This window comes from Salvia splendens, chromosome 18 (assembly GCF_004379255.2).
Source record: "Salvia splendens isolate huo1 chromosome 18, SspV2, whole genome shotgun sequence".
Taxonomy (NCBI): domain Eukaryota; kingdom Viridiplantae; phylum Streptophyta; class Magnoliopsida; order Lamiales; family Lamiaceae; genus Salvia; species Salvia splendens.
This window is the reverse complement of record NC_056049.1, coordinates 277,405-332,948: the sequence shown is the minus strand read 5'-3', so window position 1 is coordinate 332,948 and position 55,544 is coordinate 277,405. Positions and strand designations below refer to the sequence as shown.

Genomic DNA, 55,544 nt, shown 5'->3' with positions numbered 1-55,544 from the left:
GCATTTAATGCCGCATTTAATGCAGTCACGCGCAGGGCACGTCCCCTGACTTCAGCCTCCCCCGTACCCTTTTCCAGAATGCCGAAGTGACTCGCTTCGCCGAAATGAATCACTTCGCTTTTCGGGGGGGGGTAGTGATGGGGTACGTACTAAACAAGCCCAATAGCAGTGACAGCTCGGCCAGCCCAAAGCCCAAGAGTTCAGTTCGGCATTACCAAAGAGTTCGGCCTCAGCCTACAGCTCGGTAAAAGCCAACCAATCAAGCTCTGCTCTCAGGTCGGCATCAAGCTCTACTCTCAGATCGGCAACCAAAGCAGTTCGGTCTCGGTATTCGACCGAACAAGGAGTTAGTGGACCCATACCGGATGTCCAACACACCCACTACCACGTGATGTCAGTTCAGGCCACGATCGTAGGCCATGACCTACGCTTCACCCACGATCTTAGGCCATAACCTACACGACATCCACGACTTAGGGTGGTGACGCAAGCCATGATCTGAGTTCATTATATAAATAGAACTTAGATCTGATAGAAGAGGTTAGAATCTCTCTAGAGAAACAATCATATAGCAAGTCTGTGTTGTAAGCTGTATTTGGCAGATCAAGCAATACAAACCTGCCCCCATTTCTCCCCGTGGACGTAGATTTACCTCAGTAAATCGAACCACGTTAAATTCTCTGTGTCGTGATTTATTTTTACGAGCATTTATCATCATCAATAATTCGCGGAATCATCATTTAGTTTGCTATGGGGGCACGGTTAAAATTTATTATGTGCTGTGAGATTAATATTTCAACGCGTTTGATGTTGTTGTGTGAAATTGTTGTTTGTTTTTGTTAAAGATTTAGCATACTTTTGCTAGTGTAATGGAGTAGTTTTCTACTATATGTAGAAACATCGTTCTTGATGTACTATGTCCTGCTTGCCAAATTTTAGATTAAATATTTTTCAATTGTTAAAAGAAATTAATATATAATCCCAAATAGGGACTTAATGACAGATCGAGGAAGTAGTTCCTGGACTATTAAAATGTATAGTCAAGTACAAAAATTAAAATAAAACTAGAAATATTGAAATGCAACGATATAGTAAGCCCAGTAGATTGTCATCGTATTTACATCTCATTTAATACTTGTTAAACTCAAGATACTTTAATACAATGAATACTACTGGACCTCATGGTAGTACAATGTGTCACTTTCTTGTAATTAATTAACAGTAATTAATAGTTTGAAGAGCCACTTCAAAAGAGATTGATTATTAAGAGAACGGGTAGTGTATATTTATAGCACAGCTCCAACTCTTTGTTTTTAATGCCTCTGTTGACCGATTAATTTCCCATTTAATTAATTAAATATATGATAGTAGTATTTTTCATCAAACCTAAATTTGACTCTCAAGTAGTATACACTGCACAACATTTAATTGTCTTTATCACATCCTATTTTTTGTTAAATATTGGTGCTTCTTATATTCTGATACGGTCAATAGCCAGCTATGTATTAATTCTTAATTGGTGTTATACAAACAAATAATCAAGAAACTATATTATTAGGCCTGTCAAAGACATATCAAGGGGAGAAAAGATTGCAGATTGATTGTGAAGAATAATTGATTGATACAATTACATATCTTCCTAGAATAGATTGATTGTATTTTCCATAGATAGGAAATACTCACTAAATTAAGAGAAATTTCAGAAAAAGGGGTTAAATTCGCTGACCTTTCGAAATTTGACATTCAATTCGCTGCCTTTTCAGAATATGGGATCGGGGCATGCGAATTTTTTAGAATAAGGGATTTTTGTATTTTTATCTTTTTTCTATGCTTTTATCTTATTATATCTCTTATAACATTTATGAATTTGCCAAATTATCCACGTAAAATTTAAATTCCAAATTCTAAATGCCAGATCATAGTAATTCCAAATTTCGGAAAATAATTCATCTCTTTCCACCCTCTCTCTTATAGCAGACACGCAGGCCACCACCAAACTCAACAGAAACTACACCAGCAGAAGGCCAGATTCTCCAGTTAAAGAGATAAATCTAAAGGAATATACTTATACAGAATTAGAGCACTCAGTTACTCACATAGTTTTCGATATACTACATATATATAGAGAGTGGGAGGGTGACCTTAGTGCGATTATATCTGAAGGCCTGAAGAAGCTGATACAATCACGAGAATATCAACATTCCTCATAATATGTAATATTCAGGCGCATAATGCCAATTAACAGCAGAGGTTTTTTTAATTCATTTTTATCCTTCGATTGGTGTATTGTAGATCTTGATCCTAACGAAGCCATCTCCATTTTTCTTGATAGCTAACTGCTCAAGAATCGGGATCGGTTAATCCAGCTAGCTCCGCATTGAGTGTCACTGTATCGTGATTCGAATATTTGAAGTCTAATTGGAATAAGTTGAAGCTGGTTTCAAGTTCGGATTGGAGGATATTTTATAGAGGATTTGATAATCGAGTGAAGATGGAGGAGCGGCGGAGCAATGGATGAAAGAGGAGAAGAAGGGGGATCGTTTGTGGCGGCGCGGCAAATTTCCAAGGAGTTTCCCAATGAGATTCAATTTTCATATGGGTAATTTGGCCAATTCATAAATGTTATAAGAGATATAATAAGATAAAAGCATAGAAAAAAGAGAAAAATACAAAAATCCCTTATTCTAAAAAAATCGCATGCCCGATCCCATATTCTGAAAGGGCAGCGAATTGAATGTCAAATTTCGAAAGATCAGCGAATTTAACCCCTTTTTCCGAAATCTCTCATAAATTATGGTGCTGAATTCTATTGTAAGCATATCAAAGAAATACAAATCCTCTTCTACTCCTAAAACCCGTTCTATCACTATGCACAGCCCAATGAATCTCGCCTCTCTCGATTACCATCTTTAAGATGGTATCAGAGCAGGTTGAACTGGGCTTGATACTCAGAAAATTTTCATCACTGTCTCGAATACCTTCCCCAGCCATTTGAAACCTGCAGAACAAAACCAGCAAAAATGTCAGATTCAGAATCTGATACCCCCACAAAAAAACCAACCTATAACACTTTCAGCCGAACAATTCACTGAATTCATGAGAATGAGTATGTCTCAGAAAACCTCAAACCCTCAGCCTTCATCTATGGAATCACTAGGCGAAGTGCGCCTGACCGAAAAACTCAATGGGGATAATTATCCCATATGGGCTAAACTGATGAGAAGGGGCATCCAGGGGAAAGGTCTGGCATCTCACATAACTGGAGTTACAGACCCTCCCCCGCCGACTGACCCAAACTACAATCGATAGCAGCAGCGGGATGATTGCTGCTTCAACTGGATCATAAACAACATCGACACCAGCCTCGTCAATGAGGTCTCCCAATACGAAACGGCCTACGGCTTATGGGACAGTCTAGCCACGACGTATGGAAGATGCGTCGATCAATTCCAGATCTTTGACCTGCACAGACAAGCTTACAGTTTAAGGCAGGGGAATATATCATTGGAGAGTTTATGGCAAAAGCTTCAAGATTTGTGGATCTCAATTGACACCAGAGATCCAAACCCGATGGATATTCACCATAAAGAGAAGAACAGATGGTTCAATCGAGAGATACAAGGCGAGACTTGTGGCGAAAGGGTACACACAGGTGTATGGAGTGGATTATGAAGAAACCTTTTCCCCAGTTGCTAAGTTGGACACGGTGCGAGACTTATTGTCTATAGCAGTGTGCAAGGAGTGACCCCTACACCAGTTTGATGTCACTAATGCCTTTCTCCATGGGGAGTTAGAAAAGAATAAAGAGGTGTACATGGAAGTTCCCCATGATTCTCTGAAGAGTTTGGAGGAGGAGAAGTCTGTCTACTGCGGAAAACATTATATGGATTAAAACAGTCTCCGCGAATTTGGTTCGGAAGGTTCTGTCAAGCAATGTTCAAACATGGCTTCAAGCAAAGCCACTCTGACCACGCACTCTTCACAAAAATGAGAGACGACAAGGTAACATGTCTGATTATTTATGTTGATGACATGATCATTACTGGCGATGATGTGGAAGAAATCCAGAGGTTGAAGGAAAACTTGTCTAAAGAATTCGAGATGAAAGATCTAGGAGCACTGAAATACTTTTTGGGAATAGAGGTGTTGAGGTCGAGGCACGGAATATTCCTAAGGCAAAAGAAGTATGTACTAGACTTGTTGGCAGAAACTGGTCTCCTCGAATGCAAGCCTGCAGACACCCCGATGGTTCCCAACCATGGCTTGAAATTAGAGGAAGGAATCGAGCTCGCTGATAGGGAAAGGTATCAAAGACTTGTCGGAAAACTCATCTATCTCTCACATACCCGGCCCGACATCACATATGCAGTTGGCATAGTGAGTCAGTTCATGCACCGACCTCAGGAAAATCATATGGAAGCAGCGTTGAGGATTGTGCGATATCTTAAGGTTACTGTAGGATATGGAGTATTTCTAGCCAAGAGGGAAGACTTGGAGATCGATGGGTACACCGATGCTGACTGGGCAAACAATCCCATAGATAAAAAACAAAAAGTTGTAGCCTTGTCAAGCGCTGAGGCTGGACTTATGGAGATCCTATGGTTGAGGAGATTGTTGACAGAAATTGGTTTTCCACCTTCATCAGGGGGAACCTAGTTACTTGGAGAAGTAAAAAACAAAAAGTTGTAGCCTTGTCAAGCGCTGAGGCTGGACTTATGGAGATCCTATGGTTGAGGAGATTGTTGACAGAAATTGGTTTTCCACCTACACGGAAAAGTCAATTGTTCTGCTACAACAAGGCGGCTATTAGTATCTCAGAAAATCCAGTGCAACACGACAGGACGAAGCATGTGGAAGTTGGTTGCCACTTCATCAAAGAAAAATTGGAAGGAGGCATCGTTGAATTCCCTTTTGTCCGCTCAGAGGAGCAACTTGCAGATATATTCACCAAAGCTGTTCATCCAAAGGTCTTCAAAGAAATATTGGGCAAGTTAAGCATAAGAGATACTATTGCTCAACTTGAGGAGGAGTGTCAAGACATATCAAGAAGAGAGAAGATTGCAGATTGATTGTGAAGAATAATTGATTGATACAATTACATATCTTCATAAAATAGATTGATTTTATGTTTCTTGGATAGGAAATACTCACGCCTATATATTTAGGTGCTGAATTCTATTGTAAACATATCAAAGAAATACAAATCATCTTCTACTCCTAAAATTCGTTCTATCACTATGCACAGCCCCATGAATCTCGCCTCTCTCGATTACCATTTTTAAGAAGGAAATATGTAGTTTTTCTTATGGTGCACGGAAATAAAGTCAAGATAAACAATGTGAGGAAAATGCTACTATTGTTAACCTTCAAACTAATTCCGTAATATTCAAATCATTTTTTCTACTGACTACACTAGTTTTACATAAATTATACTATGCAATATCTACCATCAAAACTATAATTAGTAATAATTTAATAGCGAAGAGATAATATATTTATATATAAACCAAATGAAAAAATGACTATTAGTTATAGATAAAATGATTATTGTTAGTGAGTGCGTGCATCAATTTATAAGTAGTAATGAAATTCGACTGCCAAGGACACTTGGAGAGTATTATATATGGGTATTTGTATATAAATTCTTAAACTTATCCAAAATTTTAATTTGTATTCATATTTGAAGATCTACGACTTACACATATTGAACTACCGATATATTTTATACGTATCTATAATCAATTAAGATTTTGACTTGACGTCAACTAAAACATCGTTATATACAGATAACAAAACGACATCGCATTATAGTAAACTAAAGAATATCATTTGTTGTACTAGTACTTCATTTTATCTCGTTTCTCAGTTTCTCTCTTCTATCTCGTTCTTTTTATTTATTTATTTTGTATAAGCCCTAATTAAACAAATGAGATTATTTAATTTACTAATATAAAAGTTTAAATATAACATTGTTTTAGTTGACATCTAATTGTGTCAAATATGTAAATCATCAAGCTGATTCAATATCAAAATCTGAATTAGTTGCAAAATCTAAACAAATTAATAATTTAATGCACTAAGATATTAAACCTACAAAAATTGATATTCTAAATAAAAATATTGGTGAGCGTGGGAATCGGAGAAGAGAGTGAGAGAGTGGGCGAGATAGAGAGAGGCCCACCGGCGGCAGAGATGGCAGAAATAGGTTTCGGGAAAGCCGGCGAAAAAGTCGAGGGGCTCTGAGCTCTCTGCAAAAAGATTAAAAAGCCAAACCATTTCTCACCCATCTTTGTCTATATGCAATTCTTTTCCTACTTTCCCTTCTCACCATTTATATATTCCCCCATTAGTATTTTTTTAAGCAAAAATATGCATTTTTTATTATTTTAGTTTATTGTTTTTCAAAGTTACCACGTACTACTGCTAATCACGATCATTTTAAATTTATTTAAGTCACGAAAATTATATTATTAACTTTTTACTGTAATGACATATATATGTACCCTTATGGAAATGTCTTGCTTGGGTATATAAATATTCTCTTTGAAAGTAAAGAATATTCTTCCGTTAATTTACCACTAACATATACTCCATTACTTACTTAATATTGGTGCAGATATAAACATGCTAAATTTTGTCACTAGAATTAGTGAAGATTCAGATATCTGACTCAGGAAAATCTTAAAGAAAAGGGTATGTATGTATGTATTACTTGTATACTGAATTTATTATGTTGGGTTACAAACCCATCCCTCATCTGTGAGGGAAATTGGAAGGTGTATATAATTCATGTCCAACCCCAATTAGTATGAGGCCTTTTGAGAGTGACCCAAAAACAAATTCGTGCAGGCTTGACCCAAAGCGGACAATATCAAACTAATATTGCAGTCGACGATCCTAAAAAGTGGTATCAGAGCCCAGGTGGCTATGGGTTGTGCCTGGATGAGCCCCGGTTAGGGTCGGGCTCAGGATGACCCAGGGGCCAGGGCTGGAACGACCCATGTTCGTGTCAACTGCGTTCCCGATGTGGTCTCGGTTTGAGGGGAGGTTTGTTGGGTTACAAACCCATCCCACATCGGATGAGTGAGGGAAGTTGGAAGGTGTATATAATTCATGTCCAATCCAATTAGTATGAAGCCTTTTGGGAGTGACCCAAAAACAAATCCGTGCGGACTTGACCCAAAGCGGACAATATCAAACTAATGTTGCAGTCGGCGATCCTAAAATATTATACGCTTTAATATTGCTAAGTAAAAAAGCACTTTTCGGCAATGTTTGCTTTTATGTGATTGTTTTTGCGATTTTCTTTTTCTCAAACACAACCTTTTTGACTACGTATTTATAAATTTAAAAAACAAATAAATGCACATAAAAAAAAGGATAAAAGAAGTATGTGTAGTCGAGATCAGTTGGACCTTATGTAGTAACCCGTTTTGTCCGGGTTGCTTATCCTAGGCTGTACCCAACCTCATCTAGGTGCCATGTAATTGAATGCCTGACATTTGGTTTCCTCTTCTCACCTACCATTTCCCCCAAATTACAACCCTATCTATTTTTCTTCTATACTCACTAATTAAGGGATTGTGTTGCGGCCTACGGGCGCATATCGAGCCTCATACAGGCTATAGTGGCATTGACCGCAGCCCCGATCGAAAGTTTAGTCCAAGTTATATGCATGCATGTTGTTAGGAATTCATGTCGTCATCTAATGTTATGCAACAAAAATTACGAACAGGAAACAAATCTTGATTCATAGTTAAGATTGCACGTTGAACAGTCAAACACAACATATATGTAACTTATTTGTTGTGTTGTATGATTTCAGCGCTTGATCAGATTATGAAGTTGAATTTATCGCTATTCGTATCCACGTGTATTATAATATGGTGTTTGTAACTGTAGATGTTTGTAGTAAATTTTGAAAAGGCTTGTCGCACGTAAATAATATAGATCCGATGTGATTTTATGGCATGACTTGTGATTAATGAAGTAGGGGGACCATTTGTCGCCTCTTTTATTCACTACCAACTTAATACTGCATCTAGGGGTGTTTCTGTCATTTAAGAAACTTGTATATTTTTGCCTTATTAATTATTTAATCCAAGATATTAAATATAGTGATTAATGAAGTAGGGGGACCATTTTTCACTACTTTAAAAAATTCCCTTGCCTCGCTCCTTTTGCAAGGCTTTGTCTGCATCACTTTTTCTTTTCTGGTAACGTTTATTTAACTATTTTATTTTATCATCCGTGCCTCTAAATTCAATCAAGTACATTGATATTTATGATGATTGTGAAATTTGATGATATGCTATTTAGCTTCAATAATATAGTAGCTACTTTGTTAGAAAAAACACGTTATATTAGAGGATGGATCACTATTTGTAATAGAGGATCGTGCTTTTATTAGGGCGTCGACATTTTTGTTGCATTAATTAAACTCTTCCAACAAATATACTACAGTACCATTTTTTAACAAAAAAAAAAGAAGAAAAAGCTCTGAATGATTCTGTTTATAATAATAATAATAATGTATCTATTTTTGTGGAGTTGATTAATCATTAGTTAAAATGAAATAATTTATATATTCCATTATTTATCAAGCATTATATATTCCATTATTTATCAAGCATATTGCTTAATGTAATTTTAGAAGTTTTACGCTTTCGTAATAAAAAATAATTATGAGACCCAAACCCTCTATTTATAGTCTATACTCTTTTTTTTCGACTCTATGATATTTTCCGGTTATAATTCTCTATAGGGTCTTGAATATTATTCATGAGTTGTTGAAAATTTTCCACAATAGTTTTGTTTTGTTCTTATTTTTTTTCACATTAAATTACAGCCTAGATATTATACTACTCAACATCTCACGTGCACAATTTGATTGCAAAACAGAATGCAAGGCGATAAAGAAAGAAATCAACAAAAAATGGGACCATCTTTTCGTCTACTCAAAATAGAATCCAATTGCTCTCTTTATTGAGCCTTAACCATTGCAATTGCAACTGGGGTTGGCTATGCATTACCAAACTTATTAGCCCCTAAGAATGAATTAGAGAGCCATTTGAAAAACCCAAAACCGTTATTATTTGTGAGGCCAAAATAAGATTTGTGGAGACAAATTAGTTAGCAAGTAGTAGAAGAAAATGGAATGAGCAATTATACATTTTGATAACGTGACTTGCATACTGATGAATCGGCGAATTTTTGATGTTTGTAAATGCAGGAAATAAATGAAGATCAACACAGAGATTTTACGTGGTTCGATTTACTGAGGTAAATCTACGTCCACGGGGAGAAATGGGGGCAGGTTTGTATTGCTTGATCTGCGAATTACAGCTTACAACACTGGCCTGCTTTATGATATTCTCTCTAGAGAGCTTTTTTAGAATTTAACAGAAGAGATTATCTATCTGACCTAGGTTCTATTTATACCGTGAACCAAGATCGTGGCATGCAGCATTTATTAGGTAGTGGATGTCGTGGAGATCGTGGCGACCTTGCATGGGTCCACTATCCTGCATGAGTTAATGACTGCTTGACACCACTAAATAGATCGTCGGTGTAGTGGAGGTGGAAATCTTGCATGAGTCCACTATCTCCTAGTTCGGTCGAATACTGAGACCGAACTGCTGAATTATTGCCGAGCAGCTTTTGCCGATCTGAGAGTAGAGCTTGATGCCGACCTGAGAGCAGAGCTTGATGAGTTGGCTTTCACAGAGCTGTAGGCTGGGGCCGAACTCTTTGGTTGTGCCGAACTGAACTCTTTAGTCACGCCGGACTGATACTCTTTAGTCATGCCGAACTGATACTCTGTCTTGGGCTTTACTGCTGTTGGGCTTGTTTAGTACGTACTCCATCACTACCCCCCCCGAAAAGAGAAGTGAATCACTTCGGCATTTTGGATAAAAGTATGGGGTAAGTTGATGTTTGTCCACGGTCTCATGAAGTGAACTCTTCTTTGACCGGACTTGGTTTGTGTCCTAATTTGGCGAGTTTTATCGCTCGGATCGAACTTTCCGTTGTCCTAATTTGGGGATCGGACTTTCCCTTGTCCTAATTTGGGGATCGGACTTTCCCTTGTCCTAATTCGGCGAGTTTTATCGCGTGGATCGGACTTTCCCTAGTCGTAATTCAGGCAAGTTTTATCGCGAGAATCAGACTTTTGTTGCAGTTCGTTTCAGACGAAGTGCTTAATTCTTAAGCCGAATTGTGGTCTTGTATCTTCTGTAGAAGCTTTGACTCACAATTGTTGGCTTGTTGCAGCTCGTTTCAGACGAACTGCTTGTTTAAGCTGAATTGTGGTCTTGTATCTTCTGTAGAAGCTTTGACTCACAATCGTGTGCTTGTATATGTTCTAAGAAGGGGATCAGCCTTCGAAGAACAAGATACCTCAGTAACATTTGTAAGAGACGACACGCACAGAGACAGACAAAACATACAGACAAAACGCACAGAGACGAATAAAGACTAAGCAAACCAAATAAAGCACATTGAGCAAACAGGACTCAAGACTGACTGACCGGACTGTCTCTTACAAATGGAACTTTTTGAGGTTGGAAATGTGCCATGTTCGGGGTACCTGTTCTCCTGACATGTGAGCCAATTTGTAAGACCCTTTGCCGAGGACTTCTGATACCCGATACGGACCTTCCCATGTGGGTTCGAGCTTGCCCAGCTTTTCTGCTCGGCTTACTTCGTTGTTCCTCAGGACGAGATCTCCCACTTGAAATTGCAGCTTCTTCACCCTTTGGTTGTAATACCGGGCTACTTGCTCCTTGTACTTGGCTGCTTTTATGCATGCCAATTCTCTTCTTTCTTCGGCAAGATCTAGCTCGGCTCTCAGTCCATCGTCATTCATTTCTGAGGAGAAATTTAGAGTTCGGGGACTGGGTACGCCGATCTCCACCGGAATCACAGCTTCAGTGCCGTATACCAGACTGTACGGAGTTTCACCGTTGGAGGTTGTGGGTGTAGTTCGGTAGGACCATAGGACTTGAGGGAGATTTTCTACCCATTGTCCTTTGGCTTGTTCTAACCGAGCTTTTAACCCTTTCACCAGGATACGATTTGTTACCTCCGTTTGTCCGTTTGCTTGTGGATGAGAGACCGAAGTGAACCGCTGTTGAATATTCAGCTCTTGGCACCAATTCTTGAACGTCTTGTCGGTGAACTGAGTCCCGTTATCCGAGATGAGGATGTGGGGTATGCCAAATCGGCACACTATGTTCTTCCAGACGAAATCCAATGCCTTCGAACTCGTTATCGTAGCTAATGGTTCAGCTTCCACCCACTTCGTAAAGTAGTCCACGGCAACGATTAGGAATTTCATTTGCCGAGGAGCTTGAGGAAGTGGTCCCACTATGTCTATGCCCCATTGCATGAAAGGCCAAGGGCTCTGCATAGTGGATAGATCGGTTTGCGGCATCCTTGGGATATTTGCATGGATTTGGCACTTCGGGCAGGTCTTGACGAGCTGCACTGCTTCTTGTATCAAGGTTGGCCAATAATATCCCCATCTTAGAACTTTTTTAGCTAAAGCTCTAGCTCCGATGTGGCTGCCGCACGATCCTTCATGAACTTCTCTGAGGATGTAGTCCGTCTCTTCTGGTCCTACGCACCGCAATAACGGCTGGAGGTAAGACTTTCTAAAGAGGACTCCTTCATGAAGTTCGTACCGAAGTGCTCGGCACGTGATCTTCCGAGCTTCTCTCTTATCCTCGGGCAATTGTCCTTGATCCAGATACTGCAAGATCGGCGTCATCCAGTTCGGCGAGCTGGATACTGAATGCACCTCGGCTTCATCAATGCTTCGATGCATTAATTCTTCCGCCTTTGAGCTCGGATCTGAGGCCAACTTACTTAAGGTATCTGCTCGGCTATTTTCCGCTCTGGGAATGCGGATTATCCGAAAATAGGAGAAACTTCGGCTGATGCTTTGCGCTTTGTCCAAATACTCCTTCATTCTCTCGTCACGAGCTTCACTTGTACCCAACATGTGATTTACTATGACTTGTGAATCACAATGGACTTTGAGAGATTTGACGAGCAGACTTTGCGCTAACTGGAGTCCGGCCAGGAGGGCTTCGTACTCGGCTTCATTATTAGTAGTGGGGAATAGGAACCGAAGTGAGTAGGTTACCTCGTGTCCGTCGGGAGAGACAAGTAAAATACCAGCTCCACTTCCCATCTTGTTTGAAGCTCCATCTACGAATCCGCTCCAGCAGTCTGGCGGCTCTACTTCGGATTCCAAGGGCTGTGCAAGTTCGGTATTGGCAGACTTTTTCTGTTCGGCAATGACAGGGATTGCTTGATCGAACTTGGCCTCTGTAAGAAAATCTGCCAAGGCTTGTCCCTTGATGGCTTTCCGAGGTAGGTACTCGATCGAGTGTTCTCCCAGCTCTATGGCCCATTTGGCGATTCTGCCTGATGCTTCTGGCTTGGTCAAAACTTGCCGAAGAGGCAGATCGGTTAAGACACATACCTTGTGAGCATAGAAGTATGGCCGCAGTCTCCTTGCTGCATTTACTAACGCCAGAGCAATTTTTTCCAGAGGTTGATACCTTGTTTCTGGACCTCTTAATGCTCGGCTTGTAAAGTAGATGGGAAACTGCTTTAGGCCTTCTTCTCGTACAAGCACCGCGCTGATGGTTTGATCTGATGCCGCTAAGTATAAGAATATTACTTCGGCTTCGGTTGGAGCAGAGAGAATAGGAAGCTCGGCTAGATAACTTTTGAGCTCGTCAAAGGCCTTTTTCTGCTCGGCTCCCCACTCGAACTTTGGTGCTTTTTTCAACACCTTGAAGAACGGCAGTTGCTTTTCGGCTGCTTGAGAAAGGAATCGATTCAGTGCGGCTAGACATCCGGTTAGCCTTTGCACGTCATGTATGGACTTCGGCATTGCCATGTTCTGAACGACTTGAACTTTTGAGGGGTTTGCCTTGAGTCCGTCCTTTGAAACCAAACAACCCAGAAACTTTCCCGAATCTACCAAAAAGGTACATTTTTGGGGGTTGAGTTTGAGGTTGGCTTTTCGGAGCACGTTGAGAGTGGATTTGAGGTTGTCTTCGTACTCCGAAGTGCTTTTGCTTTTGACAACTATGTCGTCGACATACACTTCAACCTGTTTCCCGATTAGGTGCCGAAAAAGCTTGTCTACCATCCTTTGATAAGTGGCTCCGGCATTCTTTAAACCGAATGGCATCTTTTTATAAGCGAAAATGCCGAAATCGGTAATGAAAGCTGTTTTCGGAGCGTCACTCTCATCCATCAACACTTGGTGATATCCTTTGTATAAATCAAGAAAACAGAAAATTTCGAAGCCGATCAAAGCTTCTACTTTTTTATCTATATTCGGAAGGGGATAGCAATCTTTTGGACAGTGCTTGTTTAGATCGGTAAAATCTATGCACATCCGCCATCCTCCTCCTTTTTTCTTGATCATCACAGGATTGGCCACCCAAGAAGGATATTTCACCTCGAATAGTACATCCGCTTTTAGTAATTGGCGGACTTCGTCATGGATGACTTGGCTTCTTTCTGCCGCAAAGAGTCTTTGCTTCTGTTTTACTGGCCGGATTGAAGGATCAATATTTAACCGATGAGTGATTACCTCGGGGGGCACTCCGGTCATGTCCAACGGAGACCATGCAAAGACATCTTTGTACTCCTTGAGGAGCTGAATGGTCTTTTCCCGGAGTAGAGGCGTTCCTGTGAAGCCGACGTTGACCGTTCTGGATGGATCATCTTCGTATAACTGAACGGTCATTGAGTTCGGCTCTGAAGTGACTTCGGTCATCTCGCTTGCCTCCGACTCCGGTTGCTGTGATTGCTATGCTTGATGGTGCCGAACTGATTGCTCGGCACTTTTAAGCGCAATCTGCAGACATTCTTTTGCTCTCTTTTGATCACCTCGGATGACCGCTATCCCACCTTTAGTGGGGATCTTGATGGTGAGGTGATAAGTAGAGCAAACGGCCCGAACTGTGTTGAGCCAGTCTCTCCCCAGGATGATGTTGTACGGAGACCGAGCTTTTACCACAAAGAACTCGATCATCGTATTGGAGCTTGTAGGCGCTTTTCCCACCGTGATCGGAAGGCTGATAATACCTTCAGGGCGGGTGTCCTCCTGGGCGAAACTTTTCAGAGGAAGTGGAGCCGGACTGAGCCGAGCTGGATCCACTTCCATTTTATCGAAACATTCTTTAAAAAGAATGCTGACTGACGCTCCTGTATCCACAAATACTCTGTGGACCAGTTTGTTTGCCACCCCGGCTTGAATGACAATAGCGTCTTGGTGAGGAGAGATGGCTGGGACAGGATCGGCATCTGAAAATGTAATCACTTCGTCTTTCTTCAGCCTTTTATGTGTTGGTTCCTCTTGATTGGAACCTCTGCGTTCTGCTTTTAGGGACGACTTAGTCTTCCCGGCTGGGAGAGCATCAATAGTCAGGATTACTCCATCGTATTGCGGCTCGTCGTCGTCTTCGGGATCCTCATGCCTTTTCGGATCCTGAGGATTGCAGTTCGCACTTCTCTGCCTTTTGTTCTTTTTCGGCTGCTTGCTTTGGTATTTTTTTAACGTTCCTGTTTTCACAAGAACATCAATACCTGCAGCCAAATCTCGGCACTCCTCGGTATCGTGACCGTGGGTTTGATGGAAGGAGCAATATTGATCCTGAAGTCGCCGTGCGGCTGATTTCGTCATCCGCTTTGGTTTTTCGAACATATCGGAATGTAGTTCGAAAATTTCCGCTCTCGACTTGTTTAATGGTACGAACTGAGCGGGCGGCTTCTCAGGATTGAGACGTGGCCCCAATCTGCCTTGTACCGGTGCCCTTTGAATTCTTTCAAAAGGAGTTCGGCGAGGAAGCACCTGGTCGCTTTGATCGGGCTTCCTTTTGTCTCCTTGGGATGAGCTGTCTAACGACCGTTTTCGACGGTCTGCCTCATCCGCACGAGAAAACTGGTCCGCAATGTCCCACATTTCTTGAGCTGTTTGCGGACCGCACTCCACGAGCTTTCTGTAGAGAGCTCCGGGCAGGATTCCATTTTGGAATGCCGAGATGACAAGTAGATCATTGAGATTATCTACTTGTAGGCATTCCTTATGGAATCTCGTCAGGAAGTCGCTGATCTTTTCGTCGCGACCTTGACGTATAGAAAGCAGCTGAGCCGAAGTGATTCGGGCTTCCGCTTTCTGAAAGAACCTCCTGTGGAAAGCATCCATGAGATCTCGGTAGGATCTGATGCTGCCTTGAGGAAGGCTGTCGAACCACCTTCTGGCGTTCCCGATGAGTAGCTCGGGGAACAGCTTGCACATGTGGACTTCATTGAGACCCTGGTTCGCCATATTATATTGATAGCGTCCCAGGAAGTCATGAGGATCCTCCAGCCCGTCATAAGTCATTGTCGGTGTCCGGTAGTTCCGCGGCAAAGGAGTTCGGGTGATATCGTCCGAGAACGGAGTCTTTAATGCTCCGTACATGGCGAACCCGACATCTCTTCGGTACGGAGGAGATGGAGTTCTCCTGTGGTTCCGGTACCGAGGAGGAGCAGGAGCATGTTGAGGTTGAGGATTCTTTCTCCTGGAAGACACGTCACTACTGCGGTAGTGACTTTCATGTCTGGATGAGGAGGGTGAATCCGCCGTTGTCTTCTCCGGCTGTTGGCTCTTCTGCAGGAAGGTTAAGAACTCCTCCTGCTTCTCGGCCAAAAACAGCTTGACAGCTTCATTTAAATTGGGCTGCTGGGAAGACTCGGTGCGATGACTCCTGGAGTGGCTTGCTCCTTCTTCGTGAGAACCGGAGGTAGAAGTCTCCCGAGGCCGTTTTTCAGACCTGCGAGCTGGACTAGCTTCCTCACGGTTATCACGAACGGTATTATGAGTGTTATGTGATCTGGTATGCATTTTTTGGGGTGGAAAAGGGTCAAAAATTCGCTTTATCACAAATTTTGTTCTCTGTTTCCCACAGACGGCGCCAGTGATGAATCGGCGAATTTTTGATGTTTGTAAATGCAGGAAATAAATGAAGATCAACACAGAGATTTTACGTGGTTCGATTTACTGAGGTAAATCTACGTCCACGGGGAGAAATGGGGGCAGGTTTGTATTGCTTGATCTGCGAATTACAGCTTACAACACTGGCCTGCTTTATGATATTCTCTCTAGAGAGCTTTTTTAGAATTTAACAGAAGAGATTATCTATCTGACCTAGGTTCTATTTATACCGTGAACCAAGATCGTGGCATGCAGCATTTATTAGGTAGTGGATGTCGTGGAGATCGTGGCGACCTTGCATGGGTCCACTATCCTGCATGAGTTAATGACTGCTTGACACCACTAAATAGATCGTCGGTGTAGTGGAGGTGGAAATCTTGCATGAGTCCACTATCTCCTAGTTCGGTCGAATACTGAGACCGAACTGCTGAATTATTGCCGAGCAGCTTTTGCCGATCTGAGAGTAGAGCTTGATGCCGACCTGAGAGCAGAGCTTGATGAGTTGGCTTTCACAGAGCTGTAGGCTGGGGCCGAACTCTTTGGTTGTGCCGAACTGAACTCTTTAGTCACGCCGGACTGATACTCTTTAGTCATGCCGAACTGATACTCTGTCTTGGGCTTTACTGCTGTTGGGCTTGTTTAGTACGTACTCCATCACATACCTAGACAAAATTTGACAGCTAATTAAAACAACTTCACCAAACATTCATTTCAAAGATCATACTCACCACGCCCCCCATTAAATTACTTTCACAGCCTGAGTTTTATTGAATTTGTTGACTACGTTTGTGTAGAACAAGCGAGAATAATGTGAGTCTAATTTTGTAGTAGCAATTTTATATTGGAATGAGAATGAATGTGATATGTAATTTCATTTATTAGAAATGGAATGAAGTATCTAATGTGTAACACCCAAAATAATATGATTGAGATTTTAATAGGAGACCAAGGAAATATTAAATTGGTGAACCTGTATCCCGTTGCGTTATTAATAATGTGAAAACCGTAATACTTATGTGTTAATTTTTTTTTGTTCGATAAATATAAAAGTGCTTAAAGTCATGAACTTGCATTGCCCACCAAGAATAATGATAATCCAAACTAAATATAAAGACGAGTTATCAAAAACGCAACACAAAATACTAACAAAAAATAGAAAAACAGCTATCAATGGACAAAAACACAAACAATATCAAACTCATTTATCTTCCATATGTTCTATTATTGTAAGTAATCTCAATATTTATTTACTCTTATGTTTGTTGCATTTTTCTAGATTTGTGAGCGATTATTTTATTAATATTATTATTATTCTCCCAAAGGATTCTCATAAAATAAAATGAACATATGAATTAAATCTCGAAGTAATACTTTATTGCTGTATTCTGGTCTGGTCCATCATTGGCCCCTTTATATATTTCTTCACCAAATAAATTAATATAGCAAGCAAAATGTCGTGTCCAAACTATGAATAAAGATGTTACAAGGTGTTGTAGCCATCTAGCATAGGAGCAACAATCAAACATCTGACTTTAGACATAAATATAAATTTATTTAATTTTTTGATTTGGCCAACTATTATACTCCTACTACTCCTATTAAGTACGCTTAAAATAACAAAATACTCCTACTAATTATCATCCATAAATTGGAAAGTCAATTAAATAAGTGTAAGGAACACGAGGGAGATTTGTTGAACTGCAAAGACATCCGCATCTCTGTCTCTTAACTGTCTCACCTCGTCACTATTTATGGGTCACATTATACTTTTCACTTCATCTCTTAACTAAGAGACAACACCTGCATACCTCTATCTCTTAATCATCTCATCCCTTAACTATTCATTCAATTTCATTTTTTATTTTTATTTCCAACAAATTCAATTAATAAAAACACACTTTATTAAATAAAATAAAATTACAACTTAAAATTCTAAAAAAATAAAAAAATACAAAATTAAAATCCTAAAAAAAATTTCCGCTCACTCTCTCTAAATTCAAAATCTCAAAGCTCAAAGAAGCAGAAGAAAGAGTTGTCTAATGACGATCATGTGCGTCTACCGGTTGCCAAAATTAGCCCAAATGTGCTCCATTAGATATTTATAGAAGTGATTGGGGTTTAAAAAAATATTTAAAAAAATTAAAAACTTGAAAAAAACGGCTATAAAGGACTTGTATAGTTTTTGGGATTTTTTTTTAATTTTTGAATTTTTCCTGAATTTTTTTAAAAAAAACAAACAAAAAAACATTTAAAACGGATATAAACGACGCCCACTCGCGGGCCCACGAGTGGACGTAACAGACGAACCAGAGCTCGCCACGTGGCCAACGCGCGTGGCGAGCTAGCGCAAGATTCCTCTCCGAGGCGAGACAAGGGACGGGCTGGGGACGAGACGGGAGCCCCATCGCTGTCTCGATGGGGTCTCGTCTCTATGAGACGAGATAGAGCCCGTATCGAGACGTGATGCTGGTGCTATAAGGGGACATAATAGACATCACCCGAAAATAAAGGGGGCTTTTTTTTACACATTTCTCTCTCTTTTTCTCTCTCTAATAGTCGTCGTCGTCGTCTTCATACAACCCCCATACGGCCATACCCCCAACCCAACTAACTCCCAAAACACACACAGTTGCTACACTCCAATCAATACATACAGCTGGGTGTGTATCTACGTCCCACGTAGGCTAAGCCTACAGCCCAATAAAATCTTGCATTTTTCATTATATTTTATTACACATTCACTCTCTGCCACACACATACATCATCGGTTTTCCATAGCCCAGTTGCTGCAGCGCTGCTCTTTTGCAGCTGCTGCAGCTGCCATTTGCGGGTCCCACTCATATTTATATACTCAAACATCAAACCTTTTTCATTTTTACTAGTATTATCCAATTATTATCTCATTTTAGCGTCCTTTAAAATATTTCTAGTTTTGTATTAATACAACTTTAAACGGGAGTTAATAAAGGCCGATTTTGATGCACAGTGAAGAAAGGCAGCCCCATTTTGGTGAGAGAAAGCTAATGCGGAGCTGCTAAAGTTACATAACATAAAGGTACCTCTCTCTCCATCTCTCTCTATCTCCGATTTTGTTGGTGGTGTATGTATGGAAAGTAGAAGAAGCAGCAGCTGATAATTCCCTATTAATCCTCGATTTGGGGTGGTTAGGGCTTGAATATGGTGATGTGCGGTATGATCGATTTGAACACTGTGGACAATGAGGATGAAATTGCGTCGCCCTGTGGCTCGCCTTCGTCGTCGGCGGCATCGGGGAATTTGGAATTGGCTACGCCGCCGCCGTCGGTGTCTATGGAGCTGTGGCACGCGTGCGCTGGGCCATTGATTTCGCTGCCCAAGAGAGGGAGCGCCGTCGTTTACTTCCCCCAGGGACATGTGGAATTCCTTCCCGACCATCCTGCTGTAGCTTATGATCTCCCTCCTCACGTTTTTTGCCGCGTTGTTGATGTTAAACTCCATGTAAGTTCGTTTTTTTGGCGTTGAATTGTTTGATTTTTGCCGTGGGTTGTGTTGAAGAATGGGTGGTTGTGTTTGTAGGCGGATGCAGCTAGTGATGAGGTGTACTCACAGGTGTCACTGGTGCCGGATCAACAGGTACGACGATGCAATTTTCAGACTGTTGAATTGCATTCTTTTTGTATGACTGCGTTCTCCATTAATGGTAAATATGAAGAAAATGGAGAAAATTTAATGCTGGTGTTTCAGAAACCTTGCTTAGGTTCCTCTGTGATTTGGTAATTGTTAAATTTAGGAAATTTACCTTTCTTGGGAATGATTGTTGGATTCTGAGTTGTTTCTTCACAATGGAAATAATCTCTCTCCCTCAGAATTGGAAAGAGCCAGTTTTCGTTCTTGAAGAAGCTAAAATTTCTGTTTTTGGGTCAGTAATGATATGCTTGTCTGGTATCATTGTCAAGATACTGCTGTTATCTTAAGAGGATTTTTATCAAGTGATTTCATTTTGGCAGATTGAGCAAAAATGGGGGGAAGGGATAATGGAATCTGAGGTCGAAGACGAAGATGTTGAAGGTGTGGGGAAGACCACGACACCCCACATGTTCTGCAAAACTCTTACCGCGTCGGATACCAGCACACATGGTGGATTTTCTGTTCCTCGTCGTGCTGCTGAGGACTGCTTTCCTCCACTGGTAGCTAGAATCACACTAATCCCCCAACCCCCGAAAGGATTTATGTTAATCTGGGGTTACAAGATGGTTTGTCCTAATGCTGACATGCTGTATTCTGTTTCTAGGATTACAAACAACAGAGGCCTTCACAGGAGCTTGTTGCTAAGGATTTACATGGAATTGAGTGGAAGTTTCGTCATATATACAGAGGTGAACAATAATGCTAACTTGGGTTGTCACAATGTATGCGAGTGCTATTAGAAAAAAGAATCTCAATATTTTTTTGTGTCGCAGGTCAGCCTCGAAGGCATTTACTGACTACTGGTTGGAGTGCATTTGTCAATAAGAAGAAGCTGGTGTCTGGGGATGCTGTCCTTTTCCTAAGGTTGGGATTATCATGCACTTGCTTGGCTATAGTTAAATTGGTTGATTCTTACAACGGAACATTGTCGCAGAGGTGGTGATGGAGAACTCAGACTTGGAATTCGTAGAGCTGCGCAAATCAAAAGTGGTGCTACCGTCCTCCCCGCCACTAGCCAACAGTTCAATGCTAGCAGCATTGCTGCAGTAATGAATGCCATAACCACTAGGACTACGTTTGACATTTGTTATAATCCAAGGTATATATTAGTTACCAGGTGACTATCGCAGATATAGTTCTCAATTCGCTTGATTCTCCATTCTGTTCCCTAAGCTCGCGATGAAAGTATATTTAGGCTCAATGTCGTATATCAGTTTTTGTCTGTTCTGGTTACCAGTTTAAGCTGCCATTATTCTTCCATTGTTTATTCTTTGAACTTAAACTGCAATCGGACAATTGAGATCTGCAAGCACATCCCAAAGGTTTACCTTTTCGTGATTACAGCTACTGGATTTTTTGTGGAATCATGTATTGCTGTTAATCTTTATTTGGTTGCAAGTGTGTGCCATTTTTGTGATCATATCATATATTTCTTCATCAATTTAATTTTCGACTTCATGCAACTGAATCTCTAGTCATGTTATGCAGAGTGCGGTCATCAGATATTATTGTGCCTCATCATAAGTTTTGCAAGAGTCTCACACAAAATTTTTCATGTGGAATGCGTTTCAAAATTCGTTTTGAAACAGAAGATTCTTCTGATAGAAGGTTGGTTTCTTCCAGTTCAAGCTTTTCTTGCTTAAACTGCATCAGAGGCCGGACTAATTTTAACTTGGCAGGTGCAGTGGCCTCATTGTTGGCGTCAGCGATGTAGATCCTGCAAGATGGCCGGGTTCAAAGTGGAAGTGCTTACTGGTTAGTTGCTGGTTCACATATCGGACGTACCATGCTGTATATATTCTTTGCTGTATTAGTATAACAGAAGATTCAAATGATTGGTGCAGGTTAGATGGGATGATATGGAAGTCAATAGCCTTAATCGGGTTTCTCCTTGGGAGATTGACGTAGCTGGTCCTATGTCTGGACCTAACAGCTTTGCGTTGCCTGGCACCAAAAGAAATAGGATAGGCTTCCCAACAGCAAAACCCGATGCTCCCGTTCACAGAGGTTTGTACATACGCAATAATCCTCGAATCTTTGTTTTTCTCCCTATTTGTGAATGCTGCTTTGAGACTAATAGTAATGTGCAAATGCTTCTTACAGATGGGAGTGATGTTTCGGACTTTGGAGAGCCTCTACGGTTCCAAAAGGTCTTGCAAGGTCAAGAAGTATTTCCTTTCGGCTCTCCATACGCCGGAGCTGAAGCTTCCAGGAATCACCTATCAGACATTAGGGGATATCCTAGCCTCAGCACCTTTAATGCCGGAGGAAACAGCATCAGGAAACATCACGCAGATGCTCGGAATTCGTCCACTGTAGGCGAATCCTTTCAATTCCGTAAGGTCTTGCAAGGTCAAGAAACCATGCCAATCCTGTCATATGGGAGAGGTCCACAGGAAAAGAATGCTTATAATGGGATTCAGGTGCCCAGGAATGGTACTTGCTGGTCCACCGCACCCCAGTACAATGCTAGCCCCCGCCTTCCGTCATCAATGGTTCGAGGGCTATCACCTTCTTCGGTACTACTGTTGCAGCAATCGAGCCCTCAAAGCTCTCAAATCACATCACTGCTTCATGGCTATAAGAATAAGCATGAGACTAGCTATCAGGATTCGTTTCGTGTTCCTCAGAGAATTACAAATAAGTTTGCACCATACGAAACCGGCCCAAAAGACAATGTGCAGCATGGATACAGATCCCATGGAGCCACAGAAGCGCACAATAGCCCAACGTTGTCAACTCCTCGCCCTCTCCTCACTCAACCCTTATTTAGGGACAGCCAGAATTTTGTGTCGATGTGTAAAGACAGCTGCAGGCTCTTCGGGTTCTCCCTGACCGAGGGGAATAATGAGGCAGCTGCATCTGCTTCAGCTTATAGTCATGGGAACCAAGAAGAACAACTGCATCAACCTCCATTAGTGGCAAAGGTTATGGTTAGCAGTTGTACTAAACCAAGAGACTTGCACGCGGTGAGAGACCGGCTTCTGGATATCGCGCTGTAAACACATGATTCGCTCCTCAGGTACCCTTGTTATTGCTGCTTTCACTTTTTAGTTCAACAAATATGAAACGGTAAGAAGAAGGTTTAAAGACTCATTGATATTTGATGACAATGCTATTTAATGAGTGTATTATTATGCTGACAGGTTACTCTTTATGTATTTCTAGGTCCTAATCATGTCACTGACTATTATATTCTTCTTTTTTAAGTGTAAATCATCACTAAATGATTTAAAGAGATTATAATATTTGTGTTCTAGCTAGCCAGCCTTATATATCGTGATTTTACAACTATACTGTTTGATTTTGTCAATAAACTCCTTCATATATATACAACAAAGAAAATGTTGGTTTGCATGAGTGCATCAATCATCATGCTTCTTGGTTTAGCTTCATGATTTTATGAAAAAATCATCTTTTAATATATTCCCTATTTTCATAATTTTGTAATACTAGCTTTTATGAATATCATGTATAGACAAATAACGATACTAATATGTTTAAATATAATTACACAATAACAATTTTTTTATGATAAAAATATTTATATATCATTATTGTTTTTATGATAACTTTTCAAATTATTATAAACTTTATATCTGTAATAGTTGAAAATTAGTGAATACTCTCACGTATACTAAAAAATACTATCTCATTTTGCTACTTTCTTACGTTCACAGTTTTAAGTCCGTATTATTTATCTTTTGCTATATTATTTTTTTAGTAAATGTAACTTACAATCAACTAATCATAAGATTAATATAATATTATAAATTAATACTCCTTCATCTGTGAAAAGTATAAAAATTTGATTCGACTCAAGTTTTTATACATAATTGTTAAATAAGAGAAAGATAGAAATAAAAGTAATTAAAGTGGAGTATTTTTTAATGGATAATGAATCTCATCTCAATAAAGAGAAAAAAAAAGTTTCTAAAATTAGAATGTTCATACTTTTCAGAAATGGAATAAAAGAAAAAATATTCATACTTTTTAAGAACGGAGGAAATATATAAAAGTAAGGTACATATTCTAAAATATTCATATTTTACAAGGGCATGCGTGGTCGGTGCAACCAACCGAGTTTAACTCGATTACTATATAAATGAGCAAATTGAAAAGTCCAGCATTACACTTGTCAAAACAATTACTACTATATATCTCCATCATTATTGCAACCACTAATCAGTAATCACCAATTAAGCGTACCGACGTGGAATAGTGAGCCTGACGTCCGACATTACGTCACAGCCGTTGACGTTAGAGTCCACCCCATCACCAAATTTAAATAGCCCTTGCCCTTCTCTCTCATTTAGTAAACCACTAGCAATCAATCACACTGCAAAAGGCGCTACACTACACAGATCTGGTGATGAATTTGAGAGACCTGGTGGCGGAGAAATCGGTGGTGGTGTTCGCTCGCAAGGGCTGCTGCATGTGCCACGTGGTCAAGCTGTTGCTGAACGGCCACGGCGTCAATCCGGCTATTCTCGACGTCGACGAGCTGGACGAAGCCGATGTAACCCAGGTTTTCGGCGGTGCGCCGCAGTTTCCGACGGTTTTTGTAGGCGGAGTGCTTTTCGGAGGGCTGGAGCAGGTGATGGGGGCTCATATCTCCGGCGAATTGGTGCCCAGATTGAGAGAAGCTAGGGCTTTGTGGCTTTGACGGATCGACTCCCTTCTCTTTTTCTCTTCTTTATTTTATTAAAACCTTTACCTCAACATTATTGGAGTAGAAATGGAGCTCGGAAAATGTTGTTGATGGCTTTTTAATTGAGAATATATTTTAATTAAGATTATGGAGAAAATCAATTGATAAAAATAATCACTTAGTTTTACCTTGTGAACTCATATTTCATGCTAATTTTTAAAAAAAGTACTAATAAATAAATAATTTATTGTAAATTTAAAGATGGTGAGGTCATTCAAACGTTTTAAAAGAGTACCATATAGTATAACTTATTTACAATTATGGCAGTCGCCAATCAAATTGGACCATGACAATACTTTGCATATTTCACATGTCAAATGGCTGATTTCACTGAAAATAATGATTTATTTAAATACACGTGGTCAATATTTTTATTATTATAACTCATCCAGATAATCAGATCCTTCATATCATTAGTAGTTTAATTCGCTTACGCCACTTCATGTTGAATATTAATAGTCAATCAATATGATCTTACGTTTCCTAGGTGTATCATTATACTTGTTCTAACTTCTATACTATCATTAGCATGACTTTCAAAACAGCACTACTATCTGTAAACACGTTTTTTTGGTATGCGATCTATCCTTATTTTCGTTTCCAATCCTTGTCAACTTTAGGATCTCACTCCAACTTTATTTATTCACTAATATTTTCATATTTTAGGATAATAGTTTTGTTGACTGTGAGCGAATTTAATTAATAATCTCTTCGTTAAGCGTATATAACCACTCTTGATTGTGCACGAGTTTTAATGCACTGGAGATATAGAAAATAAAAGTAATTAAAATATTATTAATGGAGAATAGATCACACACACTCATTAGAGAGAAAAGACTTTTCAAAATTAGAAAGTGTATGATTTAGTAGGACTGACTAAAAAGGAAAAAGTGCATACCTTGTGGACCGGAGAGAGTATAAGATAGTACAACGAAACATTTATACAATTTAATTAGTACTATTATTAATTCGTGATTTTATTTTTACACTATTATATATGCCGACCATTCATGGTTTGCTTACGAAATCATTCGTTAATTCTTGTTTAATTTCAAATCCAATCCTAATCACTATCTCGTCACTTCGATATTCGAACACGTCACTCCAACTTTGAAATTTCGTCGCAACTTTGAATAAGTCCGTTGCATTAACTATCACATCACATTGAGTAAGATATTAGTGAATAAAATATAAATTGAATACGTTATATCAAGTTAAATTATGGATTTAAATCTGAATCACAAAAAATGGTAGTATGACATAAGACTTCCCCGTACAATCAATAATTGCTGGCATATTATCATTTTGTTGGGTCCGTTGAATTTACATATGTTCACCTCCAGATAGATTAAGGAATTAAACCAAAAAAAAAATACGTAGTAATTCATAGTTATCTTAATCAACCACAGACCCAAACAAACATATAAAGAGAGAACGCAAGAATGAAATATAGTTAAATAATAAATACTAATCAAAATATTATTATTATTATGCCTTTAGGGATGCAAAGTACACCATAAAGTCATAATCCTAAACCCAAATTCGAAGTTTAAATTAAATTGTACTCTAATATAGAAGTTCAAAATAGTATATCTATCAACTTAAGAACATTAAACGTCCCAACTAAAAGATTATTTTCTAAACTAAGACCCATTGATTAAACAAATTGTAATTGTAAAGATATCTTTTGAAAAAAATTCCTTCCAATACATATCAATCACTTTTAATAAAACTCACGATACATCAATCTTTTTTAATACTCCAGAACTTGTGTTGCCTCCCATCATAATATCACATCCAAGAACCCTACAAAACAAAATAGGAGTACAAAACTTTACTCACCACATTTATGTTTCTTCAAAATCATCAATATTATTGATTAGAGAGGTAGGAACCGAAGCGTCTTACCAATTAATCGTCAACTAGCATACTTGTTTAGATGTATATATATGTCAAGATACTCAAAGGAAAGTTAAAGAATGACCATTTAGGATATTAATCTCTAAGGTTTGAATGAAATGGTATTAATTTCATTCCACATTTGGTTGTAAATTTTTCCTACCTTGCATAAAATACACCATATTCAAAGCCGCTGATTCCAAATTTACAATTTCACACCACAATAACACCAATCATAATTGATTAGTTTCTATGCTTCTGAATTTCTGATATTGAGTGACATACATAACCATTTGATCCACACAACAAATTAACTACTTGTCTAAGTATATATTACTACCATAATTATACATTGTTACAATAGAAAACCCATCAAAAAACATATTCAAACTCAAGTATTAACTCCTACTATAATAAAACAACTAAAAACAAAACTTACACATGCAAGAGTTATAGTAGTACCAATTAAGAACTATCCAAAGAAATCATATCGATCGAAGGGGCCTCCACCCCGAACCAAAGAAGCATACAAATCCTTCTCCATATTAACCTCGTCTCCAGAGCCCAAGGCGGCCGCGCCTCGGGCCCTAGTCAACTCCTCCCTCAGCCTCTCCATCTCATCCCTAAGCCTCGAGTTGTCGGTCAGCACCCTCTCGAGCTGCGCCCGCATGGCCCTGTGGTCCGTCTCTAGCCCGTGGATTTTGTCGCGCGCCCGCTTGTTTTGGTACCATATGGCCACCTGCCTGGGCGGGACTCCGAGCTCAAGCGCGAGGCGCGACTTGTGCTCGGGGTCTAGTTTGTTGTTGAAATTGAAATTGGACTCCAATAAGCGCAATTGCTCCTCGTTCATACGTTTCTTGTGTGTCTTTTGCTTCTTTTTGAATGTGGGATAGCTGAATTGATCCATTTCAAGTATGATTTGATATAACCACTTTTGGAAATGGAAGGAAATTTATAACTGAAGAGAAAGCCTAAATTTTTTGGTGTAACATCATTATCGTACATGAAATGTGGGGTATAATGGCCTTACTCCATCTCAGATGTAATGTAACTAATTTTCGTGGATGAATTGCAAATAAAATTGAGGTGATTTTCGTAAACATAACATTGTAAATGTCAACATATCATTTGCGCCGACAATTAATTATCATTTATTGCTTGCAATTTTTCTTCAAGCTCGAACTTAGGCTTTAGAATTTTGATAAACTAATTGAACTAAACAATATCTTTGAATTTTAAATTTGAGAGAGAGAGAGTTGAATGTCAATATCAGGAAATGGTGGGGTAGAAGTGGAAAATCATGAAACACGACATTTGATGTATCAATATGACTTTTGAATATTTGGATTAACCTGATTGGTGGTGCATGAACATAGTGGAACGATCACACAAATGCAGCCCTTGTGCACAACTAGCCAATTCATGAGTTAACTATGGTTAATTGCAAGTGGATTCTAGTTGCTTAGCTACTTCTTGTTAGCATTTATTGCTTAGGTTAATCAAGGTTTATCTTAACATGCAATATGCGTTTTTTTATAAATCCAGGTGGGAACGGGGTTCGCTGATATACCTTTGAGGTGAAGGTGATCGGAGAAGAAAGGCTGACACCGGACAAGACAAGGAAGGAAGTCATGGAGAAGGCTACCTTGAACTAGCTAGTGTAAAGTTCATTATGAAAAGTGAATAGCAAAACCCTATGTTAGTACAACTATGGAAATACCTGACAAAGAAAATCTAGAGCAGAACTTGTAGTAGGATATGACACATACATGACTTTTTTAACATAATCTGGGAGATAACATGATCAAGCCACTTGGCAATGTGGGCGCCTCACGGGGGTGTGTGCCCACCCTGATCTCGGGTATAAGTTGCGATTGATGGCTAGGAGATGCCAAGCTCGTGCGTATCATCAATTGACCCCATCATCGGTCAATTACGCACATAAAACTCTATTAAATTCGGTATTACATTTGTTGCACCAGATTAATGGTTCTAACCTGATAATCTTTTTAGTCCTATTACTTTTATCTATTTATCTTTAAAACTAATTAGTCGATATTATATATATCAATGTATTATTCTGTTATGAATCTAATAATTTGATATTATTTTTATTTAATTGTATTAGTCCTTGACTAGTATTCACTCATATTCAATGTATCGCCTTCAAGGTACATACCCTCTTTAATTTATTATTGAGGAAATAATTAAGTATAGTCATAAGTGCGTCTCCATCAACAGGCTGGCTACTAATGTCATTAGGTGTCTAATACATTGAAATTTCGATTTGAGAGCTATACAGATAAGTGTGATGTTTTCGATTTTATATTACTAGATCAAAGTTGTAACAAAATTAATAAACTAAGTTTAAATGAAAATGACCATTATTGATATAAATTTAATTATATTCTTTGCGTACCAGGATAATTTGGAGGTTTTTTGTAGAAACAATGGATTCTGAAGAGTATAACAGAGGCATATGTATTGCTCAATTAACTGGAGCCCCCAAATTTAATAAAATATCATGACTGTTATTATAATATTAGCAAATACTATTAAATACAATGAAAGTAATTAACTGCTAGTATTATTATTTACATAAAACCAAACAGACTTAGTATTTAATTTGATTTATAATTTTGTAAGAACACCAAAAGGCTGATGGAAAAATTGTCCTTGCCCAGTTTTGTATGGTATCCTTAGCCCGACTAGCCCAACTCATCATATCCAATTGCGGCTACAGAAAGAGACCCAGGCCCAACAGAAAGCAAAGCCCAATAAGATGCAACCGAAGCTATACGTTTTCTCACATTTCACCTCAGAATCAACAAATTCATTGGAAAAGTTCGATAATATGAGGCGATTATTTGGCCTAAGCTCGGCCGCAGAATCTCCGCATTCGGCTTCTCCGCCGACTCCACTTCCCGCCGCTTCGCCCAATATGTCTGCCGGGCCGGCGAGGCCAATCCGCCTTGTGTACACCGATGATAAGGGTATGTTTCACATGGATCCAGAGGCGGTGGCGCTGCTGCAGCTGGTGAAGCAGCCCGTTGGGGTGGTTTCCGTCTGTGGCCGCGCGCGTCAAGGCAAGAGCTTTATACTAAATCAGGTACAATTGGTTTGGCAGGGTTTGTATTAACTTCAGGCTATTTGTATTTTTCACCCTGACTCATTGGAAGTCTTGATTGGATTTTCTCGCGCATTAGGGATTTTGATTGTCTGTTTGATTGAAATCAGGTTTTGGGATTATTGCTTGACGAGCTGTGGGTTTTGTTACTAGTTTAGGCGCTGTACGACTAACAAAAATGTTTTAGTTCTTTTAGCTTTCTACTTTGCAGGGGTGTATGTATCAATTTAATGTTTTGAGTGAACTCATAGCTGCTGGAGGAAATTTTGGGACTTGGGTAGAAAAAAAGACAAAACTGGACTATTCTCTATCTGCTCAATGCAACACCATAGCTTGCTTCTTTCATTATGTAGTAATTGGTTCATGTTGTTCCTCGATTATTTTATGTTAGTTCAGTTCTTGCTGAGTGAAGAAGGTTACATTTTAGGTGAATTAATGTGGTTCTTCTTTCTTTTAAAAAATTAGCTTGAAAATTAAGTGGCTCAAAGCTTTTTTTCTTTCTTCTGTGTTTATTGGCTCTTTCATCTGTGTAATAAGAAGGTTATGAATTGGGAAACAGCTACTTTAAGCATACATACTATTTGAGTAGTTTCTTAACTTTTTTTTCCGCAGCTTCTTGGGAGGAGCAGTGGATTTCAAGTGGCTTCCACACATCGTCCTTGTACGAAAGGTCTTTGGCTGTGGAGTGCCCCCATACGGAGAACTGCCCTAGATGGAACTGAATACAGCCTCTTACTTTTGGACTCAGAAGGAATTGATGCTTATGACCAAACGGTCAGGTTTTGTTTCTTTTATTGCTAGTCAATTTGACAGCCACCAATTATTATTTTCATGATTAGGTGGTCTTCCTATGATGCTTATTATAATTGCTTTGATTTATGCCTAGTGCTTATGTGTTTTTATTTCTTGGTGATATGCACAGTGTTTTGTGCATAATCTTTCCCATATTGTATTCTCATCTCTCTCTGAACTTTATTTTTTGACAGGGAACATACAGTACACAAATATTTTCATTGGCTGTGCTCTTATCGAGTATGTTCATATATAACCAGGTAAATACTTGTTGAAGGCATTCTCTCAATGTCTAATAGTAGAATATTGATGTTTATCTTGTATTCTGTTATCTATCCTCTTTATGGGCCAAGTCCTTTTATCTCATAATGGAATTGTTTTAAGAAAAATGACATATGATGCCAAGAAAATAAGCATACTGACTTCTGGTTCTTTGACTAAGATGGGCTGAATTGATGAGGCTGCACTTGATCGCCTCTCTCTTGTGACCGAGATGACAAAACATATTCGTGTTAAGGAATCTGGAGGTAGGAGTACAGCTTCAGAGCTTGGCCAATTCTCTCCAATCTTTGTTTGGCTGTTGAGGGTAAGTATTAGAATACAGACATGCTTTGTTTTCAACTATATTGCTATTTTTTATCTTCTTTGTAGGAATCAGCAATGCCACAATGTTTTTGGTGTTTTTCTTCTTGGTAGAACTTATAACTGTTACAAAATGCATATGCGCAGGACTTCTATCTAGACTTAGTGGAGGAAAATCAGAGAATTACGCCATGTGACTACCTAGAAGTTGCTTTGAGGCCGGTTCAGGGAGGTGGAAGAGATGTATCAGCAAAGAATGAGGTTATTTGCTTTTATTTGTCTATGTCAATGCGCTGTTGGATATTGTAATATGTATTTTTAAGCTGGAGAACTGTATTGATTTAATCCTTTCAACAACTTCATTTTAACTCCCTCTTTTGCTCTAGAAGTCTATATATAATATGCTGAGCCGTTGTTGGTTGAAATACTTGACTAGATTCGAGAATCCATCCGAGATCTTTTTCCAGACAGAGAATGCTACACTCTTGTATGACCTCTAAGCAACGAGAATGATCTTCAACGACTTGATCAGATTCCTGTCAGTGTTATTTGATACTTTGCACATTTTTATTATTTTATTTTGTGCGGCTATCTCATCAGCCTTGGTTGACTTTGCTCTTTCTTCTTCTTTCCTTATGCATATTTTTCCATATCTTGCAGCTGGATAAATTAAGGCCAGAGTTCAAATCTGGTTTAGATTCTTTTACAAGATTTGTTTTTGAGAGGACAAGACCCAAACAAATGGGTGGAACTGTGATGACAGGACCTATTTTTGCTTGTATTACTCAGTCATTCCTTGATGCTCTCAATAATGGTGCGGTGCCTACAATAGCATCTTGTGGCAGGTTAGCATACATATTTTTATCTGTGTGCAATTTGCTTTCACTGAAATGCGTCATGATCTTTTATATTATGTATAATCTTTTATATGATATGAATATATAGTTGTCAATGCTGTAACATTTATGCATGATTGTATGTTATATTACACTGCAACTTGCTGTTTAATGACATTGCTCGTTGCTCTAAAAGTCATGATGATTTTGATGTACTTCCACTATTTCATGTTCAATACAGACTACAGAGTTTCCATGGCATGAGTAGTTAGTTTATGGTGGCACGACATCTTTTTCCCCTAATGAGAGGATACCTTCTTCTGCCAAATTAGTTTTTTTTCATTTATTATGTTTAATATTTTCATTCAGAGTGTCAAGGAAGCAGAATGCCAGAGAGCATATGAAACGAGTACTGAGTGTATATGTCTACTTTCAATCGTTCCAAACCTCCTGAAGAAGTAAGTATTGATTTTTCTTGTGGGGGCTGTGTATTTCATTTCTATCATTCGCTAAACATCGGACCTGTGTAGGCTGCCCTAAGAGAGGCGCATGAAGATGCAGTTCAGAGGTCAATGGCCTCATTTAATGATAATGCTGTAGGTGCTGGCCAAGTCAGGCAGAAATATGAAAATCGTCTTCAGTCTTTCTTGAAGAAGGCATTTGAGGTACATGTCCTAGCTTATCATAAAAGATCTTCAATACATCTTGAGGTTTTATACATTTATCTTAGAGCTGAATTAATGAAATTTATGATGTATTAAGATATTTGGATGTTGTTGATTATGTTTTCGAATTGCCGAATGCCATTATGGGGGCCTATTGTTGATTATGATTACATGTTGATTGCAGGATATTAAAAAAGATGCTTTCCGGGAAGCTTATCTGCTATGTACACGTACCATAGAAAATATGGAAAGGGAGTTGAGAACAGCTTGTCATGCTCCTGGTGCAAAAGTAGATGCAGTTTTAAAGGCAGGTTTTCATTGTTGCTAGATGTTTCCTTTCGTTTTGAGAACATCCTTCATGGTCTAGTTTAGTGCTTATATTTTAGATTTAAGCTCTTAGTGTAATTAAGATCTTGTATTATGATATTATCTAATTTCCAAACCATTTTCTTGCTTTATGCTATTAAAAAATGCAATATTTCTCACTCATTCCCATTGGGAATATCCTTTTCATCTTTGTCTTTTTATCACTAAAAAGTAACACGAGAAACCTGTAGTATACTCTATGTCTAACTTGATTGAGGCAAAAATATATGAAACTATAAAACCAAATTCTCAATTGAAACAGTCATACAAGGCCTAATACTCATGTTCTGGCAGGTTCTTGATGCCTGATGGACTCTTGAGCAAGTATGAAGACACTTGTCATGGACCAGAGAAGTGGCAGAAAGTAGTTATTTTTCTTCGGCAAAGGTTTGTGTATCTTGTGTTTTTACTCTTTGTTATGTATGATGGTTGACTCTGAAGTTCTGTTCTAATAGTATTACTCATTTAATCGTCCAGCTTGGAGGGCCCCCTTCTGGACTTCATCAAGAAGCAAATTGACCTTATTGGAGCAGAAAAGAGTTCTCTTGCTCTGAAATGCCGTTCAATTGAAGACAAGATAGAATTGCTTAACAAACAGTTGGATGCAAGTGAGAAGTATAAATCTGAATATCTTAACCGCTATCAAGATTCTATTAAAGACAAGGAAAAACTCTCAGACGACTACATGGGCCGTATAAACAATTTGCAAAAGAAATATAGTTCCTTAGAGGAGAAGTCCTCTAACTTATCAAAAACACTTGATACAGCAAGACAGGAATGCACAGATTGGAAAAGGAAATACGAGTTGGTTTTATCAAAGCAGAAGGCTGAAGAAGACCAGTTTGGCGCTGAAGTTGCAGTGCTCAGATCCAAAAGTTCTGCTGCCGAAGCAAGATTGGCAGCAGATCAGGAGAAAGCTCAATCTGCTCATGAAGAGGCAGAAGAGTGGAAGCGTAAATATGATATTGCTGTCAGGGAAACAAAAAATGCCTTAGAGAAAGCTGCTGCTATCCAAGAACGCACAAATAATCAAACACAATCAAGAGAAGCTGCTCTAAGAGAAGAATTTTCTTGTGCCCTGGCAGAAAAGGTGAAATTTCCTCTCTCTGCCCTATCTTCATCTATCTTTAGATACATATGTTTAGTTTTTTACATGGAGGCTTATACATTAGTTTGTATCTCATTATTCTGGGACAAATTATGTGACTTTGTTTTATGTGTAATATTATTAACAGGAGGAAGAAATGAAGGAGAAAACCAAAAGGATTGAGGAAGCGGAGCAGTGTCTGACAACTCTGTGTTTGGAATTGAAGGTAAGGTTTAGACAAGAACCAGTCATTTCATTAATTTTAGCTAGGTTCCACCTTTCATGACTTCTGTTATCAATTTTGTCCTCCAGGTTCCACCTTTCACGACTTCTGTTGTCAATTTTGTTAATATTTGTATTACTGTACTGGTTTAGTTTATACTCCCTCCGTCCCAAGTTACTTGAGTCGTATTCCATTTTGGATTGTCCCAAGTTACTTGTGTTATTTCTTTTTTTGGCTAAAAACAAAACATTTAATCTCGCCTTCTTTATTCCCTCTTTTACTTTACTCTCTCTTCTTTCTCTTACTTTATTTTCTCTACTTTATTTAACTCACTAAATAAAACTTTTTTAAATCCCGTGCCGAAAAGAAACGCCTTACGGAGAAAGTAGTTATTAAACTAGTAGCTCTCTATATCAGTCAAATTTCGGTTAAAGTTCCTGCCAAATGGATTGACTCTTATGCCCTGAAAACCGACCATGTTCTCAACTTGTCTGTTATTTCTGAAAAGAGAAGCTTACAATATCTTTGTGGCAGCTGTTTCTTCCTTTTCCTGTCTTATAATCTCTACCGTGATTCATATCTTTAATGAAACTCGATCTATATTAGTATCTAACTTATTTATCTGACGTTGCTGGCTACAGGCTGCCGAATCAAAGCTTAAGAACTATGATCTGGAGACATCAAGATTAAAGCTTGAAACCAGGGAACTAGGTGAGAAGGAAGGAGGAGCTAATGAGACAGCTCTTTCAGCGCAAAGCAAAGCCAGGAGTCTGGAACAAGAAAGAATACATCTTGAGCAGAAGTATCGAGCTCAGTTTGACAGATTTGAAGAAATTCAGGAAAGGTGCAAAGCAGCTGAAAAAGGAAGCTAAAAGGACAATGGATTTGGCTGATGAAGTCAGAGCCGAAGCAGCTTCTGCCCAGAAAGATAAAAGTGATTTCCAGCGTGTAGCAATGGAAAGACTGGCACAGATTGAGAGGGCTGAAAGGCATGCTGAGACTTTGGAGAGGCAAAGGGCTGACATTGTTAATGAAGTTGAGAGGCACCGGGCCGCTGAAAGGGATGCCTTGTTTAAGGTAGAAACTCTGGAAGACAGAATTAGAGAAAAGGAACAAGAAATCGATTCACTTTTACAATCAAATAACAGCCAGAGAAAGACCACCGTTCAGGTACTCGAGACTCTATTGGAAAGTGAATGCGCTGCTCATACAGAAGCAAATAACAGGGCTGAAGCCTTATCGGTTCAGCTACAAGCTACTCAGGGGAAACTTGATGAAGTTTCTCAGGAACTAACTGCTCTTCGATTTGGTGAAAAGTCAACAATGGATGGCAGACCAAGAACTGCTTCCCGTGCTAAACGTGGCAGGACTGATGATTATGAAATGGGTGCTGACTCGGTACAAGATACGGGCACAAACGACAAAGTAAGCAGAGGAAAGAAAAGGACCAAGAATACCAACAGCCCTGTGAAGTTTGGGAGTCCAGAAGATGGTGGCTCGGTGTTTAGGGGTGGCGAGCCAACCAGTAGCCAGAAAATAAATCAGGATGACTACACCAGGTTCACGGTACAGAAATTGAGGCATGAGCTTACCAGTCACAACTTTGGTGCTGAGCTGTTGCAACTTAGGAATCCCAACAAAAAGGACATCGTAGCTTTGTATGAGAGATTGTGTTCTCAACAAAACATAGCTACGGTTTGTCAAGAGTAGGCCCTTCTGTACATTGGTGAACTTCCTAGAACATTCAGATGCCACTATTAGTTTCAGTGAGAGGCTAGAAATTATGTATCTGGATATGAAGACTTTTCATCTGGCAACTTTTATTTAGGGTCAAATGATTTTCTTTTATAGAACATTGCTTTTATAAAGGGTCAAATGTTTTTGAGGTGTGCTGTAAAATTTGGGGTTGGTATGAAGGATTGTAGTTTGAGTTTTTGAGGATTTGATAGGATTCTGTTTCAAATCTTCAATACATTTCATATTGTGATCTTGTGTTTGACTATGGATTTTAGGGTCAAATTCTTACTACTATAAATTTTCTTCTCTTCCTATTTTTTCAATTTAAATAATCTAGCAGTTACTGAGAAAGGAAAGGAGCATTATAAGCTACAAAAAAAATACTAGTACGGGAAAACTTGATCTCCATAATACCCCATTGTTTAAATTATGAAACGAAAGCTTACAAGCCGATTATCCATAATACATGAAAAATTAGATATCCATAATACTATTTAAATTATTATCAAATAAAAGATTACAAAGCAGATTACCCATACACAGGAAATCTTCCTATACTACTAAATATGTAAATCATCATATTCTACTTGCATCAGTGTGAACCAAAAACACAATAGTATTAAACCTAATACAACAACTCTACATAATTTGTATATATAATGGTTATTTATTTACTTTGCTTGGTTCCGAAGGCATATGATGAAAAGAGGAAGATCCATGAGCATGAACAACCATATTCTGAATCAGCTGCGGTGGCCTGTCTCTATCAATAGTGGTGTTGGTGTAAGGATTATAGTAGTCGACAAAACTCTGGTTTTTCAAGACGAAGGAATCCGTGTTAGTGGTTTTGGAGGCGCATTGCCTTGGCTGTGTCTGAAAGAAGACTTTAGAGAGGACGAGTTCGCCGTCTTTCTCCTCCTGATTGTGGCCGAGGTGGTATTGGTGCATCACCCAGTTCGTCTTCTCGGGTTTTCTCTGGCGGCCGTAGTTGGTGTAGAGGACAAGGATCTTCTTGTAGCCCTTCACGTTGCCGGCTGCCGAGACGGGTCTGGTCTTGCCTGTCTTGTGCCATCGGGTCTCCCCACCGTCTTCGTCTGTGTGCACCTTTCTTCGCTTTCGTGTCCCCGTTGTGTACGCTTTCGACGGGCGGTGGAAGAAGTGCCGCACTTGCCCTTCTTTGCGTACTCCTGGCATGAATAAATTCATAATTCTCAGTTAAATAGATTACATGTCCTACTTTTTGATGACTCTGATATAAGTAATGTTAGTGAAAAGAGATAATGGAACATGAGTGTACTTTTATACACTCCCTCCGTTCACTACCAATAGTCTTGGTAGCAGACATTGTGAACTTTAATGTAAAATTAGTGAAGTATGAAACGTAGAAAAAAATATGGATGGTATATTATTAGTGGAAAATAAAGTCTTTTTCATTAGAAACAAATTATGTGGATGACCTAAATAGAAAAATAATACTATTATTGGTCATGGAAGGATATAGTATTCATTTTACAATGAAATACTAGTATATATGAACATGAAATATACTGAATATATAGAGTAAAATTAAAAATAAAATAAGACAAAACTCACAAACGAAGAGAATAATATTTATAAAAATTTATATATGTAACATATTATTATACTAAAATACCCTAATAATATTTCGAAATTGTTCTCCTACCATCACCATCTGATGACAACACATCACATGGGACTCAATATTTTGTAGCAAGACCTAAAAGCCATCATACATACTCTACATAATTATTTACCTACATGATTAAAAGAAAAACGTTTCCAATTAACTCATCAATGAATTCGGACATGCGACAGCCATGAACACAAAAACTATGAACCTATATACTTGTAAAAACAAAACACAAAGTCAGTTTGATAAGATGATTACCGGGTAACTTCTCGGGATGCGTATAGCAAATCCCATTTTCACCATCGATGGTTGGGATGAACTCATCAATCAAAGGATGCAGCTTCTTCACATCCGAATACACTTTGGCTTCCAAGTGCTCTAGAATTTCTTGATCCGACGGATCGAACTTCACCCCAGCTGGTAGCCCCGGCAAATCTTGAAGTCCACTCTTTAATTTTCACGAAATCAAATTAATTATAGTACATAAAAAAGCAATCAGTTATAACAGAAGAAAGAAATAAACAAACCTGATCTTGGAGTTTTACAGTATGTCCACATGAAGGGCAGATTACTGTCCTAAGCTGATCAGAATTGGAAACAGTGGAATTTTGTTTGGTAGCTGTAATAATTTGGATTGCATCATTATTGTTTGAGCATGTCATCTTTCTCTTGAGCTACCTGCAGCTCTTATTCCCATCCCAAATTTGGGGTTTCTTCTCAATCTGATCAACAAGAGAGAGAGAGAGAGATGAGTCAAGAGTTGTGTTGCTTATATTCTTGAGAGAGAAGAAGCAGTATTAAATTAAAATAAATGAGGGTTGCTTGGACGTCAGGTTTGGTTTTGTTTCTGTATTACTCACATGTACCAGAATAAATCAAATCCAGACTTAGGTTTCTTTCCTCTAATAAGAGATTTGTCTCTACTCTCATTTCTCAAATATATGTAGCTAGTAGTAATAAATAAAAAGATGAATATTAGGAATAGAAGGGTAGAGTGGATATGGGGCAACAGCTGATTCTGCAAAGACGTTTCACCCTCTTAAGTCTTACTCTCAAATTGGAGTGTCAATAAAGTTTCTGCTCACAAAAATATACTACTACAATTTTTTTGGTATATTATACCAACCAATATCAAAGTAACAAACTCACATTACACCAAACCTGTATTCAATTTACCAACCTTTTTCTTAATATTTTATGTTTTTCTTGGCGTAGACTTCTCTTATTAATTCGGTTCGCAACTCTCTTTCACACACACACGCACCCAAATATACATACACCTATGTGAATAAATGAGAAAGGATACGACGATATGTAACCTATTGGTTTTGATTTTGGAAATGTAGGGTCTTGTTTTTATCTTTTTGTAGTAATAAAGGTGGTGAGAAACATGTTTGGTTACTTGTTGGTCATTTGCTATGAGATTCTTGGTGGTAAAAGGCCATCATGATCCGCATGAATGTTTTGGGAAATAAACATATATAATCACGAATATAAAAGAGACAATTATAAGAATTTGTTTATCCAGTTTAATACTACTATATATCGAATGGGGCGATATTAAATCACAAAAATTTCAATTTCTTTTGGCCGCACAGTTTATAATGAAAGAATAAGAGAACTTTAGTTCTGATCACACTAGCAAACTTATTTCGATAAAATGTAGTACTAAGGAATAAATCCAATAAAAATAGGAAATATATTGAGCCTAAAAAGTACAGGCTCCAAATTCCAACAAGTAAACAATAGGTAATTGATGTAATTTTATTGCTTCATTCTTGTTTCGGCTTAGAAAAAATACAAAGAGGTAGCGAATTCAACTACAAATTTACCTTATGATTTAAAAAGTCAAGCTGGACCATTGTTCAAAAGGGTTTGACTGATTAATTGGGGCCATAATGGAAACAAAGAAAAAGAGAGGGTAGACAAATCCAATTTCAGACAAAAGATATAAAAATAGTAGCCGACATATGGTTTTCTTGTGTAGGATATTAAAATGGCTGTCTATTTTATTATGCATCAAAGCTTCCCAGATAAGTTACGCAACTAAAAGCTTAGGGAAGAAGCTTCAAAATTAGGGTTTTCTAAACGTATGGAAGAGGGTTTTGCACATCAAACTTTTCAAAGTAAAATCAATTTCCTTGCGAAATTCTATAGTCAATGGTGCATGACATGGTACAGCTTATTTCTACGTAGTTTGTGGGTTATTGCATAAGAATGTGGTATGAATAACACACACGCCTCATGTAGCCGTAGTCTATATTGTTATGACAGTCAGTCGTAAAAAATAAATAAGTTTATTTTGTTATATATACAAAGCTATTACTATTTGGATACGTGAATACAACTAATAGGTTTCTACCGGGACCACTTATGTACTTTTTATATTTTTGTCATTTTATGGCTAGCCCTCTTCCAGTAATCATCTGGATCTAAGCACAAGCCCAAGCACATCTATGCCGCCCTCGTCGCAACTCACAATGGAGGCTTCGTAGGCGTTTGCCTACGTGGCGCATATGTGCCAGCAGTTACAACACGTGGACAAGGCATGCATCTATAAGGCAAATTAGTTTTCCAATTTGACTAACAAGTGTAAGTTATTTTCACTATTGAATAGTTTTCTCAATTACTGAACTCTAGTTCTTCATAGTTCTTAACCATACAACACTATTTAAGAGACTATAAAACAAAAAAGTGAATTCCTACTTTCAAGAGAGAATATATGTAGATAAATATGGGGCCTATATCTTTGATCATTGCAACTTGCATGACCTTTTATTCTATATTATTCACAAGTGTACTTCAGTGTTATATAGTCTTCATTACTTTCATCATTAATATTATGATTATGTAAAGGTATTCTCAAGTACTAGTGGAAAGGAAAAGAAAAGATAATTAGTTGTGTTAATACCTTTGAAGAACCAAATTCACTTAATGTAAAGACGAGCCTTGTAGTTTAGTAGTTCACCTCCTTCATAATAGTGAGAGACTAGGATTCAATTTTTGGTGTGCGTTAACGGTTAGCCTCGCTGTTAATTCGAAAATAAACGCAAATTAGTTAGTAAAACTTCTTCTCTAACATTAAATGTGCTTATACGGTTAATTATACTGACTAAGTGTGTTACGGACTCAATTCCCACATCGATTGTGAGAACAACTGATGTGGTGTATATAGACTAAATGGGCTCTCTCTCCTAACAGGCTAGTCTTTTGGGATGAGTTCTCCTGTTTGGTCAGTATCAATTGGTGCTTTCATTGAGAGCCCAAACGGCTCGGAGTGGTGGCCGGGCAACGAACTCGCCGTGACCAACGAGTGCGTTTGGGACCGCTCGGAGTGGTGACCCACGGAGTGGTGGCCGGGCAAAGAATCCGCCGTGACCAACGTGGCCGTGACCAACGAGAACTCGGAGTGGTGGCCCACGGAGTGGTGGCCTGGCAAAGAACCAGCCGTGACCAACGTGGTCGTGACCAACGAGGACGTTGGCCCTTAAAGGAGGGTCGAATGTTACGGACTCAATTCCCACATCGATTGTGAGAACAACTGATGTGGTGTATATAGACTAAATGGGCTCTCTCTCCTAACAGGCTAGTCTTTTGGGATGAGTTCTCCTGTTTGGTCAGTATCAAAGTGTGCTTTATTATTTCTAAAAGTAGAGGGAAATTGTTGCTTTAAAGTTCATAATTTATTCGTGCTGTTTGGACAACAAAAGAAATTGCGTAATCAACTCAACTAAGCATAAGTATCTTCTTTTTATTTTTGTTCCGAATAAAAATCCCAGTTATTTACTTTAGTTGGGCTTTTATAATCATTGGCCCACTAACCTTTTAGTATTTTGGGAAAATCATATGTTAGTGTTAAATGATTGAATTTGGGGCTCCTTGTTCAGCCCAATATATTATGAAATTAATTTGGGGCTCCTTGTTCAGCCCAATATATTATGAAATTAACTAGATCTAACCAATTGCATATTCTCCAACTAAAAACAATAGAGCAATAAGCATTTATTTAAACACATGTCCTTTTTCAGCTAACTTACACATTACTTTAATGATTTCTACCATATTTTTTAAGCAAAGAAGTAATCTCAACCAAATGATAGTGTAACCAAGTGAATGAAATGAAATAAATAACTTCTCATTCTCATTCAATTTTATATTTGGTTGTCATAGATAATAACATCACATGGGGTAGTCAGTGGTCCATTACCATTTAAGGCAAAAATCTATCATTCCAACGACTAAATCAAATATACAACAAGAATCCCCATTTGATGCAAGAGATATAAGCTGCGTAAATAAGATAAGGTTTAAAAGCAGAATCTCTCCAAACAGAGTAACAAAAGTTAATTCATTTACATTTTTGCAACTCTCCCTCACCTAATATGTTTTCACCTTGACATTTTTACACCATTTCATCTCTCATGCTTATCTGCAGTAAAAAAAATGGGGCTGTGATTATCTCTCTCAGGTGGCGGCTAACAACTTGCCATCTTTCCCGGCGGTCTTGTGGTGGGTGCCATTGGCAATGGCTTGCATCATCTTGACCACGCTTCTCATGGATGGGCGGTTGATTGGGAGAGGGGATGTGCACTGGAGCCCTATGTTGAGGACTCTGCATATCTCGTCCTTGAAGCACGGGTCAAGCCTGGGATCGATCATGTGCTCCACGTCCTTCTGATCCACCGTGGTGCAAACCCATTTCACCAAGTCCTTCTCCCCGAACTCTGGATCGATGGGATGCTTCCCGGTCACCAGCTCCAGAATCACAACCCCAAAGCTGTATATGTCGCTCTTCTCGTTCACATGAAGCGTGTAACCATATTCTGTAGTGCCAACAAGATGTACAGTTATTACACCCCAAGAAAGAACCAAAGACAACTTCAAAACTCATTTGTAAACACAACACATAAATTCATTGCAGCATTAACATATGATCACACCATTATAAGCACATAAACTAAATCAGGGCATCCAAACAACACATTAGTATATCACATCTCATCAAAACAATGTTAAAACACAAGATGAAGCAAAACAAAATTGATGAACTACCTGGAGCAATGTAGCCACAAGACCCTGCAATGCCAGACATGGAATGAGTCCCCTTGGCATCCACATCAACCATCTTCGCCACGCCAAAATCCGCGACCAGAGCCCCAAACTCCGAATCAAGCAGTATATTATTGGACTTGATATCCCTATGAACAATTGCAGGGGCACAATCATGGTGCAAGTAGGACAGCCCATCAGCTGCATCCAGCGCGATCTTAAACCTAATCGGCCAGTCCAACAAACCACCTTTCGTGCTGTGAAGCAGATCACCAAGGCTGCCATTAGGCATGTACTCGTAAACCAAAAGCTTGCAATCCTTGGTGCTGCAACAACACCACAACTTGATGATATTCTTGTGTCTGATCTTCCCCAATGTCTCTACTTCAGCATCAAAACCACCATTGCCCTTCTCCAGATCTACACTGTCCTCTGCTGACTTAGGCCGCCCCCAGAGCTTCTTCACGGCAACTGCCTCCCTTGTGCTCAAGACCACCTTGTATACCTTACCAGATGCCCCAGTTCCAATCACGTTGTCCTCATCCAGAGCATCCAATATCTCATTCTCACTGAATCTAAGTTTGTGAAACGACATTAATGTCCATTTTGATCTATCCATGGATCTCTTTGCCATGCTTAAGTTCCTGTACTTGAAGTACAACCACACTGAACCAACAATCAGCACTAATCCAGCAACTATGAAGATTGATCTCAACAGCCATATGTAACTCATTTCCTTGATTCCACCTTTTCCATTGCATAAACCATCAGTATCTCCACATAATCCTGGATTCCCCAAGAAGCTGTCTTTGTACATTTCCTTGGCATACATGGCTGGAATATTGCCGGAGAGGCGATTATTTGACAAATCAAGGCGATTAAGCTTCAAGTTTTGCAATCCAAGAGGGATTTTGCCAGATAACTCATTTCCAGATAAGTCGAGATAATTAAGAACAGAAAAATCCCCAATTTCATCCGGAATATCCCCAAAAAATCCATTATTTGCCAAATTGAGCTCATTTAGCCTCTTCAGAGAACGAATCCCCCTTGGGATTTCACCAGATAACCCATTGTTGTGAAGATCAAGCTTCACTAATTGCCCAAGATTCACTATACTACTTGGCAAAGAACCAGATAGCTTATTATCGTTGATCGAAATCTCCAGCAAGCCATCCAAAACCCCGATCTCGGCGGGCAAACTACCGGAAAAGTAGTTCCCTGACAAAATCAGCTGAGATAAATTGGATGCGGCAGCGATGTTTTTAGAAATACTGCCGGAAAACGAGTTTTCAGCAAGCTCGAGTAGTGAAATGTGTGGAAGCCCCCACAAGCGCTCCGGCACCTCACCGGAAAAGCTGTTGTGCCCTAATCGCAACCGCACTAAGCTACGGCATTCCCCGAGGCTCGCAGGTATTTCGCCGGAAATCGAGTTTTCGATTAACAGCAGTTCCTCGAGGGCCCCGTGGAGACACAAATTCTCCGGCAATGGACCGGAAAACTTATTGGTTGAGACATCAATCCACTTCAACGGCGAGCGCTTACCGAGATTCGGCGGTAACCGTCCAGATAAGTGATTCTGGAACAGCCTGAGCTCGTACAAATTGGGGGAATTAGCAATGCCGTCCGGCACTTGACCTCGCAGGTTGTTCTCGTACATATTGAGCGACTCGATCGGCAAATCGCAGAGCTCGGCAGGAATGTAACCGCTCAATTCGTTCATCGACGCGTCAATCCGCCTCAGCGACGTCATGTTTGACCAGCCGGAGCTGGGCAGCTCACCCGTCAATGAGTTGTTGTAGAGCTCCAGCTGAACTAAGCTCTTCAATTCAGTGAGCGAACTCGGGATCGCGCCGCTCAACGAGTTATACGCCAGGTCCAGATCGGAGAGCCTGCCAAGTCGACTCAGTGTATCAGGTATCTCACCGATCAAATTCGTCTCAGTCAGCCACAGCACCTCCAGATTCGTGAGGTTGCCGAGCTCCGGCGGGATCCGACCTGGAGAAAACGGGTTGTAGGACAGATTTAGCTGCTTCAGTGAAGACACATTCCCGAGAAACGCCGGTATTGTTCCATCCAGCAAATTCTCCACTAATGCGAGCACCTCTAGTTTCTGGAATTTTCCGAAACTTTCCGGAATTGCGCCGGAAAAGTTATTCCCGGTCAAATCCAGATACTTCAAATTGGGGAGATCAGCTAAGGTGCGCGGGAGCTCGCCGGTGAGATAGTTCTGCGCCATATCAAGGTGCTCCAAGGACTGGCACAAAACGACGTCGTCACCGCGAAGAGTGGAGTTGATGAAGTTATCGTAGAATGAAATGGAAAGCAGGTTTTTGAGGCGGCAGAGAATGGAAGGGAAGGGGCCGGAGAGACTGGAACTGGAGAGGTCGAGCGAGACGACAGAGGAGGTGGCGGGATCGCAGACGACGCCGCTCCATTTGCAGGGAGTTGCGTCGCTAGGGTTCCATTTGGCGAGGACGGAGTTGGGATCGTCGAAGCTGAGCTTGGCTTGATGGAGGTAAAGGCCTTCTTGGTTGAGGCAGAGGATTAGAGGCGAGGATGTGAGGGTGAGGAGGAGGAGTAGTGTAAGGTGGTGAGGCATTTTCCCGGCGGCGGAGATGGGAATGCAGTCGGTGGTTGCCGCTGGAGGAGTTAAAAGTGGGGAATGGAAAGCTGTGAGTGAGAAGTTGGATCAACTAACTAGGCCATGTTTGAGAAATCAATACTCCAAATTTCAAATATAAATAGAAACAGAGAAATTTAATAGTACTGCAGATTTTAAATGAATAAACTCATAAATGTGCATGAAGATTGGATTCAAATAAGCTATGGAATAAAACTAGGTTGAGTTCAAATTTAATTTATTTTTATCTATAGAGTTAAGAAAAATAATACATGTAATATGATATTAACTCTAAATATTACTCCTATTGTTTGGTCTTGTGATTAGTAAAGACCTACAAAAGGAATCAATGAACTTTTTTTAATATGAGAACCTTTTACCTACAAAACATACTCCATCCGTCTCATCTCATGTGATGAATTTCTTTTCAGCACAGCAATTAAGAAAATGATATGTATTGAGTTAAAGTGGAGAGAGTAAAGTATGAGATAGGAAAAAGTAAAAGAGATAAAGAGAGAATAAAATAAAAAAGGAAAAATAAAGTAAGTGAGAATAAAGTAAGAAATAGTTGAAGTTTTGTTTTTAGTTAAAAAGGAAATCAATCACTTGAGATTGGATAACCTGAAAAGTTGATCAGTTGATGTGGGATGGAGGGAGTACTAAGTTAAAAATGTACTAGTAATAGAGATTTTAACTTCGTTTGAATTCCAATCTCTTAAATATGGTAATCGAGAGAGGTAGAAAAAGATTGGATAGACATTTGAAAGGATAAAGTGTATAGAGAAATATTCCAATGTTTATTTTTTGTTGTTTTTCTCCAAAGGTTCATTACCCTAGTATTTATAGGGTGAATGAGAAAGTTCTAGTACATCAATAAAAGGGATTGGAACTCTACAATACTTAGGAATTCTACACTGCTTAGGAACTCTCCATAATGAATGTGGGCGGCATATTAATGTGGTCTTCTTTTCCAACACTCCCCCTCAAGTTGAGTAACGGTATCTCCGATACTCAACTTGCCAAGGAATTCTTTGAATTTTGTAGGACTCAACGCCTTGGTGAGAATGTCTGCCAGTTGTTCCTCGGATCGGACAAATGGGAACTCGATAATCCCGCTTTCAAGTTTTTCTTTGATAAAGTGACGATCGACTTCAACATGTTTGGTCCTATCATGCTGTACCGGATTTTCTGAAATGCTAATTGCAGCTTTATTGTCACAGAAAAGCCGACTTCTCCTTGTCGGTGGAAATCCAATTTCTGTTAATAATCTTCGAAGCCAGAGTATCTCCATAAGACCGCTTCTGATCCCTCGGAATTCAGCTTCCGCACTTGACAAGGCAACCACTTTCTGCTTCTTGCTCCTCCAAGTGACTAAATTACCCCCAACAAAGGTAAAATATCCTCCAGTTGATTTTCTATCAACTGGATTGCTTGCCCAATCTGCATCGGTGTACCCATCAATTTCCAAATCTTCTCTTTTCTCTAGGAATATCCCATAACTGGAGGTTCCTTTTAAATATCTTACAATTCTCATGACAGCATCCATGTGATCTTCTTGAGGCTGATGCATGAATTGACTAACCACTCCAACGGCATATGCGATGTCGGGCCTCGTATGAGAAAGGTAGATAAGCTTTCCTACTAGTCGTTGGTATCTTTCACGATCAGTAGGTTTAGCTCCATCCACAATTTTCAACCCATGGTTGGGTATCATTGGAGTTTCAGCCGGCTTGCAGTCAAGCATGCCCGTCTCGGCGAGCATATCAAGTATATACTTCTTCTGCCTTAAAAAGATTCCGTGCTTGGATCTCAACACTTCAATCCCTAGGAAGTACTTCAAAGCTCCTAAGTCCTTCATTTCAAATTCTTTGAAAAGATTCTTCTTCAGATTTTGGATTTCTTCAACATCATCTCCTGTTATGATCATGTCATCAACATAAATAATCAAGCATGTCATTTTTCCATTCCTTTCTTTCAGAAATAGTGTGTGATCTGAATGGCTCTGTTTGAAGCCATGTTTGAACATTGTCTGACAGAATCTTCCAAACCATACTCTTGGTGATTGCTTTAACCCATAGAGGGTCTTCCTCAATCTGCATACTTGCCCTTTTCCAAATTCTTCGTCTAGGCCTGGTGGGACCTCCATATAGACTTCCTTGTTTTTCTCAAGTTCACCATGAAGAAAGGCATTTGTAACATCCAACTGGTATAATGGCCACTCTTTACACGCAGCTACAGACAGAAGGGTTCTTACTGTTTTTAGTTTGGCCACCGGGGAGAAAGTTTCCTCATAGTCAACTCCATACACTTGAGTGTATCCCTTAGCAACCAATCTTGCCTTATATCTCTCGATTGAACCATCTGCTCGTCGTTTTATGGTGAAGATCCAACGACACGCTACTGGTTTCTTTCCCGGAGGTAGAGTACACTTCTCCCATGTTTCATTTTTTCTCAGGGCATCAATCTCCTTCTTCATGGCTTCCCTCCAGTGCTTGTGTTTTATTGCCATCTCGAATGATTGCGGAATCTCTTCTTCTTCATAAAGAGCAGCTTCGAATGCTCTAGCCATTTCAGTAAGGTGTCCCTGTGTGAAGTTTGCAACTGAGTACCTTGATTTCCGTCCTTTCCAGTCTGGAGAATATCGTCGAGGAGGAACACCCCTCGTACTCCTGTGGGGTAATTTGCCATGCCCAGTCTCTTGTTCTGTAGGTGGCTCTTCTGTATCACTTATATTTTCCCTGTCACTGTCAGCAGTTTCGGGTAGGATAGGAATATTGGAATCAAAAGTTTTTACCTCAGGAGTCAAAGACTGGTCAGATAGCTCGGCAGTGTCCTGAGGCGACATGTTCTGTTCCTGGGGAATTGGCGCTGTTTGACTCACACTTGTGATAGGATTTTGGTCGGTTTCCCTCAAATTTCTCTCCCCCTGAATGGTTTCTCCCCATAGAGGTAGCCAATTAAGTGCATCACTATTCGCATTACCCGTCTCACTCTCCCTCTGACCACTAGATTGGCCATAGAAATATTCACTTTCAACAAAGTTACAGTTCATAGTGACATACATGCGATCTGTTGACGGGTCATAACATCTATACCCTTTCTGACCTTTCCCGTACCCCAAGAAAACACATTTGACTGCACATGGTGAGAATTTATCGCGATCATGTTTGGGTATGTGAGCAAAGACAGTGCAGCCAAAAACTTTGGGTTCAAGACTGAGAGAAGAGGGAATTGAGTGTTTTGAAGAGAATATTTCTAAAGGGGTTTTGAAGTTTAGGATTCCTGTGGGAAGACGATTTAGAAGGTAAACAGATGTGGCTATGGCTTCAGGCCAGAAAGATTTAGGGATGTGGGATTCTATTAGAAGTGCACGGGTGATCTCAAGGATATACCGGTTTTTTCGCTCAGCCACCCCGTTTTGTTCAGGTGTGTATGCACATGTCGTTTGGTGAAGGAGACCTTTTTCGGTGAAGAAGGTTTTCATTCTAGAGTTCACATATTCTCTCCCATTATCAGATCTAAGGACTTGGATTTTGGTGTTGTACTGGGTTTGGACAAGGCTATAGAACTCGGTGAATTTTTCAAAGACTTCTGATTTTGATTTTAAAAAATAAATCCAAGTCATATGAGAAAAATCATCAACAAATAGCAAAAAATACCGAAATCCTTGACCCCCGATAACCGGAGCAGGGCCCCAAACATCAGAGTGAACTAAAGCAAACGGAGATTTTTCTCTAGTTTTGTTCAACTTGAAGGAATGTCTATGACTTTTAGCCAAAACACACGTTTCACAATTCAAAACAAGTGAAGAAGAAACTAATTTAGGAAAGAGTAGACGGAGATAACCTATAGATGGGTGCCCTAACCGACGGTGTAAGAGCCATATCTGTCTTTCATTCAGTCCATGAGTTAGCAGCGCATTACTGTGTTGGGCAATCTCATCTACGTAGTACAGACCATGTCGCTCAGTGCCACGCCCAACTATCGTTCCCGTCTTGATATCCTGCAACATGCAAAAACGAGGCTGCATTAGGAGTTTGCAATTAAGTTCTTTCGTGACGTGACTCACTGACAACAATTTGTGGGACAAAGAGGGAACATAAAGACAATTTGAGAGGCGAAGGGTTGGTGATATAGCTATAGTTCCCGCCCCTTCAACATGAGCTAATTCCCCACTGGCCGTTTGGACAAATGTTTTTGTGGATTGAGAAATATCGAGGAAGTCCGATGCATCAAAGGACATGGTATCGGTTGCCCCACAGTCAAAAATCCAATGATAGTCTTTAGGTCCTATGTTTGAGGAAGATGAGTATGCTAAAGCTTGGAATTTGTTTGTACACATAATGGAAGGCTGAAATTCAAAATGTCGGGGTGTATTTTCGAAAATTCGGACAAAAGGGGGTTTTTTCTGCAATTGTTTGGTCAACTGGGGGGGATTTGTTAATATCAGAATTGACTTGGGGGGATTTTGGTAGGGATTTTTATGGTGGGGTTTATTTTGGGATTTTCTCAAATTTGAGGGGCTTAATTGCAAAATGGTGGTGGAGACTTTAGAACACCCTATTTTCGGCCCCTCCTTCTCAGCCATTTCCCCTTTTCCAATTTCAGAATCTTCTCCTGCCATCTCATCGGAGGTGGTTGTTCGGTCCTCACCGCCTGCCAAAATCCGGCACATCCCCTGTTTCTTTCTTCTTCTCCGCTGCAAAGCTTCCGCCGCTGATGCTGCTCCTTCAGCAGCCTCCCCCACCGATGCAGCTCCTTCAGCAGCCTCCGCAGCTCCTTCAGCAGCCGTCGCTCCTTCAGCCGCCGCCGCCGCAGCTCCTTCAGCCGCCGCCGCCGCTTCTGAATTTGACGGATGCAATTGTCGACCGGTGTTGCTGCTTCCGCCGTCAACAAGGGCATTGGCGTACGTCTTCTTCGGTTTAGGAAGTTTGTCCTTGTGGGCAGATTCGATATGGTTTCCGTTAGGAGGCAGGGATATGTTTCTACTTCGGTTGTTTGCCTGAGTCGATGTGGCTGCTGTGCGCTTGGACCCTACGCCGAGATTCTTCAACGGGTATGAATTTTGGCTTTGGTTTGTGTTGGATTTGTACAAATCAATTAGATTTGCGATTGTCTCGATCAATAATTTGAGAGTGTGTATTTGGCTGACCTCCATTGGAGGTTGTTTTTTAGTTTCCTGCTCTGATACCATCTTAAAGATGGTAATCGAGAGAGGTAGAAAAAGATTGGATAGACATTTGAAAGGATAAAGTGTATAGAGAAATATTCCAATGTTTATTTTTTGTTGTTTTTCTCCAAAGGTTCATTACCCTAGTATTTATAGGGTGAATGAGAAAGTTCTAGTACATCAATAAAAGGGATTGGAACTCTACAATACTTAGGAATTCTACACTGCTTAGGAACTCTCCATAATGAATGTGGGCGGCATATTAATGTGGTCTTCTTTTCCAACACAATCAGTTCACACATCTACAAATACAAATTCATTTCAGAAGGTACTATAAAAAATACTATTTCAAATGTAGATATACTGAAATTTAAAATTTTATACTCCTGGGCCATCCACGTGTCATTAGACCAAGACAAAAAATGTTTTTCACTGTATTGGAAATGCCAACCCTCTGAAAAAAAAGATTGACTGTAAAATGTAAATACTCAGCGTTGAACACAAATGGATACAGACATACACAGTAAAAATTGTGAGCAGATTTACCGAACAAGTCAAACTAAACAGTGAAATCTGAGTCGCTCTTACTTCAAAAAAAATCATCTTTTATACTGCCTCAAACATTACACATCTCTAAAATCATAAAGTAATATTGTTACTAGTAGTATTATTTTGGGAAGAAGGAAGTGTGTCTGTTTCAAAAAACAGGCAGATAAATCAATGCAGACACTTCTCCAAACAGTGTAAGCAAAATTATGAAAATTAAGTTTGAAAAAATGCTTCAAACTATTGCTACGTTTTATTTAAAAAAAAATGAACTACTACTACTAACACGTTTGTTTGTGCAGTTGCTTCAGAGGTAAAAACTTCACCTGAGGGAGAAGTAGGGGTAGGTAAAGTGTTGGAAACTACTACTCCTATCAGATTTTTACTTGAGCTAGCTATCTTTACAGTTCCAACAATCACTGTCACTAGATTTTACAGTTTGTCTTTTTCTTCTAGTAGTATTCCATTTTTTAGTAAGAGTACAAGTTTTTGTTTCGAGAGGGAGACTGAGTTTTGAGGGTTTTTTTTTTTGTGAATATCAGATTAATCTGGTAAATTATGAATTTATGATAATGGCAGTAATATAATTTTAAGATATGATTTGTCTTTTTACCTTGATTTTTTTATGTTGTCTGTTGTTTTTTTTTTTGTAGTGATTTTGATAAGAGTTTTGGTTTTGTCTATACGTAGATTGTTATTTTTATTGCTAACTGTGTTATGAATTGTTTCTTGTGTTAGGTGGAGTACATTTTAAATGTTTATTTAGATTATATCATGTGAAAACAGAGAAATTGAGTTTCTTGTATAAAAATCAGTAAAATGAAATTGAAACGGTTTGTCTATCCTCTACTAATAAATAAAAGAGAAATGCTACAACCAGCTTTGTTGGTAATTTAATGACGTTGAATTTAATTTGTTCTGGAATATTTTTCTTCATTTTCATGTAATTGCGTTACCATAACCATAATAGTCCATTTGCGTCCTTGAATACGGAGTATTAAATAATGTAGGTGAAGTATATAAATTTTCATTCCTAAATTAATAAATGTTTTCCCCCCATAAATTGAAGATTTCAGGCCAATAATGATCTTAGCTTGTAGTTGCCCAATGAGTCAATGACTAGGGGACAATATCTCAATTTCAATTAATTACATTTAACCAATCAGTGTACGAGTAATTAAATTCAAATATCCTATTGATGAATACTTAGCTACTTTCATGAAAGTTAGATACACAATGAATATTCTGATTGCTACGTTACAGCATTCTACAAACGTACCGATAATTTTAACGCTTTTTTCCAAGATTATAGGGCAAATAAAAACTAGAGAAAATTAATTAAAGATATGATCATGCCATAATATCAATATGGTCAGTCATAATGATAATATAAATGAGTGATGCTAAAAAATATTTGAAAACGTTGCCGCCCATACAAAGCTTTTTTATTCACTTTTTAAAATTCTAATTTTTTAAAATATTTAAAACTGTAATTAGTTACATTATTTAACAATAATGTAACTTAAAGATCTTGTGTGGGCAGCCCATTGTGGCAACATAGTTTTATTGAATAGTATAATTAGTCACGATGAAGACATATTTATAATTCAAAAATGGTAGTAATAAATTTAATTAGTGTCAATTACATAATTTACATATATAACCTTCTGCTTATTCTTATGAATTTGACATGTAACTATGATCAATCATAAGTCATAATATGACCAAATAATAATTTACATCGAAAATTATGTGGTTCGTGAGGAACACCAAAGCAGGCAGCAGTAAATTTGGCATTTAATATTTCACCTAGAAGAAATAACAGTAAATACTAGTTTTATTATTGCAGAAGTAGAGTAGATGTTGAATTTGCAGAATAATGAATGTGGTAGTTTATGGAGTAGTAGAGTATTATTCCAGCATTTGCTATTCTGGCCGTTTTTTTTATTCAGCTCATTAAGAATCTAATTAATATTGTAGTGCGGTTCATCCTAAAAAAAATATCCAGTATTTAAAAAGTTATTCTGTTCTATTTAAATAATAAAAAAATTTGTATAATCATTACTACATTAATGGTGAGAATAACGTGGAGTATGGAAATTTGAAGACAAACTACTTAATTAAGTACTCCATATGACTATATCATTTTGGTAGCGGTCGTACACTTAAATAATTTTCCACTTTAGATAAATTACTAATACTACTGAAAATTATTATATCGGCATATATCTGAGCTAGCGTGACGAATAAATTAATAAATAGTCTACTCAGAAACAAATAAATAATAATTTAATAATTTAAATTCAGATATTCATGATAGCTTGACATCTTAAATTGGCGTGTATAAATTAAATTGGTTTCATGAATGCATTTTTCTCCCGTGACTTCAAAGAAACATAATTAATAGAAGAAGAAATTCTATATGTCATAAATATTAAAAGAATGGAGTGAACTACAAAAATGGTTCATAGACTATGAATTTATCTCGCTCATAGTCCCTGGACTTTAAAAACTTCGTCAGATATCCCTGGACTAAGGGTTTATCTCGAAATTGGTCCTTTATCATTTTTTATACGAAAATACCTTTTTGAGGGTTTGGGCAATTTGGTCTTTGTACACTTTAAACATTTTAAACCTGATATTATTTCAGTGATATATTAAATCTGATATTATTTCAAAATTATCATTCTTCTTCCCTTTTGTCATCCTTCACTCTGTTTCTTTATTTCAATATTAGATTTAATTTTATAAAATTAAATTTTAAATTTAGATTTTTAAATATCAATAAATTTTTATCAATTAAAATTATTAAATCATGGACACTATAAATATTGATTAAAACTATTAATTTTTGTTATTTAATACACTATTCAGTTGAATCGAAGAAGTACAGAAAAATAATAATCATGATGGAAAAATATGAGCTATTCTACTTAGCCTTCGTTTGGTTGTTATAATTACTTGTGATTATATATTATGAAGTTGACGAAAAATTTGATACTACTAAAAATTTTATATAGGAGTATTTTGTTTAAATTTTCTAGTTAATTTTGATTGTTTTCAAATAAATAAACGAAAATTATTTTAGTCTTACATGCATATTTATTTCAGAATAATCGTGTTATATGATTTATATATGATTAAAACTATTAAATATTGATTAAAACTAAGTTGGTGTCGGCATACCTTATTGATTAAAACTATTAAATATTGATTAAAACTAAGTTTAGTTATGATTTGACCCCAAAAATCTTAGAGTAATTAATTTAAAGTATACTAATTAGGCCTCAAAAATCTTAGAGTAGTTAAGAGATTTGAAGTTTAACACTAACATTGTATCCTCTCAACCAAAAAAGAGAAGTTCTAAAATATTTTCGTAATCCAAATACTCAAGTTACAGATTTTTTTTGCAAAATCTATAATCTGGAATAAACTTTTACATGTTAATTTTATATATCAAAAAGCTTGAACAAAATAATACTGCATTTTAAAAGCGAAAAGAGTGGAAAGAGAAATTTAATTTTATTTGTATGCCAAAAAGTCACAAACTAACTATTAGCTGATATCCTAATCACATGGAATTACGAAAATGAATGAAATTAGGTGCAATTAATTTAATTATTAAAATCACCAAATTGTTGTCGAGTTTTCTTTCTCTAGAAAAGGAACATATAAATATAATTTATTGAGATAGAACAAGGATAAATCAACAGCTGGAAAATATTTGATATATAATAGTTCAGCAATCAAGAAAACCTAGAGAGATAATGATTGTGAATGGCGTTTTCTATCATTTATGCATGTGAAATTTGTAAATTGTGAATGGCGTTTTCTATCATTTATGCATGGGAGTAGTTGTAAGAAATAAAATCACAAAATGAAAAAAAACTGAAAAATATATAGTACAAAACATAGTATACAAATTGATTCATATAGTGTTATTGGATCTATTCCGAAATGAAGAGACGTGTGAGTGTTTTTTCTTTTTAAGTTTCGCTCGGAAAGACACATATAGATTATCTAATGTGAGTCGAAGCGATCGGATTTCTTGCGGTCATAGTCTTTTTTGTTTGGATGTGTTGCTTTATCTCTTAAGTTAACTTATCAGTCTTTTATCTTTGCTATAAGTGTCCATGAATAGTTGGTTTTGTATTGTTAATTTAGGTCATCTTTTGTTACTGTTTAGTTGGATTTTTTTCCAATTCAATGTTCAGAGAATTTTCTATTATAAAAATATAACAAGACTATACAAGTACATTTGACCATTTGGAAATTTGGTTTGATATTCAAAATTAAGATAAAATTAAAATAACATCCGTAGAGAACAAGAATAAATGGTGATTTGTAGTTTTGATAGCAAAATGAATTTGTGATTTCAAAACCAGTACCTTTAGAGCACAATGATTATCCATTTATTATTGCAGAAAGTAAAGTAGAAATCAATCGATTTTTCACTAGATAAATTTTCAGTTGAAAAACATTGGCCCCTGTTTTCAATAATTAGGCCGAAGAAAATACTACTCCAACTTTTCATACATTTTTGTGCATATTAGCTTTTCCCCAACATCACCCATATGTAATGTACCTTCAATTTCATATGTCTCCTTATCCCACAAACATATCACAAAATAGTAAACATGTTTTATATTTTACATAAGTCTATATATGAAGAATATAAGATGTTAAAGCATTTATTCTCATTAAATTGTCAAGAAAAACACAAAAATAAAGGTTTATTGCTTGAGGTTCATCCATTTGGTGCAGGTACGGATGTAATGTATTATTAGGTGGGGGAAATGCCCCTCCTCAAA

At 38.5% G+C, this 55,544-nt stretch overlaps 5 protein-coding genes and 1 pseudogene across 9 annotated transcripts; 3 read left to right on the top strand and 3 right to left on the bottom strand.

The window, feature by feature from the left end:
• The first annotated feature begins 18,527 nt into the window (after positions 1-18,527).
• LOC121775727 (auxin response factor 3-like) lies at positions 18,528-22,935 on the top strand. Of its 5 annotated transcripts, none has more exons than XM_042172762.1 (12): positions 18,528-18,666; positions 18,993-19,061; positions 19,175-19,483; positions 19,562-19,618; positions 19,993-20,172; positions 20,277-20,361; positions 20,446-20,536; positions 20,607-20,771; positions 21,161-21,280; positions 21,352-21,427; positions 21,517-21,679; positions 21,776-22,935. In XM_042172762.1, the coding sequence occupies exons 3-12, from the start codon at positions 19,184-19,186 to the stop codon at positions 22,672-22,674; spliced, it is 2,136 nt and encodes a 711-aa protein (XP_042028696.1). In that variant the 5' UTR covers positions 18,528-18,666; positions 18,993-19,061; positions 19,175-19,183; the 3' UTR covers positions 22,675-22,935. The 5 variants fall into 5 exon arrangements, with proteins under 5 accessions (XP_042028696.1, XP_042028698.1, XP_042028694.1 ...); XM_042172761.1 differs by lacking the exon at positions 18,528-18,666 and adding an exon at positions 18,740-18,887; XM_042172763.1 differs by lacking the exon at positions 18,528-18,666 and adding an exon at positions 18,818-18,836.
• A 1,109-nt stretch (positions 22,936-24,044) lies between these two features.
• Positions 24,045-24,338, top strand: LOC121777790 (glutaredoxin-C9-like). The gene has a single exon (XM_042175149.1). It carries the CDS (start codon positions 24,045-24,047, stop codon positions 24,336-24,338), a length of 294 nt encoding a protein of 97 aa, XP_042031083.1.
• A 2,262-nt stretch (positions 24,339-26,600) lies between these two features.
• Positions 26,601-27,338, bottom strand: LOC121776431 (homeobox-leucine zipper protein ATHB-52-like). Its single transcript, XM_042173607.1, has one exon. It carries the CDS (start codon positions 27,187-27,189, stop codon positions 26,755-26,757), a length of 435 nt encoding a protein of 144 aa, XP_042029541.1. The 5' UTR covers positions 27,190-27,338; the 3' UTR covers positions 26,601-26,754.
• Positions 27,339-29,114: 1,776 nt separating this feature from the next.
• Positions 29,115-35,991, top strand: LOC121777789 (annotated as a pseudogene).
• Positions 35,992-36,178: 187 nt separating this feature from the next.
• LOC121777479 (NAC domain-containing protein 73-like) lies at positions 36,179-38,347 on the bottom strand. Its single transcript, XM_042174753.1, has 4 exons — positions 38,209-38,347; positions 37,876-38,070; positions 37,607-37,796; positions 36,179-36,884 (listed from the first exon to the last, which is right to left on the bottom strand). Exons 2-4 carry the CDS (start codon positions 38,008-38,010, stop codon positions 36,361-36,363), a joined length of 849 nt encoding a protein of 282 aa, XP_042030687.1. The 5' UTR covers positions 38,011-38,070; positions 38,209-38,347; the 3' UTR covers positions 36,179-36,360.
• A 3,197-nt stretch (positions 38,348-41,544) lies between these two features.
• On the bottom strand, positions 41,545-45,128 carry LOC121777478 (receptor-like protein kinase HSL1). The gene is made up of 2 exons (XM_042174752.1): positions 42,401-45,128; positions 41,545-42,171 (listed from the first exon to the last, which is right to left on the bottom strand). Exons 1-2 carry the CDS (start codon positions 44,994-44,996, stop codon positions 41,813-41,815), a joined length of 2,955 nt encoding a protein of 984 aa, XP_042030686.1. The 5' UTR covers positions 44,997-45,128; the 3' UTR covers positions 41,545-41,812.
• Positions 45,129-55,544: the final 10,416 nt, after the last annotated feature.

What these genes read in the sequence shown, in the direction of transcription:
- LOC121777790 (XM_042175149.1), top strand. Translation starts at nt 24,045, where the DNA reads ATGAATTTGAGAGACCTGGTGGCGGAGAAATCGGTGGTGGTGTTCGCT.
- LOC121776431 (XM_042173607.1), bottom strand. Translation starts at nt 27,189, where the DNA reads ATGGATCAATTCAGCTATCCCACATTCAAAAAGAAGCAAAAGACACAC.
- LOC121775727 (XM_042172762.1), top strand. Translation starts at nt 19,184, where the DNA reads ATGGTGATGTGCGGTATGATCGATTTGAACACTGTGGACAATGAGGAT. An exon ending in GACATTTGTTATAATCCAAG is followed by an intron (nt 20,772 to 21,160) that starts GTATATATTAGT and finishes CATGTTATGCAG; the next exon opens with AGTGCGGTCATCAGATATTA. An exon ending in CAAAGTGGAAGTGCTTACTG is followed by an intron (nt 21,428 to 21,516) that starts GTTAGTTGCTGG and finishes TGATTGGTGCAG; the next exon opens with GTTAGATGGGATGATATGGA.
- LOC121777478 (XM_042174752.1), bottom strand. Translation starts at nt 44,996, where the DNA reads ATGCCTCACCACCTTACACTACTCCTCCTCCTCACCCTCACATCCTCG. An exon ending in TTGTGGCTACATTGCTCCAG is followed by an intron (nt 42,172 to 42,400) that starts GTAGTTCATCAA and finishes TTGGCACTACAG; the next exon opens with AATATGGTTACACGCTTCAT.
- LOC121777479 (XM_042174753.1), bottom strand. Translation starts at nt 38,010, where the DNA reads ATGACATGCTCAAACAATAATGATGCAATCCAAATTATTACAGCTACC. An exon ending in CTGTAAAACTCCAAGATCAG is followed by an intron (nt 37,797 to 37,875) that starts GTTTGTTTATTT and finishes TGAAAATTAAAG; the next exon opens with AGTGGACTTCAAGATTTGCC. An exon ending in GCATCCCGAGAAGTTACCCG is followed by an intron (nt 36,885 to 37,606) that starts GTAATCATCTTA and finishes TATTCATGCCAG; the next exon opens with GAGTACGCAAAGAAGGGCAA.